Source organism: Ornithodoros turicata, chromosome 2 (assembly GCF_037126465.1).
Source record: "Ornithodoros turicata isolate Travis chromosome 2, ASM3712646v1, whole genome shotgun sequence".
Classification (NCBI taxonomy): Eukaryota; Metazoa; Arthropoda; class Arachnida; order Ixodida; family Argasidae; genus Ornithodoros; species Ornithodoros turicata.
In genome coordinates this window covers 29260310-29332398 of record NC_088202.1, presented here as the reverse complement: position 1 = coordinate 29332398, position 72089 = coordinate 29260310, and the positions used below count along the sequence as shown (strand labels likewise).

The following is a 72089-nucleotide window of genomic DNA, read 5'->3' as shown; positions in this document are numbered from 1 at the left end:
AAGGCCTTGCGAAAGTCTAAGAAAGCGGCGTCAGTCTGATGATTATTGTCCGCGTGGAGAAAGATGTCATGAACAAAACTGACTACTTGAGTTTCACATGAAAAGAGGTTTCGAAACCCGTGCTGCAAGGGATAGAAGAAGCATTTTCCTTCAAGGTACTTAACTACGTTGGAGTATGCGTTCGAGAATTTTACATACTATAGAAGTGAGTGAAATGGGGCGGTAGTTATTAACGATGTGGCAGCTGCCTGATTTGTGAATAGGGACAATCTTCGCCATCTTCCAGTCCTGCGGCAAAGCAGAATCTTGGAGTGACTGACTAAATATGCAACATAGAATCCTGCTGGAAATAGATCTCGTGTTGTATAGAACCTTTGGGTTAATAGAGTCCAGACCAGCACTTGACGACATCTTAAGTGACTCAATGATTTTACAAATGCCATGAGTGCTGATATGAATGGGGACCATAGGTGACAAGGCGATTACTGATAATGGAGTTTGGGTGTACCGTTATTGGTGTTGAAAACAGATGAAAACAAGGAAGCGAAAGCGTTGGCGCAGTCGCTGTCGGCGGGTGTCAGACTGATACGGTGGGATTTTGGTGGAGATAAGATTTTCTAAAATTGTTTTGGTTTATTCGTCAAGAGAGACGGGAGGTCGATGGTAAAGAACTTATGTTTCACTTCCTTGATCGAGCTCGTGTATTTTCACAGTGAAATTTAGCCCGTGATACGTCGTCGCCAAGACGCTTTGCCTTCCTGAATAAGCGCTTTTTCTTGGTTAGCAAGATTTTAAGACTTTTCGTGAACCAAGGATTGTGATCATAAGATTTCACTCTTATCTTTGGAACATTGTACTCGGTAAGGTAGTTTATGTTGTCACGAAAGAGGGACCAGTTATCCTCAATGGAGTTAGGCAAGGTGCCATGAAAGGAATTTTCATACAGAGCTTCAAGACCCTCGTTGATGGATTGGAAGTTAGCTCGAGCATAGTCGTATATGGTTTTATCGTTGAATTTATGAACATTTGGACTACTTGAAGAGATATCTTAGAAAATGGCCTTGTGGTCACTGAGACCATCAGTGACATGCAAAGAAGTGATGTGCTCAGAATGGGAGGTTAAAACCAAGTCAAGGGTTGACTGCGTGGCATGAGTTATTCGGGTAGGATGTGGAACGACATGCGATAGATTAAATGTAAGGCATAAATCCACAAACAGTGTCTCTTGTGAACTCCGGGAAAGATCGCCGCGGAGCAAGTCCCAATTTACTGACCGTATATGTATCAGCGTATATTGAAGGTGTATATTACTGTATATGTATCAGGGCATATTTCAAGCTTCCTGAGCGCGCACAGACGGTGATCTCAGTTGTCTAGCGACGTAACAGACGGAGAAAGACACCGGCTGTCACACACACAGACATCTCGAAGGCTATGCCCATCTTTGTTGATGCACCCACGAATCCACAGGAAGACTGCCGAAGCTCTCCCACTCGTATTAAGTACCTGTAGCTTGAACTACAAACAGTTTAGTGCACACTCCACAAAACGAGAACAGCTGATTGCTGCTTTCATGGGCGGCCATGCGAGCCGAGAAGGACAGTTCAACAGAGGAGCAATTTTAGGTAAGTTCGAACGTGGCGCCAGTCGTCGGTGCAACAATTTCCAGAGTGAACCGAGCTCGATCAGTTCAGATAACGCTTTTTTCATTTTTTTTCTTTCTAGTAATATTTATCATTCTTTTTTATTCATTTCCAATTCTAGTTCCGATTCCAGCTCAACCGCTCAGCGCGCTGACACTAGTGCAACGTAAGAGTCAATAAATCTTTCGCTTCCTCGCTTCCCTAAGGAGAAGAGTACTTGAAGTATATTCGTGTTGTGTGATTCCTTTTTTCCCTCTCTACGTTCCAGAAACATACGGTTTCTGAGCCAAGACAATATAGTTGCGAGCGCAATTGACATACAAAAGTATCCCGTACCGTGAAGACCACCACCCCAAACGTGGTTGCCACGGTTTCGGTTTTGGCCCATTTGCATGTCAAAATTCAAGGATTGGTATTTTAGTACACGTACGCGTTTCAAAATTTTTAAACGTAGATTTTAACTGGGACAGTCTCTCATATCGGTATCTGGCTTTTGTTCAAGACGTCCTTATCAGAGTTAATTAATGAATTTAATTGATTAGTCATCGTTATTAGTCATTATAGTTTCTCTTGGAAAAGATACGCGCCCGTAGAACTCAACTGTGAAAATGACGAGCTCTCGTGACTTTTTTTATAAAAGTTTGTCCCCCACCAAGCTGAAACACACACACACAAAATAAACGGGGTGCCACAAACGCATACTTCGTGGTCGTAGCCATTTTTAATGGAGATTTTTTAAAATAAAACGACTAGGACTATGTGTACATTAGTTTCGCACGTACGCGTACGCGAGTGGAGGAAAACCTTATCTGCAAGGTATTTTGGCATTCTAATTTGCATAATTCACTAAGATGTTTTTTTTTTTTGTGTGTGTGTGAAGCTGTTTTTCTTTCTTCGAGAAACAGAAAGAGCAGAATTGCTGGCAATCGGTTTAGATATGAGATGAATCCTTCATCTATATGCTTCAAATTATTATCCACAGAGGTGACATTTGTTTTTAGTGCACCGTTTCAGATTTTCCATTATCGAGATACCTCGCTCGCACTAGCTCGGAAGTCGGCAAGGGGGAGCGAGCCCTAACCTAACCTAACCTAACCTGAAGGAGAGCACTGCTGGACATGGAGTTGGAGATTGAGAAGTACGGCATTTTCAAAGAGGTCCTCGGAGGGAAAATTCGGGGGAGGGGGGGGGCAGAGCCAGCACCGTGAAAACTCGAGGAACGGTGGACTGTTCCCCCTGCCCCCACATTCCGATTTATACCGAAACTAAACAGGAGCAGCTTTCCAAGCTAGGGCTCCGGAACGAACCGAAAACAGTAAAAAACAATAAAAGAAAAAGAAAAACAAGAAAGAAAAAAGAGGAAGGAAGCACAAAAAAGATATATTCGCTTGAACCGCAACGGGTCAAACAACATTGCAAACTTGTTTTTCTTGTGCCAGTCATCCGCATTTTTAGCAGCTTTTCTGAACCGTGATGTGGATTACAGGCCCAAATAATAACAAATGAGCAAGCACGCATCCTCGCTGCTTAGTTTATGGTCACTTTACGTCGTTTGAAGTGCAAATTGTTGCGCCTACCACTTGCGCCACATTCGCGTTCAAATTGCTCCTCTGTTGAACTGTCCTTGTCGGCTCACATGGCCGCGCCCATGAAATCGGCAATCAGCTGTTCTCGTTTTCTGGAGTGTACACCAAACTGTTCACAGTTCAAGGTACAGATACTTATCCGACTGGGAAAGCCTCGGCGGTCTTCCTGTGGATTCGTGGGTGCATCAACGAAGATGGGCATAGTTTTCGGGATGGCTGTGTGTTCGACAGCTGATATCTGTGCGGTGAAACTAACTTCTATTTTTTAAAAACAACTTCAATATATTGCAGTTGTAGCGTGATAGTTTCCTTGGTTTTGTCGCATATTGCGTTCACTTCATCTGCTTTTTCTTTTCGCCAACTGGTGTAACCACCGCTTTGACTATTGCGGCCTCCCTAAGGTTTATGTGTCACTTTTGGAAACACTGATATTGTTACATGTGACACATTGTAGTGTACTGCAGCCAGCTTCACTGTTTGACTGATAATTTGCACGGTTACTTCTTTAATATTATTTGGATTACTTTCATCTGATACTGTACCATTAAATAGGATAGGAATCCATTATGGTTCAGAATTATTTTTCCTTTGCAATGTTCCCACACTGATCATGATGACAAGTTGTCTCTCATTAAATTCCTTTTGGGTTGTATTTCACACTGCTTACAGCATAATGTGAGAATGAGAAAATGTATGCTTCACATGTTCTCAGCATCCTCTACAGCAACTGCTCCTGGGCTTAAAATACAGAAACTACACACGAAAAAAAAACTGTAGAACAGACGACACATCAAAAAGGACACGACAAAATGATTGGGACTGTGTTATGCTATACTTTTTTGTGTGTGTGTGTCTCTGGTTCTGCATTTTTGTGAACATGTGCCATGTTGCCGGCACCCTTGCCCTCTTGTCACAAAAACACCCTCATACATAAAAATGCAGACGAAAAAGTAGAGAACTCCAACTTAACATAACAAGAGGGAACAAAGATGGGGACACAGGTAGCTTCTAGAGTCTCGGAACTCGTAACTAGGAACTCGTCTCTACTTTTTTGTCTAGTTATGTCGTCTCCCGGCTTTTGGAGTACTTTTGCATAAAGATGCAGGTTGTGAGAGGCACATAAACCCTGCTTGCATTGCTAACCTGTCTATCACAAGACATGTGAAACGATTGCCAAATTAAAATTCAGTAATACAAAAATGATTCTGAAATACATAATTCCAATAGAAGGGAGAGTAAACATTGGAATAACAGGTAAAGGTAAAGCACTGAAGTGTTGGCATTCTTCTGATGTGTATGATATACTGCTCTATTTAACCCATGACAAATATGTTGTCAAACATTAACTTCTTGCATTCAACGTCAATATGCTATACCTATTCCATCTAAGCGGCTCGTCTTTACACGGACACGTGGCACACCATTTTGGCACAAAGATTTGATACCTCTGCTTGTTGGATATATCAAGCAAATACTGTGCCAAAATCGTGTTACCTACATGACATACTGCTTTGCTGAGATATGTTACGGAAGAAATACTCCTGAAGCGATTAAAGGAAGTGCATACGAGTACATATCCTTTGCAAAGTTGTTCCAAAGTTCCAAGTGTTGAATTGGCAAAGCATTAGTCATCTCATAACAAAGTGATGAAAGAAACTAGTGAGAAATGCGAAGCCGCAAGCACTGTTGCATGGCCATGTTCACAATGGACAATGACGCTTTTCACTTTGCGTACCGCGGACTGACTATGCTCAATGAGTGGTTTGCAGTATCTATGATTGATGTAGGCCATGGCAACTACCGATGCACTTTGCAGAGTGTGCAATGAGGTCTTTTGTGAATGAGACAAACCTCAATATATTCCCACGTAATTTTGATCCTACAATTAATTGAGTTGAGGGTTTCAGGTATTTAAGTATGCACCTCTCTTCTGATATTTAGGGGGAATCACACATTAGTTACGCATCCTCTAAGCCTCTTAAAAAAATTGTCTTCTTGAAGTGGACACGGAAACTACCTTTCGCAGACAGTACACTGCTGGCATACAAAACCCTTGTACAAAGTGCCTTAGAAACGGTACAAATGAGATCATACTGTTCATCATAAAAACAAATGACATCATACTGTTCAACAGTGCCACCAATTTGGTACAGTTGAGCTACGCTCAAAGCTAGGGGGGACGAGTTTGCATCAAAAAGGCACGGTCTTGAGGGAATTATGGTGGTCTTTGACAGAGCACGCGACTTTCGGTCCTACTTTTCTTTCAAGAGGAGGCAGTGAACAAGTGCCCATTCGTGGAACCCAGCCCTCCCCTTCCGATTTGTTTCGGTATCAGTCTGTCTACCAATGTCATGATGACATTTATATTCTGTTGAGTTTCTTACATGCTGTCCAGGACATATATGTAGGTAGGTAGGTATGCCAAGAATTTTTTTTATTACTAACCTTTTTTTGTAGTTTGAATCCCTCGAAAAACAATTGCACAGCACCAGAACACAAAGGCTACATAATGACCCAGTTTCACCAAACTTTTCAGCATCTGAACTAAGATGAACGGTCATTAAACTATCTGCTTCACCACATCACCGATGGAAAAAAAGAACTGTCTGTTAAATGTCTGTTCGAGGATTGGCAACCCTTGATATTGATTCAGTTAACCAGAGTTGGTGAAACCGGGCCTATGGAAGTCACCGAAACATTCGTCACATCACAAACCAAAGTTTGTAAAAAGAATTGAGTGCCAGCATGAAGTTTTGGCAATTCTGGGTAGCATTTTAACTGCTGCCTATGTAGCTGCTGCATAATTACAAGTAATTCAGAAAAAGTAGTACAAAATTTGAGGGTACTCTACTCTCTCTTCCTCTGCATGGTATTGAAAACTGTGATGATTCCAAGAGCTCATCGTCTTGGCCCAGATTCTGTAGCAGATTTATCAGCCATTTGTGTTCCTATTTGTGGTACTGTGGTAAACTAGTCACTCCACCCACATACCAGCATTCCTAGGTTACACATATCATGTGGTTGATATACGAAGAGGGGAGTCAAGTCCTGTAGATCGCATAAATACAGAAACCGACACTGAAGATTTTTGTTTAAGTTTAATTTGTACAAGGTTTCGCATGGAGGTCCACGCTTCCTTAGGTCCTACCTGAGGAAGTGTCGGTTTCTGTATTTTGTCTGTATCATGTAGTTATAAGAGTGGTTTAAACCACCTCACAGAAGTTGCAGATGCTGTTCATCAACTTTATTTTGAGATGGACAGAGACTTTCATTGCCTGGGGCAGTACTCTACCCCATAGCTGCTTGTGGTGTGAGGAAGGAAATAATGTCCCATGGAGTCCAAAATTGCCAAAAGAGCTTCGAGAGCAGGCATTCGTGGGCTCTATTTAGCTATAGGCCAAGAAATTTTAGAGAGAGGGGCAGAGATATTGAGATCTCAAAATGGCAGTTTGGAAAGCTCAGTAGTGTGGGCAATGACAAAGAATATACTCTGGATCGTCTACAGCACTGCAGTGACAGCACCTGAGAGAGTCAACTTGTCTCATGTGGTAATGACACTCAGCTGTAAATGCCCCATTGAGTCACAGTGCACCACATTGGCGAGAAGTGTTTTGTGGCATCCAGAAACCAAGCTCTGGGCCAACATTGCTCAGTATAGACGGGACGAAAACGTCAGTTGTCCATTGACAGGAACACTATTTAAACAATCCATTGATATGTTGGTGAACGAGATCTGCTTTCTACATGACCAGTAACATTCCTCTGCTATCTTTCACTGTGATTTAATTAAACACATCCCTCATGTGACGGCGTTCCCGGCACAGTTATACCTTGCTAAACCACTTTTCGCGGCGCTTATCAAACATATCATTAGCGGTTCTTCGTAGGCCGAGGCCGAGGAAAGCAAGAGACGTTTCCATGATGTTTACCGTGATGTACGTGATTACCGTCGTGACAAATGGTCGACACAGCAGTTTTGCGGTACGTTTTATATGTTGCCTATCGTGGACATTTTTCGCTACCAGATTGCCTGTCCAAAACAGCTACGACTGCATCAATGTCACTTCACCAATGAATTCCTTCATAAGTTACACGCGCGTGTTAGCACACCAAGTCGTTACACGTCTGAAAAATACCTGACGAAATCGGCAGAAGAAACATATGCTTTATTAGAGCTTGCAGTGATTATCCTTTTTATGCAGCACATCCCGCAACACCATACAGCTCCGTCGTTACTCCATTTTCTCTAATAGCCTCGTCCCCAATGGTAGCCGGACGGCCGAACCAGCCCCCCACAGCTCTCGCAAAATCTGTATCAAAATGCGTGTTACTGCGCACGAAGCAATCCGTGCCTCTCTATTGGTCGGACGCCACAAGCGTGTCCGGATTGGTTGCCAGAATTTGAAAACGGCACTTCGCGCTTCCTCGCCTGCGTGCTGCGTTCTCCTGTCAGCGGTTTCATTTGAAATCTGAACGGTGGGCGCCGCGTTGGCGGTGTCTTTCGCTGGGAGGCAAGTGCGTTCGCCGATCGCCGTTTTATCCGTGTATTATGGTGCCTTTGATCGTGTTGTACTGTTTCTCGCCACAAGCATCGGTCTACGAAGAGCCAATCGGATTTCAAACTGAAGTGTTGTCGTGAATTCTGGCTCGATGAACATGTTCGAGCGCAGTCAGATCTGCATAGCGGTGACAAGAAAATACCATTCACGAAGCAGCATTTTATGTTTGACGTGTAGCAGGCAAGGACATGATGGATCAAGCGATTGTGCGCAAGTATGTGACAGTTGTTCGTTGCTGGGAATAAGCTGTGTCGATATGCGTATTTTGCAAGTTTGAACTTTGTTCCAGTGTGCTAGGAAGCGCTACGCAATGGACTCAGTACGCTCAGTGCATGTATATGTGTCAACCTGCCGATTGTGTCAGTATAAATAAATTTGTTTATTACGACACTTTTGACAGTTGTTTGGGAATCACGGAATAACTTTACGACGTGCATGAAAGCTAGTAGACTTAGAGGTGAGGGGTAGCCGGCACAGGCCAGTATGGAAAGCAGAAGTCAGCAACAGCCAGAACCGGTCGGGCTGCGAGCCGGACGGAAAGACTTCTGATTGGAGGATTGAGGAAGCAATCGCTGCACTCTCATTGGTCGTGTGCCCAGTGTTGTGTGAATTTAGCTATACTATGGGCTCTATGGGGAGTTGTGGAGAGCTGGCCGAACCTCTGAAGCGTTGTTTTCCTAGTATTCATACGCGTAGTTATTTACGCCTCTAACTTAATTAAATTAATGAATAATTGAGAGATACATGCTGAATACCACACAGAATTGCATAAAGACTCGTTATTCTGGAGTGTGACCTTCTTAAACACTGATTTTCTCACGTAAAACCATGCTTAACACTGGACTGCATAGACCCATTGTGATTTATTTTGACAGCTTGAATTTGAAAGGATTGGAATTTGAAGGGTGGATTTCTTAGCGTGGATTTCAAAAGTTTTATTATTAAGAGTGGGTAACAGGGTACACCCCTGTGAAGAGAGGGTGGGGGCAAGAAATCGATTTACCCCTTCTGCAATCAAACACCATACTGTGTCGATGTGCTATCCCAAATGGTGTGAGGTGGGAGCTCGAATTGCACAGCGTGTTGCCTATTTACAGATATAGAGGGATAGTATTTTCGCACATCAGGCTTCGAAAGTACCTTATTCCCCATACTTTGTTTTAGGGTTACTCCATGTGTGGTTGCAAACATACGCGATGTCAAACGCCCGCATGGCTATTTCAAAAAACGCGTCGAATAAGGTAGGCTGGACGTTCGAAACCGTCTGTTCATGCATTCAAAAATCCTTTGTGCGGACCAAAGAGCTTTATTTTACGTGAGGATTACACAGTTTAGTTTCACTCGATCTTTGGGGGACAGCCATCCGGTTCGTACATGATACGACAGCATTCATTCCAGTGGTAAACTAAGACGTGCAGCAGATGGAGAGCTTGAAGAATATCTATGCCCGCGATGTCTCTGTAGCCGTATCTCTTTAGGAATTCGCCGAGATAGCGTGATATCATGAATAGGTTCGCATCTTCTTTTTCTAGCTCAATTTCGTGGTATACTCGTAGGATCTCGTCCACAGCATCTTCTACCCTATCGATGGCGGTGAATCTTTTCCCGATGAAAGCTTCAGAGAGCCCCTGCGGTACTGCACCTTCCGGAATCCATCCGAAAAACGCCGTCAAAACATCGAGGACCGTTCGCCCTACTGAAAATAGTGATTTTAATTAGACGGCGAGGATAAAATCGCAATACCTTTTCTAATTCGGCTGTCGATTTCCATAGTGTGTGCCTTGAATCTCTTCAGTGTTTCTTACAAATCTGCACCATCATACGAGTCCCACGTCTCACCACAACGCACAAAAGCCAGAACTTGTTTGAGCACGCTGAAACAAGTTATGATATGGCACGCGCGTCATTTGTATAAAGGGGAGCGGGACTTGTTTGATCGCGCAGAATAATTTACGTTGTTGTAGAACATCGCCTGATGCGCTGGAAACACCATGCAGAACCCGCCTGGGAACCCAAAACTACTTCTTTTACTAATAGCCACAACTTGTTTGAGCACGCTGAAACGCACACGGTGCGTGAAACGGTTTTCTTCTTTCCATAATGCTCGGACTTGTTTGATCGCGCAGAACGTTTGCGATATGATATAAAATGGCTTTAAAATAGCGTGGCCCTCTCCACAAACTATACTCGCTTAGTCGATAAGTACGTGCTATGTAATCCTTCTCCCTATCACCTATCTATATAGCTTCTCCATCACAAAACACAGAATTCCCCCCCCCTTAAAAACAGGAAATACTTTTATTTTAGTGATGATTACATATGAGACGCGCGCACTTTCGCTGGTCACTTTTTCTTCGAGTGAGTAAAGATGATTTCGGGCGATCCATCCATGAGTCTCTTCTCCAGTTTCAGATCCGGTAACTCACGGATTTCTTGCAACCCTTAATATGTGAATCGCTTAAAACGCGTTTATCGCTTTCCATCAGGAGTTCGGCTCCCCATGTCGACCTTGCGTAAGTCCAACACGTCCAGCTTTTCGTTCTTCGGAACAATGCTCCCATCACTGGGTTTATCCAGCTTTTCGAAAACAGACGACTTCTCAGTTTCTACGCACACCGAATGAACTGAAAATGAGAACTTTCCTCATTTTCCTCGTCGTGCGCTTGACCCAGAGTCGACCGATGGATGGAACTCAAATGCGCCCTTGGATGGTGGTGCGATTTTGTTTACACAATCACGCAGGAACGGCCCGATGCGCGCGCGCGAAGGACATTAGGAACTTCTTGGAAACTGCATAAGCGAACCCTTTGTTTTTGGTGCTTGTTTCGGCAATGAGCAGGTGGTGACATGTGGTCTTAGGGATATTTTTTTCTTCGCATAGCGTGGTGTGATCACTGCTTACTTTTTGGTTTTAATACGCGCGGCCTCGGAAAACATGATTTACGAGGTGACCCAGTTTCTCGTTACATCACCTTGACGCAACATTTTTTTTCCGCTAGGGCCCGCCGCAGAGTACTCAGTTTGGCCATGACGGGTGGAAGTGCGTTTTGATATAAAACAGATGGCTCGAACACATCTTCAGGGTGACCCAATTTCTCGGACTTGCAACCTTGCGGAAACGAGCGAGCATTGATATAAAACAGATGGACCCAACCGGAGAGATATATTACGCGCCTGTGTTTCGGCTATCTAGTTTTCCGTGCGGCTGGCACGGTAAGTGGTCGACACGTGGGTGCCCGGAAGGTGCGCAACATTTTGGTGTGTCGGCGCATGTTGTGAGGTGTGCGCGGGTAGGCTGAAATCGTGTGAGCTGTCCACGCGCCCGTGTTTCCCTACCGTGCTGTAGCCCGTCGCGCGACAAGAATCTACGTACGTCATACCGGTGTGATGAGGTAAGCCAATTTTTTTTTGATGAACTTGTTCATAGTGCGTCGATACTTAACATTTTAATATTGGTGCTTCCAGTATAGAGAAGGAACGCGAAGGTGCGACTGCACAGGATGTTCGGGGAGAGAGCAATATGAAATTGTGTTTCTTCATACTCAGCTTGAGCTGAGTACGTGCGTGCATAGCACTGAGCAATTTGTTTAATAAGCATAGGAGCATCAGTCACGACATAGCATCACTGTGCTTTGTGCTCGATTTAATTAATATCTTATGTTGAAGTCTAAAACTGCAATATGCGTAAATACGGGCTGGCTAAAGTCGCATGAGCTGTCCACGCGCCGCATGTTTCAGATATTGCTGCACGGTGCTCTTGAAATTATGTGCCCGTCTGCGAAGGTGAGCGCATTTTTTCGAGATGAACTCGTTCATAGTGCGACGTTGTGCCCTGAACTTATATTTCTGAGGGTGCTTCCAGCTGCGCTCTGCGTATACGAGCTGTGTCGCGTGAGCTGGCTATGTTTGAACAGAATATTCCGAGGGGATCAATGTGCAATTGTGTTTCTTCAAACTCAGCTTGGGTCGAGTCCGCGAAGATTGAGTGCGTTTTTGTGTGATCATCCTAAATTTATATTTCTAATGGTGCTTCATGCTGTTCAGTAGTGCTCGTGCGAACGCGGAGGTGTGTCGCGTGAAATATACGCTGGCTACGTTTGCGGCGTGATGGAGATTTGTAAACCTGGAAGGTGCGCGATAGTTTGATGTGTCTATATCGGTGCATGTTGAGCCCGTGCGTCGCTATCATACGCAGATTACGCATTCGAAATTGTATTGTGTGTGTGTGTATGCATAGCTACGTGATAACGGTCTGTGCATGCCTCTCAGGTGAAAAATTGCAATATAGGCGGACATGGGCGGGCTAAAATCGCCTGAGCTCTCCACGCGTTTCAGATATGGCGTGCTGTATGGTGCTCGTGACGCGCGTTGAATCTATGTGGTGTAAAACCTGTCATATTTGTAACTGTGATACTTTTAAAGTGAACACATTTATTCTGAGGTGAACTTGCTTATAATGTGATAAACTTCGTTCATTTTGAATCTGTGTGATCACCCTGGACTTATATTTCTAATGGTACTTCTTACTGTCTAATAGTGCTCTTGCGTACTGTTTTGAAGGAACGCGTGCTAGGTGTGTCGCGTGAAATATACGCTGGATACGCTTGCACAGAATACCTCCGTGAGAGCTCTGAAACCAATCTGAAATAGTGTTTCTTGCTACTCAGCTTGGGTTGAGTCTTCTTTTTAATATTGAGTACGTGCGGAGTTTCACTGCGCAGCACCAACTACTACTAATGTGTCTACTCGATCACTTTGTTTAATAAGCGTTGAAGCGTCAGTGAGAGAAACAATCTTGAGCTTCACCATTACTATGCTTCGCCATTCTGCTTGATTTAATTAGTTTCTTGTGTTGAACGCACACCGTCTAAAAACAAAACGATCCTAAGCTTCCTTGCAGGTGCAGCTCTACAGGGTTTCTTGATGATTTGCTCAATCGACATTGAAATCGTTTTTCTCTAAAACGAGCTTCTCTGCACAGCATCATTTCTCGATCATGTTTCGTCTTCCTGCTCAGCTTTTTAGTACGAACGCGTGCGGAGCTAGTGGGTTTCACTGCTTGGCATCACGATGCTTTTTTTTTCGTTCTGCTTATTAAACATTGAAACATTTTTTGTTTTGTTTTGTTGTAGCACACAATCTGCGACAAAATCCGTTCTACAGCTTTTAAGAATGAACGCGCTTCACTCTATAGCATTATTTAGGTTCCTCCCTCTCCATTCTGCTTGATAAACACTGAACTAAATTTTGATGTTGAAGTGCAAAAGCACACTATCACAAAAACGAAAGCTTGTTCCCGGAAGTGGGCTTCCCCATGATCATGCGTACAACGTGGTTAAGCCCACTTTACTCGTGTTCTATGGAGAGATGGGTAGAGAGTGTTTTAAGATGTGTTCATCGTACCCTGAACGTTTTTTTTAATTTACCGTTAGCACTGCGAGGCAACCGTGGCTATGAGGGGCATGGATAGCATGAAGGCGGCTGACTTCAGATGGCGGCACTGAACATATTGATGTAAGCCGTTTTATTCATGTTTTGTAATGTTCAGCAGCAGATTTGGCTTCTAATGCTGGCTCTCTTGCTAGAAGTATGAACCAGTCGGATAGAAAGGAATGACCAATGCGGTTAGAGTGGACATTATCAACACTCGCGTCGCGGCTGTCCATCTTTGCAAAGAGGGCATACAACCGGCGCCATCTGTTGTATGTCTAGGGAACCTTCTTTGGCGCCGTCAGAGCATGTGAAAAAGTTTCATTGTGAGAACCAGTGAGCAGCCGCGGAGGGAGGCATGGGCCGATAGCAGTTGGAGCCCACCAGCCCTCGCTAAACCTATCTTATGGTAAAAGTTCCAATATCTCACAGTTAAACCTATTTTATCTCATGTAGAGATTAGAGGGAGTAGCAGTCGGGTCTAGCGATCAGTGGAAGTGCAGTTCTAGTCTGTTAGGGAGCTCTACACATAAGTGACCAATGAGAGGCTTGTAGTCAGATGGGCCAATGAGCACTTGCAGATAGATGAGCCAGATGGCATCTACCGAGGGAGCTGAGTGACCAACGAGCGCAAGAGATGACCGGGATCTCTCTGATGCAGCTGAACCAACCCACAGCTGGACCAGGAGGCTGTTGTACCAAATAAAGCTTGAAATCAACAATTGTCGTGTGTCTTGTCTGAAGCGGCTGCCTGGTACCAACAAATTCAGGCTAGCCAATCACTGTTCAGTAGGCTTATCGTGGACCAATCGGAGTCGGCCATCGGTAGGCTTCGGTTTGAAGGGCCAATCAGTAGGCATAGCGTGGTTTGGCTTAGAAGTCAGTAGGCTTGGAATGGACCAATCAGCATGAAGTAGGCAGACCTAGTATAAAGGTAAGTTTAGATATCTGAGATAGAGCCACAGTGGAGTTGCGGCTGCGCTAGTGAAGGCTATGTGGACCGGATTAGAAGTCTGGATTGGTAGGACCAATCAGCATGAAGTGGGCGGAAAGTTGCACGCCACGAGGTAAGTTTGGGCATATGAGTGGGCATATGAGATAGAGCCACAGTGAAGCCGCTGCCTCGGTAGTGCAGGCTATGTTCAGTAGGCCTAGAACGACGCCCAGGGCGCTGGTGAAGGCCATGTTCAGCTGGCCAATCAGTAGTGGCCAATCAGAGGGCTTAGAATGGACCAATCAGTGGAGCCGGTTAATTAGGGGCAGAGCTCAGCGATCAGCCTCTGCCAATCAGCGTGAAGTGGGTGGAGCCAAGTAATTAGCATAAAGGGGCGGAGCTATGGTGAACCAATCAGCAGGCATGGGCCAATCATCGTGAAGTGGGCGAAGCCAAGTGATTAGCATAAAGGGGTGGAGCTACAATTGACCAATCCACGATCAGTAGGCTTAGCATGCGCCAATCACCGTGAAGTGGGTGGAGCCAAGCCAACTAATTAACATAAAGGAGCAGAACTACGATTGACCAATCAATGATCAGTAGGCTTGGCGTGGACCAATCAAGGTGAAGTGGGTGGAGCTAATGGCGGCCAATCAGATGGCTTTGGATTTGGCTCCTGTCGGATTACAAGTGGATTGTGTTGGCTTAGAATTGGATTGTGTTGGCTTAGAATTGAATTTTGGCTTAGAATTGGATTAGAATACGCCATCTTGGATTAGAAAAAAGACGTCGGTATGCGTAACAGCGCCCTACTACTCTCCGGTGCCATCACCGCTCGTTCAGTTTTTTACGCGCTAATCAATGCACGTCACACGGGCCACCCGGCCCGTTGTACTAGAGGCCTCACAACCCTTCATCTTGTCAGAGGCATATGAGGGTGAAGGTTTCGTGAGGCCTTGAAGGCTTGAGGAGTTGTGACTGCCTGTGAGCCCATAACGGTGTGTTTGCCCTCGTGCGCATTTTGGCATAATTGTGATGCAAGGGTTTCGCCCATTTTAATGGGCTTTGCTGCCGCCTTTTCTGAATTTTGCAGTCGACCCTGTTACAATCCCAGCAGAAGAGCAACGCATACCTCGTCGATAATATGTGTCCCTCACCATGACTTAAGAGGTTTGTCAATGAACAACTGGACCACAAAGATTGAGCAAAGTGCATTCGCTAGTCTCACGTTTGAGCATTTCAGCAAGAACGAAGGGCAAGCCTCGCAAGGCAATTACCGCAGCATTAGTTTTGCCTCCTTCGCACACAGACAATATTATTTCCACGTATTCATTCACTTCTACCGTTGTTGCTACGCATTTTGACAGCGCTTGCGGATTAATGATGGCTGTGGGCAGAAATGAGTTGTACAAGGGTACTTTAAATTTATAAAAATGATTGACGTTTTTGCGGCGCAACAGCAACTAAGGCTATACCTTCAATTGTTCGTGCGTAAATGATCTCCAGGTACTGCAAACCGAACACCATTGTATCTCAGGAAATTATATTCAAGTATCAACGAGACCCACAAAACACGATAGAAAGCGTTAACGCTAGCAGTTTTGTGCGAGGGTTCTCTTCTAAGAACATCGCTCTGGATTCCAATTAACTGACGATTAATTGATTAACTGACCATTAACTGATTCCAATGACCATCTGCAAACGTGATGTTTTAAAACATTACTCACCCATTGCGTCAGTGGACAGAAAGTTCACGACGCCATATTATAAAAATGCGGAAGAATCGCTTCCATGCAGCAACTATGTTTCATTCACTCCTTTCCGTCGGGCCGTTCCTGCTAGTGCTCTTCGCCAGATGTGGTACGTCCTCACTGTATTCGTTCTAAACTCTCGCGAAAACTGTGACTCTATTTCCATGACTGTCGCCTATGGATGTACGTACGCTCGAATAGGTCGTATATCTATTGATCTTCTCTCGTTTTCCGTTAAGGTAATGCTCCGCGACTGAACTAGTGATATGCCGTACCGCGCAGCACGCTGCTTGCAAGCCTTTGTAAATGCGAACAGACGAAAAGAACTGTACACTCGCTTGAGACAATAAAATAGCAATTTACTTGGACGTTTCGTGCCCGATACAGGAGACATCATCAGTGCAGGAACAGAACGAGGGCAGAGAGAAAATAGCGGATTATTTAAGGAGGTCAGCATACACATCGGGGAGAGGGCCGCGATTGACTTGGCATATTCAAGCCTCGAACGTGCCATGATTCAAGGAGCTTTCATGGCACGTGCGGAGCGACCCTTCAGTGTGCAACGTCAATCGCGGCCCTCTCCTCGATGTGTATGCTGACCTCCTTAAATAATCCGCTGGTTGTTGTCTTCCACAGGGGTGGCATCTAATTTATTGCTCCGTAGACGAAAGCGTGCTGGGCGAACGCAATGCATCCTGGACAGGTCCTGGTCGTACGTCACAGCAAACGTCAAGGCACACGTGACCTTAAAGATGGCGGCGCCCGTGATCGGCGGCCAAACCGTTTGTAAACAATGCGGTTGTTGTTTCCGGACGACGTTTTGGATGTTTTTCGATCACGGTAGCTATTTTTATCCGATGATCTCGCAGTAAAACGCGCAGTTTTATGCATAAAGCCTCGTATTGTTGACAACTTCCAAAGATGCGATGACGACCGCGTGTTAAGACTTACCGAGCCGATGCGATGTACTTAAACTAAGGTGAAATGGGCTACCATGTTGCGGACCCAGCAAACCACCGACGTCCTAAGGATATCCTCGCATGATCCCGAGGTCCTGGTCCCTCATGGATGTCCTAAAAATGTATTTAAGATATCTTTAAAAATGTCAGAATTTTATCCAGTGGAATGTCCGAGCAGTATGTCACTGGGACTTCCTGACAACATCCTACCTGGATGTCAAATTTAAATTTAAATGCACGCATATTTTTGTGCTGAAACTATTGCAGGTTCATAGTACATAATACAGTTTTGAGCAGTATGTTGGAAAGGCAGGTCCATGGTGATTTTGAGCATCGAACAAAAAAGTATGAAATAATTATTGAAGCGCACATGGCAGGTAACACATCAAACAACCAAAATTTCACGAAACCTGTTCCTCATATCATTGTTCATATTACCTGTCCACGATACCAACATTGCAATGCATGGCCCAAGCTTACCTGAATTGAATGAGAGCGAATTACTTTTGGAATGTAGAAACACAAATATTTCATGCTTCACTACACGAAAGTTTCGTACTCTGACAAAGTGCACCTATATTGGTCAAGTGACCAGATGTCCCTATTTACGCGGTAACATCCCCGGCTTTTTGTCCATTGTTTCTGTGTCCGAAGTTTGCAATGATCTGCTTGTTGATCCAACAAAAATACAGGGCCTTTATTTTTATCCTTTACAGCATTTTTTAAGAGGCTATAAGAGCAGCACAGATGCCGTTTTTGCAATTGAGTTATACGGCCATGCGGACATCGTCTGGAAGAGAGTATGTCAGTACAAGATGAGTGAATACCTAAAATCCATTAATTAACTCTTTAATTAGAGAATTTTGGACAAAAGCGCGATAGCAGAATAGGAGTCAATCCTCGTTCAAAGCCATTCTATCTTCTAAAAATCCAGAAAAGAGCGCGTGCCGTGAAATATTCATCGCTGGATTTTGGTATGCAAATGAGCAAAAACGAAGAACCGCGCCTCAGAGCGCATCATCTACGCCGACGAATGCTCATCAGGGCCGGAAAGCGGTTTATCTGGCCAGCATATCGGCCAACTCCAATCATCTCCGTCGCTCCAAATCACGTGGCCCCTGACATGAAATGAGCGCTGTGCTCCCTGCGTTCCCAGTCACTGCGGTTTCGTGTTAAAATTCAGGGATGGATATTTTCACGCACGTGCGTGTTTCAGGATTTGCTAGACGCGGAATGGCTTTTAACAAGCATAGTCTCTCATTCTGCTATCGCGCTTTTGCCCAGAATCCCCTAATTAAAGAGGTAATTAATGAATTTTATGTAATTAGTCAACTTGTAGTTTTATACATTCTTCGAGAGGATGTCCGCCTGGCCCTATAATTCGATTGCAAAAATGATATCTGTGCTGCCCTCATAGCTCTTTTTTATAAAAATTCTGCAAAGCATCAAAATAAACACCCTGTATAATACTTGGGCTTGTTGGAAATGAAATCACGCTAAAACTTTGGTAATCAATCTCACGAAGCTTGTCTTCCTCCAGCTCGGGCGTCATTCCTTAGTATATGGGCTGTAGTTCCACAATCTGTGATAGCAATTAATGATGTTGAAATGCCTTGCTCAGAGTTGAGGGAAGTATTTTGACTGTGAAACTACCCGCCTGCCAATGTGCTGCAAAGATAGTGCAAGCATGAAACGGTGGGCCAGCACAAACCCCGCTTACTAAAATCATTGCCTACTACTGTATACTGCTTTGAATTCAGATAGTTCTGGTGACGCCACATATATGTGTTCGATGTTGTACATGGCGCTACAGCCCTGCCATGTCGCACAAAGACGGTGAAAACATATTGAAAGACGCACAGTAAAAATATATGAAACAACTTTAAAGATCACAATGGTGGTTACGGTGATCTCCCCCAGGTGAAAATCTGAACTGGAGTCTATGCCAAAGTGGTTTGAAGTGGAATAAACCGTCTCTGGTTCAGAGTGAAGTGCTTCCACTTGATTGCCAAGTGGTTTCCAACTGTTTGTTGGGTCGATATACCAGAAACATTCGCGCAGAGTACCGAAATCGAACTTTCCACAATTTTCACTTGAGTTTGAAACCGAAACTTTAATGGCCTCGCCGTCGACTCGAGGAGCAAGACCGAGCGCCATCTGCATCAGTACGTGTTTTGAAATGTCGTTGCGGTTGGTCGTCGGGTCGCAGTTTTCGTCTTTCAACTCTTCAAAACGGGAAAAAACGTGAATATTTAGAATCTCTGTCGTCAGGCACTACATTATGTACAACTGCTTGTGTTACAACTTCTGCACCAGCTCAATCGGAAGAAACTACAAGCGAGGCAGGACTGGAATTACGCTGGTAAGTATAGTAGTGATTCGATATTTATGTACATTTATCTCAATGTGTGGTTCTACTCCCCGTTATTACTATTGTTTAAAATATCGTAAGTGCAGGCTACCTGTTGGGTAAACTCCACGCCCTCCTGCTCAGGCTTCTCTCCCATGGGGTTACTGTTATTTATCTGAACTTCGTGTAGCCTGCTAGTGCTTGAATTGGCTTTGTTATGAAATGTCTTGTAGCTGGCAGTTTGTCATACATATGGGGGGAGACTTGCAGGATGCTTATGAATCATGCAGAACAAGGGCCAGCGACTGAAGTGAGGTATGTGGCATATGATTGTTGCAGGAAAACATTTACGTGTACTTTTGCGAAATGTTTTTCTACAGGTTTTCTCACTGAAACTGAATTCCCAGTTTACCGCTTCAATATGCACCACGTTTATGTAATTTTGTCCTCGGATGAGGCAAGAATGGATCCAGTCTCATCTGCCACGAGGTGTCCTTCCGAATCAGGTAGGAGCAGCAGCACCTCTTACTGGCTATTAGGCTGATATAAATGTTGTAACCTGTACTTTTTGCACGAAACAGGACTGCAGATTCTAAAGTAACAATGTAGTGTCGACGGCTTGGACAAGGACGGCGAGTGAAAAAGCAGGAAGTTCTTATCACTCGTCGTTTCTGTCCTGTGTTACAGCTTCGAAATGAACAGGGCTGCTGACTGTTGGTAAGACCAAATTATCACTGGTGTGAATTTCTTCTTTTCGGTGATAACAATACATTCGGGTACAGGTGTCGTAGTACAGTCGGCTTGCGCTTTTTCTATCATTGACTCCCGACATCTGGCATCATTTATGCCCGATTAACTAGCATACACAGGAGTGTTATGAGAAATGATCTGAAAGTTGCCATGTTTTACAGATGCGGAGAAAGATCACTTGCGCCACTCTCACTGCACCGCCGAATTTTGTGGCAAGTCGAGTCCTTTCTTTCCAGTTATGCGGTTGTCATAATGAACGCAATTTTGCCAGTGCTTAAGTTTTTTCAGTAAGCAAAGCCAATAGTCAGTTGTGACTTGTATAGGTGAGCATGCTGATCTGGCTAGTTCTAGCAGAGGGTATTATAGCTGTTGGCATTTCAGTATGGTGAACCCCTTGGCTCGGCCTCACATATGCAGTGCTGTTCTGTGAGGCCAAAAACGTAGCCAGTACTCAACGTGTTCTTTGTGTGGATTATGGCCGTCGCACAAGAGGAAGATTTTGAAGTAGCCCGTGTGTATGTTTCATATGAAATCAGGTTAAAACTTGGGCAGGTTGGCGTGACATACTAAAAGCGTATCTTTCCTGAGCGCTGAGGAGCGCGACGTTGCGGGCAACGAGCACGAGCTGCGCAATGACTGTGCAACGAGCTTTAAGTGTGGCCTCATCTTGCATCTGACCCAATATGCCATGAAGCGAAACAGAAAACTTCGTGGCACTATTATGTTTGAAGTGGACACTGCGATAAAAAGGCGACTACGCCACGGCAAAGAATCTGCATCAAAGGAATCAAGAACCATAGAGAAGAACCACGAACAATATGCATCTCGCCATTAAATCGAGAACCAGGGAACTGTGTGTGACAGTGCGACTAAGTTAAGTCAAGAGAGAAACATTTTTAAGTGCAATATCAAGAGGTGTCGAAGATGTGTTCCAACATCAACCAGATAAATGTGTGTGACGGTGCGACTAAGTCAAGCCAAGACTGAAACATTTTTAAGTGCAGTATCAAGCGACGCCAAATAATCTGCATCAAAAGAATCGAGAGCTGAAGATGTGTCTCAACATTAAATCAAGAGAACCAGGCAACTGTGTGTGACTAAGTCAAGTCAAAGTGAAACATTTTTAAGTACACTATCAAGAGTGAAAGTGTTTTCGTATTGCGCAGCATAAAATAAATAACTTTTGGAGTCTTGTTATGTTATGTTATGTTGCTTGCCTGTGCTGCAGATAGGCACTGATGTGCAAACAGAGTTGAGTAGAACAAACCGATGAACTGACGTACAGGCAAGCTAGTGGAAAATCTATGATAAACATGCCTGAGCAGTTGGTGAACACTGAAGACTGCACAGGACAGCTGTCTTGTATAGTCTCCAGTGTTTACCCATTGCTCAGGCTTGTTTAACATTTCAGCAAGTCTGTCCATCAGATGCCTGTATCTCTGTCATTTTATCAACATTCGGGGCACGCCATAAAAGAAAACACAGTATGGGAGAAAGATCCATTTCAGGTTCCTGAAATGTAGTTCGGAACGTTATAAGGACGTTTTGAGGAGATCCTGGGATGTGACTTTGGCACTTTACCGGTAGTCTCACAGACGTCCCAGAGATGATAAGGGATGTCCGTAGGACGTTTCTATTGTCCGGAGCTTAACGTTCTGGGGACGTCCACAGGTAATTGTTGGTTTATTGGGGAAGAAGCACCGCATAGTTTACGCTGGCAAAATACGGCCATCTCTGACGGTGTTAAGACAGTGAAAATATGTCGGTAAGCGGCAAAACGACATGTAAACAAAGTCACATGACCTCAAAATGACGTTTTCTATGACATGCGAGCACGACAAGATGGCAGTTTTGCCAAAAGCACCCGCTTGAGGGTAGTCACAACAATGGCGGGTTTGTGTCACCCCTCTGATGTCTTCCCTGATTCTGTTCGTGCACTGGTGATGTCTCCCGTATGGGGGACGTTCGTCTGAGTAAAAAGTAATTTTGCTGTATCAAGCCGGTGTACAGTTTTTCTTGTCATTACATCTCATCGCACTTGCAACATCTTCAAACCCAAACATATTTGTGTAAAAACGAACTATGTTCTCTGTGCTTTCCAACCATGCCGAATCTTCTGAAACAGGTTGAGAACCCCGAAACCGCGACCGGGATGTGAACCCGCTTTTTTGAGAGATGACCCTCTATATATCCACAGCACTCTATTCCTGTGAGGATGCTTGGCCTGACACCGAGGCTCTTAGCTGGCATGAAGACTATGGGTGGGTAGAGGAGGCTTAGCTGACCGCATGTCCGCTTACTGAGCTTTTAAGTGGATTGTAGCGTGTAGCAGCTCGCTCTGGGAAGTATCACTGGTCGATTGCCCGTAGCTTGAATGCAAGCCTGCAAATTTTTCCGCAGAAAAATCGTCATTGTTATCGAGAGAATTAATTTTCAATTATTCATAGCGCAATCTCAACACAAAAGTCTGCTGGCAACAACAGCTACTAGTTACGATGATGATGATGGTGATGATGGATAGAAGAAAAAAATGGGGAGGTGAGTCAGGACAAAATTGGACTGGCTACCCCAGTATACCTACTTAGAAAAAGAAGGAAAAAGGAAAAGGGGAATGGCGGTAAGAAGAGTTTCGTCAGTGAAAGCAAACAAAAATGCACAGTCAAGCAGAGAGTCAAACACTGTGTGAGTGACAACATAGTGTCAGGTTGTTGATCACAATCAACGCAATAGTCCCGTAGTTCTACCAGCTACGTTCTAGAGAATCCCCGCTGGTTAGTTGGTTGGTTAACTTGTTCGAGGAAATCTCGGATGGTGCCCTCGCAGACGACGTACGGCTAGTGTTTCCATCTGCTTCTGTGCTGCTTTTCGAAGCTTGAAAAATGGTCCTCGATTGCTGTACGCGGCATTTTTTGTCAAGGATGCCGCATAATAATCTCTGCAGCGCGCCTAACTGCAAGAATACCTCAATGGGCAATCCGGACATTTCGTCCTACCATCCCCAGGAAGGACGACGATGTACGGAGCGAAGGTGGCGTTGCGTGCTATCAACCACATGGGATAAAAATTCAGTGGCGATTTAGCGGTAAAGGCAAGAGAAATGCGTTACCATTAAGCGCCTTTTCCGGTCTATACTTGAATTCCGGGCATCCATTTTCGGTCTAAACCCTACTTCCGGTACTCCACTTCCGGTCCAAATCCGACTGCCGGTTGTCCACTTCCCGTCTATACTTGACTTCGGGTATCCACTTCCAGTGCAACTCGATTTCCGGATGTCCACCTCCGGTCCATACTTGACTTCCGGTTCGGCACTTTCAGTTACTCTCTATAAGTTCATTTAATTACTATTTTATTAGCCCCAATTACTTTCAATTACCCTTTAATTACTGAAGGTAACCATGACTGAAAGTAACCATAGGTTACCTGAGGCAATCTTGAATTCCACTTAGTTCTCTTTAATTACGTTCACTTGCTTTAATTACTCAAAATTTTCCTTTAATTGACGTTAATTACCTTTAATTACCTGCGGCTTACCTTCGGTAATAATAAATTTCATTTAATCTTTCTCTTAATTACATATATCTTACATTCATTACCTTGAAACTCAACTTTCTTGCTTTAATTACCTCTAATTTGCTTTAATTACTCTTACCTCTTACACTTAATTACCTTCAACCAGTTTAATTTCATATCATTTACCTCCATTTACATTTACCCTATTATATCCCCTCTACGTGTCCACTTATACCTCTGCCTCGGTTATCTTCACCACCTGATACACACAACACCATACGCACACACACATACATACATACAGCTTTTGACATTTTAATGCTTAGCATAGGGGTGCCAAAATGGAAAAAGCTGTATCTATGTGTCCGTATGTGTGTGTGTATGGTGTGCCTGTGTATGAGATGGTGAAGCCTGCATGCGTACAGCTTTATCCATTTTAATGCGTTACCGTTAGGAGTGTCAAAACGGAAAAAGCTCTGTGTGTGTGTGTGTGTACGAGATGGTGAAGCCCCACCGATGCAGAGGTATAAGTGGACAACTAAAGGGGTTATATGAGGGTAAGCGTAAATAGAGGTAAACCATATGAAATAGAAGTAGTTGAATTTAATTACGGGAAAGAGGTAAGAGTAATTGAGCTAATTAATGCAAGGAAGTTGAATTTCAAGGTAATGAGTATAAGCTTTATGTAATTAAGAGAAATATTAAATGAAACTAAAGCTTACCGAAGGTAACCGCGTGCTACCGAAGATAACTAAATGTAATTAAAGGTAATTAACATCAATTAAGGAGACTCTGAGAGTAATTAAAACAAGCAAATGTAATTAAATGAAATTAAATGGAACTCAAGAATACCTCAGCTAACCTGCAGTTATCTTCGGTAATTAAAGTGAAATTGAAAGTGATTGAGGCTAATTAAAGGGTAATTAAATTGACTTACATATAGTAATTGAAAGTGTCGAAACGGAAGTCAAGTATAGACCGGAGGTGGACAACCGGAAGTCAGGTTAGACCGGAAGTGGAGAACGGGTAGTCGAGTTGGACCGTAAGTGAATGCCCGGAAGTCAAGTATAGACCGGAAAAGGTGCTTAACGCTAACGCATTTCTCTCGCATCTACCGCAAAATCGCCACTGAATTTTTGGCACTGCTAATGCTGACGCATTAGAAATGAAAACGGTATCTCGCGTGTGTTCGATGCGCTTCACACAAGACGCGTCCATTACGACGGCATCTTCAAAGCAAGAGTGAGTGTGCCACCGACGAAGAACAAAAGAAAAAGTCGCTAAAAGCTCATGTTGTGCCGCAGGGATTTTCCCAGGACTCTAATTTTCGGGGGTGCTGGCGGAATGTATCATGTACCACCTCGTCATCGTTCAGTCGGCACTGCATATAGTAGACAGTCTGAGGACGGCGGTAGACACCCTTCTGAAGGCAGGTGGATACAAATAGTCATCCTAGCCCTCGGTGTAACGGACCTGGTATTGCAATGAAAATAGAAAAAAGCGGCAGCTGTCGGTAACCACTTAATCCAGGTGGGGATTACGACACGTGCTGTGGCTCATGCCAGCCAACGACGGTGATCTCATGATGCATACTCACACTTTCCAGAGTTTCATCAAGCATGCAGACCCTTGCCCCCACATGCAGTTCTATTTCTATAACACACCAGACATTTTTTGTTCGTCCTTTTCTCTCCCTCATTTCGTATTTTTTTTTACACATTTGCTACACATTGATTTGATTCCGCAAAGTACAGTCCCTCGTAAACGTCAATCTTTTATTAACGGGCGTGATTGCGCAGTTTGTTGTATTTTGAATATGAGGCTACTGACATATTGACACGATCACTGTGAAACTCGAAGGCTTGGATTAATATGTGAATAGGTGAAGGTGAATAGGTAATATATGAATATGTAAATAGGTGAAGAAATAAGACATATCTTCAAAACGCCAAAGAGAACGGCAACACGTGTCACGCTTACTTCTTTTTGTCGGCACATTCTGCATGACTTTTGCATCCATTTTTCAAAAGCTCTGTCTATTACAGTCTTATAGTTATCTTCGTTAGTATTCGTATTTCGATGGTGTCGCGGAATATCTAGTCCTTCGATAGACATCTTCATTAGGGCATCGACATGTGAGGGAAGCAGTCGCGACCGTTCTGAGCACAATATTATGTTCATACTTGAGAACCATCTTTCGACACCGGACGTCCCAAGTGGAAGGAGCAGTATGGCCAGACCAGCTTCCGGCAAGGCCGGAAACATTGCGCAAACAACAACAACAACTACATGAATGATTATTGGATGAGGTGATTCACCGCAACAATTGCGGTACCGTACCTACATTGCGCAAGTAGGCTTTCTTGAGTCGCAATATTCACTGGGCTAACATCTATATATTTGAAACTCACTGGCGATATCTTTCTCGTTGACTCGGAAAAGACGAGATATCTTTGGAAAGTCGGAGTCTCCTGGCCTTTCGAGGAGGATTCTTTTTAAATTCCGTGTTAGCGCCGCGAAGCAACTGTGGCTATGAGCGGCGTACAGACGTGGACAGATGGAGAGAGGACAGCAGGAAGGAGGGGGAGAAGGGGTTGATATGCCTCCAGGGCCGACTTCAGGGGGAACTGTGCCGACATTCGCCTGGAAAGCCTTCGGAAAGCCCAGGGAAAACCTCAGACAGCACAGCCGGAGTCGGGATTCGAACTCGGGTCACCTCCCAGTCTCGGCGTGGAAAGCGATCATCCTGACAACTATGCCAGGGAGCTGGTGGATTATTTTTCTGAAATTTTGCAAGCTCCTGAAAGTCATCAGACAACCTCATCTTCATGTCATCAACAGTAGATGACTTGTAACGGCTGCCGAACTTCTGTAGATGTACATCTGTGGCAGACTCGTCAATTTATACACCGTGGGCTCTTGCGTCTTCGATGGCATATTTCATCCTCAAGAAGGGAGGCTCTAGAGTAATACCTTCAAGCGAAGCTATAGCAGTGTTGATTAGTGTCATTGCTTCATTTAAGTTCCCTTTAGGAGACTGGAGAGATTTACTGAGGCGTGCAAGAGGAGCTAAATATTCTGGAAGCAACAGAAGAATTAACGCAGTTTCTTTGAACATAGAAGTAAAATGCAAGCGAGCCGGTGTATACTTGACGCAACATGTCCCTGAGGTTGGGGGAAGGACAAAAGACAAAACACAAAAACGAACAGCACAAGACAAGGTTCTTGACAAAACCTTGTCTTGTCTTGACAAAATCTTGTCTTGTGATGTTCGTGTTTGTGGTGTTGCTAACAGTTTCTTTCTTCAGCATTCAAAGAAGTATTCCCCGCATCGACATAAATTTGTTCGTGCGCGATGCATATAGATGCATAATGCTCCACGACATCACTGATACTACCTTCGTGAGAAAGCCAGCGTGTCTCGACCGACTGCACTAGTTTATGCGTCTTTCCCTCCAGGGCACATTGAGCATGCTGCAAAACCGCAAGTCTCTTGTGGCTTCCCCTGAATGTAGCATATAGCGTGTTAGGTAGACTAATGACCCTCTTAATTTCCGGTGTAGTCTTGCGGCTACGCATCAAAGCAAGCTGCAGTAAATGGCTTGTAGACAAACAGTGAACAAACACTAAATTTGGTGCATGTCCCTTGAGCCTTGCTAGCACACCACTTATGCACCCACTAAAATTCGCACCCCCTTCGAAAGAGACTGCTGCGATACTCTCTGGTTTTAAGTAAACTTTGTGAAGCTCAGCAACAAGAAGTCTTGACATCTTCGGCTTTGGTTGATGTAAGCTGAACCGCTGACGCAAACGTCTCGACTATACTCCGAACCTCCCTATGGAAGACGTCACGTGTCGAATGCACGTGGTCAGCACTTCCTTTCCATTGATGTCAGTGCATTCATCATCCATGACAGCATACGAGGTAGCAGTGCTGAATGTCTCACACAGCTGATCTTCTAGGCATCCGCCAAGGGCTTCTAGACATCTGGGATGGGCACTATTTAAGTACATTGTAATTAAAATAGTATTTAAAATATAAATACACGTATTTATGTTTTGTATTTAAATGCACACTTGAAAAACTTATTGATAATTATCTTTAAGTACAAATTTATCGGTATTTATTTTTGTAAATACTTTATAAATACTCCTAAATACGCAAGATGCTAACTGATATCTTAAAGTTTCCCCGCATTGGACCTTTCGGTAAGAAGGGCAAAACAGAGTTCGGAGAGTCGCGCAGTGGAGAGCCTGTTTTCGCAAGCCCGCTCATGCGAAAACTATTTTAGATGGCCAGTTTTTCACTTGTGTTGCGGACAACGGTCGGGACTACCCCACTACCTTCTTGTACGAACCGTCTTCGTCAAATTTAATACATCGGCACCTGTAGAGAGGTGTTCTCCTTCGCGAATCTGATTCTACGGCCGAACAGAAGATATACCTACAAGATGCAGCCTTCGAGGAACTCCTAATAGTAAAATCGCCATGGTAAATAACAAATAAATGCTATGGTTGCTTGCTTATTTCTTGTTATGACCACTATTGTTTCTGTAATTCCAGATGACATCTTCACAGTATTTATGGTAGTAGTTATTTAGTTATTATAGTAGATATTTAAGTACAGTATTTATATTTTGTATTTAGGGGGGCTATGAACTCTACCAAGCTAGCCCTCCTACTGTGTCGGCTCCAAACGACGATTTTAACTTGTTGGCTGTGACACCTTTTGTATAGATTAATCTGATAGGTCCGTATCTTCACTACATATAGCACGCTGCTAGCCAACCATCATCCCCAATGGCAACGCTCTCGCTCCTGATTTTTTTATAACGGGAGGCGGAGCCTATTTTGTACCCATTATGTACGTCATTATGGCTACAAAATAGGCTCCGCCTCCCGTTTTCAACAAATTCGGGACGACAACGTTGTCATTCGGGATGGCGGTGGTCTAGCAGCGTGCTATGCGGTGAAGGTCATTTTTAAGAGTGTAAAGCAGAACGTTATGTGTACCTCCGAGTTGACGTCTGATTGGGTGAACAAATTCTTCAAATGACGCAACAATTGATAGAGGTATCTGGACGGCGGTACGTCTACTCGCCCGTATCCGAAAAAAGTGCGTTTTTGTATTAACTTCTAAAAGCAATAAAAAACCCCAGTGCGAGGGGACAACGAAAGGGACAAAGGACGAGACAAACACATATAACTTTATTTTTGTATTAACGCTGCACATGTTACGAAGGAGAAGTATTGAACAATAAATTGTAAATAGAATTACGAAGCGTAGAAGAACAATATTACACCCATTACAGATGTAACTAACTACCTACAGATAGGAGTTCTTACCTCCTTTAAATACTCATATCGAAAAGCATTTATGCAGAGTACTTGTATACCACTTTCAACAAAGTATTTTGTATTTATATTTAAATACTCCAAAATGTATTTACGCCCATCCCTGCTAGGAACCCTGTGACACTCTTTGATGAAAGGTGTGTTGCATTCATACCTGGGTAGTAATGTCATTACTGTAATTACTGTAATGAATTACTTTTCCTGGTAATTTGTAATGTAATGCATTACTTTTTACATTATGTAATTTGTAATGTAATTTAATTACATTTGGGCAGTAATTTTAATGACATTACTCGTTACTTTTTACAAAAGAATCGAGTGTGTGTTCTGTGTTTGCACTTGGCAGAGAGTTGGGGACCGGCGAGTTAAAAAAATTCCAACGCAAACTATGAACGATGACGCACTCAATCGGCACGGGGAACGTCAGTTCCCTTCGACCAGCCAGTTGGGACACCCGCAAACAAACGTTCATCAGGTCAACCGTTTATAGCCTTGAAGAACCATTGTTTGCGAGCCCCATCCTCCAGGCAATCTTCCTGTTGTCGTGATACTTTGTGTCACCTTCGTCTCTACATTGTGGTACGATACGTCATACGTGGCACACTAGCCTGACACGTAGAAGAGACAAATAGAAGAGTACAAGCTAACTGTTGTTACATTGTCAGCACGCATTTCCCTGAATTTCGGGAAAGGCAGGTTTCGTCAACTTTAGTGTTTTCATCCCTTGTGCCTTCCACAAAACTCGGGAACATGTACGCCAGTAATGGCAAAGTAATGACGTTGTAATGCCATTTCTTTTTCGCAGTAATTGTAATGTAATTTCATTACATTTCAGTTGCAGTAATGAGTAATGTAATTTAATTAAATTCTAAGTGGAGTAATGAGTAATGTAATTTAATTACATCTTAGAAGTAATCTACCCGGTATGGTTGCATTCTTGGGACCTTTCTCAATTTGTTTAGTAAAGCCCCCTGATAGGTTAAGCATCGTCGCGGTTTCCACTAAATTGCCCCACCGCCAGTTCTCTGCTGTGTGTGGTATTTCTGACCTAAACAAATAGTAGGACAACCGCATTAGGCCTTTTATGGAGCTTACTTCCTTCGACAGTTGCTTGTTTGACTGTAGAACGAACATTTGTGGCAGTTTCACATCCTTTGGCTTCGATTACATTCTTCGAGAGATGTCCTGTGCAGTTAGCTTCTCTCATGTTTGTTTGTGCTTTCTCGCCAAGTTTTTTACATGCGGAAAGTGGAATTAAGTGTGTGCTCCGTGGACCATCTTTAGTCATCGCGAAAGATGGGCAGATATTACAGCGGTATCCGTGCTTCGTGCGTTCAATCCGCGAGAACTTGACGTACGACTATGGTCGGGCACCCGTATTTGCGTGAGAAGTGCCAGCAAAAAGGTGTACCACTTAGTGAAGGCAGTGAATTATCTCTCACGGATGAATTGCAGTCTGTGTCGGGGGTCATAACAGGCGAGCAACTCTGTGCAGCTCCTTCATCCTCGTTCGTGTCATCAGCAGCGTCACTGAACTTCTGTGAATGTAGTACCCGTGACGACAGACATTAGGATTTGATTATGTCGCAAGTGTCATCATTATGCACACCTATACATTTACAACACACCCTGCTTTCACTCGTAAGTTAGTATTCATTTCTTTGATTGTACTGCAACTATTGTTTAAGAGCGTACGGAGAAACTATTCCTTACTTAATTGTTGTGAAGAGAGGAAGTAGCAACAGAGCGACGTAAAGGTTAAGATATTTACTGACTAAGGTCTAACGAAGGAAAATCTTAGCAATGAATCCGTGTACTACGAAATATAAACGCGCGAGATCCAGAAACGGTTTACCTCTATCGTCGTCCGTAACACTAGTATTAGATGAGGCAATCAAGCATAGAAGGGCGCGTTCACAACACAAGCCTCAAACCCCAGTTACCAGCTCCCGTGGCGTAGTGGTTAAGGTGATCGCTTGTCGGCGAATGTCGGCACAGTTCCCCTTGAAGTCGGCCCAGGACGCACACTAACCCCTCTGTCCCCCACTCCTTCCTGCTGTTCTCTGTCCACGTTTGTACGCCGCTCATAGCCACAGTTGCTTCGCGGCGCTAACACGGAATAAAAAAAAACAGTTTCATACATCAATTGAATAATGGCAGTAATTCATTGATGGTGCCGCTTCTGCAGCCGCCATTATTCAATTTAATTATCGGTTATTTCTCGTTACCGAACCGCGCGAGCTGCTTATCGCTCAACGACCTTTATTTTGCGTTATTCATCTTGTGTACAACAGTTGGTGGCAGAGTTGTACGTATCGCGTTACTAGTAATTGCGTTACTAGTAATCAATTACTTTTTTCAGTAATATTTTAACGTAATCAATAAACTTTGTGAGCAAGTAATTTTCCAAATAATCCGATTACAATTTACGGTAATCAATTGTAATTGATTACTTCTTTAACCTCCTGTCAACAATGGCAACCCTTTTCAGCAAGCCAATCTGTTCTTTTGTTCCACCACCAGTTCGACTGAAGCAATGACGCAGAGGTCACTGTGACGGCCGTCTCTAGTCCACACGTGTCATACGCACGCATTATTACCACAGTAATATGATACAACCGCGATAATATGATGATATGATAATATTACAACCGCGACCTACTAGAGCAACAGTAAAATAGGTGACTGTATTGATAAACTGTGGGGGCTGAACATAACAACAGTAACAAAACCAAGCAGAAGTTTCGATGTTGTTTTAAATGTATGTTTAAATCTGTTATAAACGCGTGTATGTGTTTTATATGTTGCTTTCAAATGTATTTGTGAATTTCACTTATCATGTATGTTGGTGTCTCATATTAGAATTTGCAACAAGAGCTGCATGGTTGCATTCACTGCAGGCTTGTTGTTCCACAATTTATATATGGCCCACAATTTAAAAGTAACAGGAAATGTAACGCGTTACATTTTTAATCGGTAACGTATTACATTTTTGATGAAGTAATTTGTAACGGTAAAAAATTACTTTTCGTGCAGCAGTAACAGTAACTGTAATCAATTACTTTTTTCGAGTAACGTGTACAACTCTGGTTGGTGGCAAGCAAGTCTTGGGATCTGTTTCTTACAGCATCGTCAACAACTTTATTCTGTCGGTAGTGGGGGCACTGGTGAGGGTGAAGCAGGAGCTTTAAAGCAGGAGGTGCTTAACAAACAGATTGTGTAAGAAGGCACTCGGATTTCTTTTGTCTGTTATTATCATTTGTCAAATTATACCGGTACTTATACTGGACTATCACAACGAAAAAGCTTATTTTCTTCTGTCGTTGGTTTACCGGTTGCTTATCATTAACAACTGACACGTAATTGAATGACGGTGAAACACTTCGAGTCATCACACCGTCGAGTCATCTTTGTATTACTGACTTAGGTATTACTTGGCCGGTTCTGGAAACGGGTAATCGTGCTCGTGCCTGCTTATGACACCTATCACATCCCACAACACCGCTTGGTGACTATTACTTTGGTGGCACACACTCACGCACGCAGTAGCCCACCCATGCTTTCGTAGATCCGAAGCTAAACATGCACATGCCAATCCTGTTTATTTCTGGGATGTTACTGAACGCAGACCATAACTGTCACATAAAGTCTGCCAGTGTCCAAGTAAAAGGTTTAAGCGTATAGTGATATTAAGATGTGCGTGGTTCCACCATACATTAAGGAAGCACTTCCTCATGAACTCAACAATCGACAGTAGCGGCTATAATTCAACGAACTACTGTTCGAAGAACGAACGAGAACGAGGCAGATATGCGTTTCGAACGCAGCAAAGTTAGTGTACTTCGGTACTATCGGCTGGAGTTATCCACCAAGATGTTCGTTAACTTTGTGTAAGGCACCGTTGTAGTCTCGACACATCGAGCAACCCCTTGATGCGAAACGAAAATTTCGTTTTGAATGTCATACAACTCTGCCTTGAGTTCACGCAATATTCTACATTTCCCCTTTGTACGCAAAATATAAATACCGTCAGTGAACATTGCGCTCCACCATTACCTTCACCTTTCTTCATTAGCTTTACCTTTCTGAATACCATAGGACTTCGATCCTTATTATGAAGGGGCTCATTACTTCATTCCTCGCATCACCACCAGCAATGGGGTAGAGTATTCCCCCTGGCGATGAAATTCCCCAACCATTCATCATCTCACAATAAAGTTGTTGTTGTTGTTGTTCGCGCTCCACCAAGTTAAGTAAGAAGCGGCAAAACTGCATAGTTTCATTTTCTATTTGTGTGTGTGTGCGCGCGCGTATAATTTAGAGATTTCTCGAAAAGTAAGTGAGTGACGTCTTTGGGGTTAAAGTCTCTCTCCTAAGGCAAAAGCGTTCCGGCTTTTCACACGACGTCTGCCATCGGCTGTGATGAGTAGCGGAAGTCGATATTCGAGGATGAATTGTAGATTGCGCACTCTATGACGATTCTGCTGCACTTATGGAGAAACGATCTTTGGAGAGAATGCAGTGCGTGACACGTGGATTGCAATCGCATAAATTGGCTAAGAGCATGAAGAGGCGAGATTTAGTAAGCAGTGGCACTTCAAAGCACTCTCATAAGTGCAACAGTTCCTAAACCAGACAGGGTCTATAGACTGGTGTGTAATGGAAGAGATTCCCGGACACCTGAAATATGTGTTTTATACGACATCTTGCTATCGGTTAAGCAGGCACAAAGTCACGTCAGTTATCACCCACTTGTCAGCTATTTTAGAGCAACAGCTGTTAAGGGCTCAATCTCGTGAAGGTACCCGCATGTCGCATCGCCGAAAACCGTTCTCTCCCTCGGTGCGAGATGAAGTGAAATAATAACGCCACCGTCCTCAGCCGGGATTAAACCAGCCAAGCCAACACGCTACCGACTGAGCTAACACGGCCGACTAGGAAGAAGAAACAAGAAAAAGCAGCGTGATACAGACTGCTCATTTCTGAGGGTCACGCTGGCTGTGACGTCGTCAGCGGTAGGATAGCGGATCGTACTGTGCACTTTGGCGTCTGCCGTTCCTGTGCATTGCACGCGTAGCGCAAACAGCTAGCTACCAAACAACGCCAACTCCAAAATAGTTGGGTGCAATGTGATTAAAAGAAACTCATATGGGGTAACATTTTATGGTTTTCCGTGGAAAGCTGAGCAACAAAGTGAGGTGCAACGCGTGTCCAACTTGTTCTCTATACGTGACGTGGTTACATAATTATTTACACCATTTATCTGTGAATACTGGTTAGCCTGTGGCGGCCCGTGTGTGATGACGAAGACGTGCCTCTGCTGTGTCCTGTCCCTGAGGCCCGGCAGTTCTACCGGCACCGTCCTAGCGTGAGGCCACGACCATCTGCCCACTGGGACATTCCATCATCGCAGGTCAGGACTCATGTAGAGGAACACAAACCTCCTCTACATTTGGTGACCCAAACGATAACATCTAGTTCGGCGTAATTCAACCCAGTACCATCCCAAATTTCTGCAAGTACAACTCCGAAGCCATCTCCGAAGGTACGGTGCATCGTTCTGCCGAGGAATCGCTAGGCGACGACTTCCATCCACCGCGGCTCCGCTCGTCGCAACGCCCGGCCGCGCAGCACCATGGTTCTACCCACCATACTCATCTACCCAGCTCACGTCGCCATGGTCGCACACGTCACGTCGCCGCACGTTTCGTGATGGCACTCCTCGGGATTCCACCAGCGGCACCTTCCCGAGCATCAAGCTCCTGTACCGGTCGCGGTATGCCGCTGTCGACCGCACCACCGCATCTGCTACGCTAGCTGTCTAAGAACCCTGCCCGCCTCACCTTCCCACCAGACTTCCATAGAAGATGCTGGCAGCCCATCCAATTGCGATCAAGAGGCACGGGACCAACGTTCCAACGGGGACCCGGGCGGAGGCCACCGATTTCTACTCCCGGTCTCCCTGTGCTTCGCGATGGTCCTCCCCGGCACTGTCCTTGGCGACACTACGAGCTCACCGCTCACGAACCGGTCGCGGTTCTGTCGCCCCGTCCTGCATTACGTTCTGCCTACCTGCCTATTCTGCTCTCCGCTTCGGCCCGCCCCTGGAACCCTTCAGGCCAGCTCTTGTGCGCACCGTTCATCCCGCCACTTCTGCCCACTCAGCACAAGACGAAGACCAGCCGTCCCTGTTCCATGTGTCGCCCGTCTTCCTCCTCATGCATCGACGCGGACCGCAACCGCTAGCGGCAGTTCTACCGGCACTGTCCTAGCGTGAGGCCACGAACATCTGCCCGCTGGGACATTCCATCATTGCCGGTCAGACTCATGTAGAGGAACACCACCTCCTCTACAAGTCAACCAGGCTGTTTCATAGTTGTGGGTAACTATAAAATATTTCGTTTGTAAAGCGAAGTGTGACGACCACAGGCACACTGTCTAAGCCCTGTGCTCTTCCCCAACAAGCTCACACTGACCGCATCAGCAACAGCTTCGAGACGTGCCGGATGCACAATCTTTGCATTTTCATTATTTTCTTCCTTTTTCTTTCCCCTCAATAAAATATCAAGTCTACCTTGCGTTTGACTTGCCTTTGGTTTAGTTCTTCGCATAAGCGCATATCCCCCCACACAAACATAAAGAGAGGATGTCTCAATTGTCTGTTGTGGACGCATGATCGTGCATAACGTAAAAGATGACTTACTGTTTGACACTGATTCGCGACCTTTCAACTTCATCACCCCTCACAGAGCGAATCATGGCAACAGTATTTGTCAAAAATATATTTCTAGTCCGTTCATATCACCACATAACATCATGGCTGCAAAATAGTTCTTGTGTGTAGCCTCCAAGATTGACAAAAGATTACAAATGTAGGCAGGAACTTACTGTCAATAGCAGATATTCATTCTTCAGATGCTATTGATGAGATACATTTGAAGTATTTTTATCAACGTGACTCCACACTGGTTGACCCACTACGCTACCTTTTCTCTCGTATCTTTAGTAGACAGATATTGTTAATATTGTGTAGTAAAAGACGGGTTCTGAATAAAAAAAATAGAAGAGAAAGTCCGGTCGGCTAGCTGTACAGCGAACAGTCGGCTGCCTCCAGTTGGCAGCGGTAGGTGTTGGAATCTTCCAACAACCTTCTGAGGATACTTTCCACGTTCAGCTCCCATGTGAATGTAGATATTGCCTCGCCATCTTCTTTCCAAAATGCACCTGACAATGTTTTGAGGACGTGTGACATATTTGTCACATAAGAGTGCATTGTATACCAACTGCGCCTGCAACCGCCGAAACAGTAAGGGATGCAAAATGTAAGGCGCCATCTCCCGTAGACAGCAACGAATACGCCTGCCATGTGGGTTATGTCGTGAATAGTGAAGGAGGCTCAAGGTGTGAAGCATTAAAAAGTTACGCACTGCAGTACAACATAAATCTTTTCCCTATACGCATGCTTAACGCGGCATAATGATCATACAGTTGCTCACCCAACAACGTGACGTTCAAATATTGATAAACAATTATAGCAAATAACATCGCGTGTCTACAAACACACACGCGAAGCATATGCACCGTGCCCGTTTAACTTCCTTTGTAGTACAGCCCTATGTGCATGCTGAGTATAGTTTTTCCTTATGTAAACTAGCCATTATTCTGCTCAGTCGCAATACGATTCACGTATATGTTGAAGGCACAGCGACACTGATGAAGGCACAGTTACGGCTAGTGTACACATCGAGAGGAGGGCGCCGTCGACATACAATAGTTTCCAAACGTGTTATCCAGCAGCAATGGCAACAAGCTCAATTATTTCTCTGCGTGTTATGGCCTAAACCGGAAACATTCCCCCTTTAATGCGGCTCCGACTTGTGTGCTGCATCGCCCACTTGACATAACCAACATGGCCGTCAAAGTTCATTGTTGCAAGAGATCTGAACAATTTTGCATATCCCCTAAAGGACCGATTTAATTTGTGAGAAAATTCAAGCACCAAAGACGTATTCAACGAATTATTTTGTCAAGGATAGATTAAAACTGGCCGCAACGTCCTTTATTTTTCTTAATGGACCTCTACCCGAGAAACGTCATCATGACGTTGGTAGACAGACTGAAACCGAAACAAATCTGAACGGGAGGGCTGGGTTCCACGAATGGGCAATTGTTCGAAAATGGTTAAAAATTGGGCTGTTCGGTACAGCATACTTTAAAAGCGATAAAACCCCGTTCCCCTTGTTCCCCGGCACGGGGGTTTTATCGCTTTTAAAGTATGCTGTACCGAACAGCCCAATTTTTAACCATTTTCGAAACTTGTTCCCCGGCACGGGGGTTTTATCGCTTTTAAAGTAGGCAATTGTTCGCTGCCTCCTATTGAAAGAAAAGTAGGACCGAAGGTCGCGTCCCTTTCAGGGACCATCGCAATCCCCTCAAGACCGTGGCTTTCGGACATAACCGTGTTCGCCCCTATTTTCCAGCGTAGTTCAACCCACCCAAATTGGTGGTGCCGTCGAACATTATGACGTCATTTATTTACAAACAGGGAGAGGTCTATTGCCTCCTCCGAAATAGACCTGTGCGCCGCCGAGTTGCCGCACGCGGGGGCCGCCGCTGGCGCCAGCCCGGCGCGCCAATGCGCTTCATCTAGTCTGAGGGTTCTGCATACTAAAGTTGTCCAGTAACTTAATCCAGTTGTAGAGTTCTGTTCTTGTGGCAGCGTGTCAAACAAGCAGCCGCAGAGATGGATGGCATATCTTTTAAAAAAATACCATGCAGTTCTGCTTTTGTGGAATAGCTAACTGCACGAGTTTATGCGCTCGGTCGATCTTCGCAAATAACCAGGCGATTACTGCGTACTGCGTACATACCATGTTAGATACCGTTCGGCCACTGCAATCTATGGCCATATGGCATGCGCACGGAGTAGAAACAACATAGATGGGCATGGGTTAGTATTTGCATTCTCGCGCCGCTGACGACGCCACCGTCGCCGGTCAAACTGCCGCCGGCGCACAGATCTACTCCAAAACACCGTCTTTCGCCACCCTGTGGTGACAATGCTGCTCCTATACTCCCACTTCTGGCAGTTCGGATGCCTTTGATGTTATAAGCGCACCTATCCCAGCAAACTGTTGGTCATATTTTATTGCAATGTGTCGTTGCCAGGGGACAGCACTTGCCGTTTTAGTTTTTGTGCTCGCGGATCTCGAGACATGCCATCTCGTTTTTCTATTATCGGCTCACTTTCGTTCGTGGCCTGTCTCATTAAACGAGCCTGATCCCCTCGACTCCGAGTCTGCGTCCCTGTTTGCTTCTACCGCCTTGCGGCTCCTGCACAACAGGTTATGGGCCCAGGACACCTAGGACTGTGACTCGACGACGACTGTCACTGACCAAGCGCATCTTTGCGGAGAAGCAAGTGAGAAGTTGGGACCAGGAGAGCGGCGGAGAGACATGGCGCTCTCAGACGATAGCGCTCTCAGGATACCGAAACTGACTTCGGAAAACTATCACGCTTGGGCGATTAGAGCAAAAGCAGCGCTGGTGCAGAAGAGCTGTTGGGAGGCAGTGGACCTCACATTCCTCTTCCTCGTGGTTGAGGACAGTTACTTGGACGATATCGGGGCCTGTACCTCCGCCAAAGCCGCATGGGATATTCTGCGGGAGATCCATACGAAGTATGGTCTACTACATATCCTCCAACTTCTACGGGACTTCGTCAACGTGAGGAAGAAGCGCGAAGAACCGATGAAGGAGTATTTGAGCAGGCTAATGGGTTTGCACAGAAAACTCTCCAATGGAGGCTACGCATTTACGGACAAAGAAGTTGCCTTAGTGATGCTAATGGGTTTGCCAGAAGCTTACGAACCACTCATTCTCAAACTCGAGCAAGACGAAGCCACGCTCACAACTAAAGAGGTCAAGGCAAGGCTACTCGTCGAGGAAAAGAGAAAACAGAGGCGCGACGAAGAGCACGTTTCAGAGACGGACGAAGATGCGAAAGCTCTTGTGTCGAAAAGCAAGTTCAGACCCAGGTACAGAAAGTCTAAGTACGACTCCAAGACTGAGAGACCTTCTGAGCATACGCCCGGAGGACGCCGCGATGGGGCAAAACGTCATGTGAGATGTTTCGCGTGCGGAAGATTTGGGCATATCGCCAGGGACTGTGAAGAAGGTGACCGTGATGACCGTAGAAACCAGTCTCAAGAAAATTTCAACGCATCACGGGCGAAGAAGGCATCCCACAGGGCGCTATCCGCGAAGAAGGGAGGCATGAAGGAAAGTTATATCTGGTACTTAGACAGCGGAGCCACAGACCACATGACATCGGACAGGACGAAGCTCACAGGATTCCAGGAATACTCATCAGTAGTAGAAGCCGCCAACAAAGAGGCGATGGAAATTCTAGGCAAGGGCGAGGCGACCTTCAAGCTCCCAAAGGAATGTGGTGGAACAGTGGTCACACTGAAAGATGTGCTGTATGTACCGGATCTGGACGGTAACCTCCTATCCGTCGGACGGATGGAAGAACGTGGATATAAGGTCATATTCAATCAGGGAAGCTGTGAGGTGAGGGACCAGAACAATGAACTCATTGCATCCGCATCGCGGAAGGGAAGGTTATACAGAGTAGAGGAAGAGAGGCCTGTGCTGAAGCTAGCCAAAGCGGCGGACTACGCACTATGGCACCGTCGACTAGGACACCTTCACCAAGAAGCCGTGCAAGAACTTTGCGGAGAAGTTCTGCATAGAGACGAAATATGCTCCACGTGCGTGCAGGGAAAGCAGCGAAGAAAGAGCTTCATATCCAGTAGCGGTTCTTCGTCTCGTACTGGAGTACCTTTGGAGCTCATTCATTCGGACGTCGTGGGGAACATCACTCCAACGTCCAAAGGAGGGTCTAACTACTTCGTGACGTTTATCGACGATTTTTCGAGGTACGCAGTCGTATATCCGATGAAGAGCAAAAATGAGGTGTTGGAGAAGTTCGACGAGTACCGACGAATGGTAGAAAATCTCCACGGAACCACCATCAAAGTCCTTCGCAGTGACAACGGTGGAGAGTATACGGGGAAGCAATTCTGCCAATACCTGGTGAAACACGGCATTCGACGACAGCTCACCGTGCCTGGAACACCACAGCAGAACGGAGTGGCCGAAAGGTTTAATCAGACGATCTTGGACATGACTCGATGCCTGCTGATCGAATCAGGCCTCACCAAAACACTATGGGCGGACGCTGTTGTTACGGCAACATACCTACGCAACAAGTGTCCATCAAAGGCTGTAGGGGGTCTTGTGCCAGAAGTGTTGTGGTCGGGAAAGGAGGTCAGCATCGATCACCTGAGGGTATTCGGATGTAAGGCCTGGAGCGCACAGAGTCGGCGACAGCAGAGAGCAAAGCTGGACCCAAGGGCAATTGAGTGCATTTTCCTCGGCTACCCGGAGGGCGTCAAGGGGTACAAGATTTGGGACCGGAAACGCGACAAATTCTTTGTGAGCCGTGATGTTGTCTTCGACGAGAACTGTTTCCCGTACGGTGGTAGACCATGTGGAGAAGAATTTCCGGCACCAGACGACAATGAAGAGGCGCCCACCATGGTCGATGGCACGGAGATCCTCAGCAATCTGCATGACGAACTGCAAGAGATCCCAGAGGTGACATTTACATTTGAAGCACAAGACGAGGGGGAGACGAATGAGGCAATAATTCCCGTGCTGCAACAAGACGAGCCGTCAACCTCAGGAGTACCAGGAGTACCCGAAGAGCGAGAACAACCCAATGATCTTCAGATGCCGAGGCGCTCCGAGAGACTAGCGTCGAAGCCACGCCCAAACTATTGTTGCGTTGTAAAGCGAAGCGACTCCATCCCCGATCCAACTACCGTTGAGAAAGCACTGTCTATGCCGGATAGTTCGGAGTGGCGAACAGCAATTGAGGAAGAGCTGGACAATCTAAAACGCAATGGGACCTGGGAGGTTGTACCAAGACCAAGCGACAGACGAGTCGTAAAACGTAAATGGATATTTCGTAAGAAATATGACAAGAATGACGACTTGGAGAGGCATAAGGCGCGGACATCATGACAAAGGCTCTAACGGGCAAGAAAACTCATCATCATTGTGAACGTCTTGGCCTACATGAACTCTTGCGTGTGGGCTGAAGGTAGCGACGACTCATTGAGGGGGAGTGTTGGTCATATTTTATTGCAATGTGTCGTTGCCAGGGGACAGCACTTGCCGTTTTAGTTTTTGTGCTCGCGGATCTCGAGACATGCCATCTCGTTTTTCTATTATCGGCTCACTTTCGTTCGTGGCCTGTCTCATTAAACGAGCCTGATCCCCTCGACTCCGAGTCTGCGTCCCTGTTTGCTTCTACCGCCTTGCGGCTCCTGCACAACACAAACACATATGGTTCACAGATCATCCCGTTTTTTATCTCACGGCCTCATCGGGATGAGTTGATCGTCGTCCCCCGGATCTCCGGGAGCGAGCAATAGGAAATCGTCCCATATTATATCCCTGTGAGAGCTGCCTGCGAGAATGCAGACGCCGCGAAACCTTCGCGCCTCCAACTGCGCTTGCGCGGTACGCAACTGCTGCTGCATTTCGTAACTTTACTACGTGATCCTTAATATGATCGCTACCGAAAACGATGTAAAATTTATCATTCTTGATGTTTTCGCATAGCAACATCCAGTATTTTGTGGTTTTAATAAAGATACGCGGCTTGCGCTGCTTCTAGGCGACCAGTGGGAGCGAGGTTCAAACGTTCAAACCGATAGCAAGCTCATCCGGGTTTCAGGCTGGAGGTGTTACAATTGTGAGCGAGTTTCGGAAGTCCATCATTTGCCACTGTGCGGAGCTAAGATGGCTACTAGCGGCAAATGTTCATTTGTTTGACTGCTTGTGAGTGTAGCTGGGAGAAAAGACACCACTCTGGAACCAGACTGTACGCTGAGGTGCCAAAAAATGCGGGTGCCATCACGCACATTTGACGAAATGTCAGTGTCCCCATGTGTGAGAGCCTGTAAGCAATACGTTCCGTAAGGTACAGCGGCGAATGTAACAATGTGACGGCAACGAGGGTAGCTGGTACCCTCAGTCAGGGCATGATGATACGAGTAACAGCGGTCCAATGCTCTTGGAACATGGAGCGTTTCTATCCTGCAGTTCTCAAACAAGTGGTTCGCATGTCAGGGACATTTATCAAGACGCTCCCGGTGAAGCCACAGACGGAGAAATACATGTGTTACACCAGCGAGGTTCAGATACGGCTCATTTGAGCAACGCTTGTATATGGAACAGGCGTTACCGATCGCAAAGTGCCGATGACTAAAGTGCATGGACGCTTGTACAGGTGTTCATTCAGAGTGCAATTCTGAAGGATGCTCTCCACTGACATACATGGACTTGAGCAACGTTCAAGGTAAATTAATCTTTATTACCACAACTTGGGAAGCGTTGAGTCAGTACAGTGTTCTTTGTAGAAAATTCTGTCACGCAAACTTCTGCAGCACGACTGTTTCCCCGCACTGAGAGCCCTGGCCCTTGTATGTCAAGTGAGTCACTGTTACAGAACACGATCACTCTTTGTTGAAAATAGGAGAAATGCTGTCACGCTGTCTCTGCTGCAGCATCGAAAAGCGCAGACCAATCCAGGATGTGCCGTACGCCTCCATCTATATGTGGCAACCTTAGTCTCACCGTATGATTCATTCCACTGTTTCGTGGCGTTGCATTGAACGTGTTGTACTTTAAAGCCGGTAAAATTAAGGCATTCATCATGCAGTGAATGAAGTTGGGCATCCGGACCCTAAATTTCCCATCGGGGTACGCAGAATTATGTATTTCCAACCATACAAAACGCTTTTAAAAATGCTTTCAGCGTGGTCGGCAAACCAATCCAACCGAAATTTCAGAACTGCTGGATGACCTTGACACTCTATGCGCTTTATATCGCTTTCGACATTGTCACACAGAGTCCCATACAGTCCGCCAAGTATACAACGATGCAGTGGCAGACGAGGGAAATTGATGAGCGTCTACTTCAGCCAGTGAGGCAGTCAGCCCAGCTGTCTCAGTCCCACCAATAAGGCAACCAGACGCACAAACTTCACAGTATGGTATGCCAATAGAGATGCTCCCAAACGATATTGTGATGCGTTGATTGCTGTATGGTGAACTAACTGCAAAACAAACCGTTCCAGCTGTGCGTATCCCAAGCAGAAATCAAGATGAGCGGCCTCTCCCCCGTACTGCTGAAGTGTATATCCTGCACATGGTAGGAACAGTTTCCTGTAGGTTAGAAGTGCATTGCATATCATAATTCCGTAGTCAGCATCATAAAAAAGAAAAAAAGGGACGCGTACTCTACCAAGCTCACGATTCCCTCTGTCATTAATTTATTTCCTTTTGTTTCTCCCAGATATTCTGCGTGAGTAGCTGGTGCTCTTAACGAGTGCCTACATCTCCATTTTTCTTCTTTTTAATTTCATTCATGTTCCACATATTTCCAAAAACACTCTGTACTCGTGAAACAATCATGTGCTTTGACGTAAAAGATGTCATCTCCTGTTTAGATGCCAACATCTTGCGCACGGCAGCGGAGCAGATGCTTGGCACATCGGTCACAGATACGCAGCTTTCAACGTTTCCCTTGATTTTGTGGCATATTGCATCTTTTGTACGTTGTTTCTTCTTCTAGGTCTTAGGGTGTTAATAGGTGCTTCTCGAGGTCCGTCTCAGGAGATCTTCCCACATCGGAAGTAAATACCTCCACTTTGCTTCTTTGCTTCCAGCGAAAGCGCACAAAGCAATTTATATCACTTACGAGGGTGCTTCCATAAGTTTCCGGCCCGAGGTAGAAAATGCGCGCGAATTTGAAAATGCGATTAAGGACGCGTGGCGCCATCTGTTGGAGGGCCGGAGCACCACCCTCAACCCTCTCCATGCTTTTGTCGGTTGGAGAGCGGCATTCCAAACAGCCAGGGTGCACTCTTCAGTTAAAATGGAAAAAATCGAGTACCGTGCTGTGATAAAATTCTTGACAAAAGAGGGACTTTCGCCTAAAGAAATTAAAGTGCGACTGGACAACGTGTACAGGGAAGCCTCTCCGTCGTACACAACGGTAAACAACTGGGCTGAGCAGTTCTGACTGGGGCGAGAGTCCACTGAAAGTGATCCACGCGATGGTCGTCCAGTGGAAGTGGTGACACAACAAAATTTGTCTCTTGTCGAGGAGGAAGTGCTGAGCGACAGGCATCTAAAGGTGAAGGAAATCTCAGAAAGGCTGGGGCTTTCGAAGACAACCGTTTTTCGCATAATCGGCGAGGGCCTTCACATGAAAAAGGTCAGTGCGGGATGGGTGCCACGACTTCTCTCGTCAGTTCAAAAGCAACAGCGCGTCGTCTGTGCCAAAGAGTTTTTGGAGCTCTGTCAAGAGAACGAAGAAGGAATATTGAAGTCAATTGTCACAGGGGATGAGACTATGGTGCTCTACTATGATCCCCTTTCGAAAAAGCAGTCGATGGAATGGCGCAAACCAGGAGAAGCACCCCCAAGAAAAGCCAAGGTCACACAATCCACAAAGAAGATCATGGCAACAATATTTTGGGATTGTCCTCCTCATCGACTTCAAAGAGAGGAACACCACAGTGAATGCGACTTATTATGCTTCACTTCTGCACCGACTGCAAGACACCATCAAGGAAAAGAGGCGCGGCAGGTTGAGTCGAGGTGTCCGGTTGCTCCAGGACAATGCCCCTGTCCACACGGCTTCTGTTGCCAAGGCTGCACTGAAGGAGTGCGGTTTCGAAGAATTCCACCACTCACCCTACAGTCCAGACTTGGCACCGAGTGACTACTTCCTGTTCTCAAACTTGAACAGGGATCTCAGAGGATGGATATTTCAAAACGATAGTGAGGTGCAAGAGGCAGTTTTCCAGCATTTTGCGGACAAAACTTCAGACTATTTTTTCAAGGTTATAAGAATGTTGGTTGAAAGGTTTCAAAAGTGCATCGAAGTTAAGGGTGACTATGTCGAAAAGTGATACACTTGTTTCGTCTCTATGACTATTAAAAGTTGGTCGGGCCGGAAACTTATGGAACCACCCTCGTACTTTAGCCTTTACAGCTCAAGTGCTCAGAATGGTGCATACCATGAAGCTTATTCAGGAGTACCACACCGCGTGGCTTGACCTCATGTTGGCCAAGTTAACAACGGCACCAAGGGAAGGACTTGCAGAAAATGACATCTTCAGGAAGCCATTCTAATATCGTCAAGAGCTTCTGCGATTCGATGTCTCTCTTTACCATCACAAAGGCTATAATTGATACGTTCTGCACAATCGCACGCATACTCCACGCGCATTGTCTACATGTATTTGGGATAAGGTTGTGCGTAAAGTTCTGTTTTCTTCAGTTGTGTAGCGCATGGCTTTTCTTAATGTTGCGGGTGCACGTTCTTCTGAGATGCGGGGGCAGTGACGAAAGGGACACCATAAGACTGATCCTGTTCAACTGATGTCAGATGATGTGGCACAGAACTTAAGTTACCAGGGTCGTGAAGGGAAAAAAAAAACTTCAGCGCTCTCAATCTGGGGCAAGATTGTCATTCGTATGTGCTTTACTCTGCATACTAAAGTGCTTATAACACTCAAATCATCCATTTGCAGCCTTGAAACTGTCTTGTCATGTTCTCATGCATGCGCGAACGACTAGAATGTTGCCCGCTCGAAGGTTCATCCAGTGTATAAATTTGTGGATGGATTATTTACCTCCTGTAACCCTGTTTTCTCTCGTGGGGTTCAATATCCGCGGTGGTACGTAATACTTACATGAGTACTACAGTAATAATAAACTTGTTATTAATATTGTTGTAATAAAGTAATTGCAGGTAATAAAGTTGTTGTTCTTGAGTACTACATCCACTCTAGCACGATTTTTTTTTTTTTTTTTTTGCTAAAGATCTCTATTGAAAAGAACATTTATGCAGGCGAGTTGCAATGCGATACTTTTTCGCAGCCGAGTAGATATGCTTGCCAAAAGTGCAGAGGGGAGCTATACTGTGATATTTTCTAGAGCATAGTTTATTCAATTGAAGTACTGTACACAATATTTCCTTGTGATCTGACTTGAAACGTTGTTCCTTGAAAGTCTATTATGCGAGGGAAAAAATCGAAATCTTTTGTGATGTACAGTTTGTATCAGCTACATATGATGGAACGAGGAATGCAACAAGAAAGGGCTATAAGTGTTGTATATCAAGAACAGTTGTTGAATGTTTCGAAAAGTAGTATGCTTTGTTCACATATATCTTTTCCTTGAGACAAATTAAGTGTCAATAATTTGTACTATCTCGAATAATTTATTTTTGGGCCGAGCTGGAAGTTAATTCGAAGGTTGTAGGCTGTCTTGAGTAAACACACATTCCATGTGTTTGCTGCAATGCATGCCTTGCGTAGACGATGTTCCCAGCAAAAAGATCGCGAAATTACCCCAATACGAAATAATATCAGAAGTGACAATCTGTTTTGCGCGAGCTTTGTGCGTTTCGATAGAATAGCGTCCATGCGTATGTGAAAAAATGTCCACCTTTTCTGTGGATTTCCAGGTTGTAACGCGGTGCATTTTTCTTGAAAAAAGAAAAAAGGTGTACTTTGACTGAGAGACGGGGGTAGATGTTTCTCAACGCAGTCTAAACCTTCTGGTTGACACATCGAACCTATATCATAAGTGAAAAAGTTTGCTTTGTTATCCCTAAGTTATTTATTAGCAGCATTGAAGGAAAAAAAACGGGTAGGCAGATCATGCTGTTAACAAGGTTCAGCAGCTGCTGTTCGCGTAGAAGCTTCGCTTGTTTTAAAACCGTGGTTCATATTAGCTGGGACACCCTCTATACAAATATTCCTCAGTTTGCTGTTCAGTCCTCGCTATTACTATTTTCTCTTCCGAGAGAGGAGAGAAGTTTGTGAATGTGTTTGTGAAGCGAGGATAGGTAGAACCTTGCACCTCCACTGTGTTTCAGAGGTTTTTCCAACAGTGTGTTTAGTACTCTCGTTTGTAGTACGTGTTGTGTACAAGGCCATTTGTGCTTAGGAAATAAATATGTCTTACTGATATTCGAAAACAGTAGTTTCAGTGCTCTTCGCCATTCTGAGCCCCGGCAGTGGGCGGGTAGCGGGAGGAGGGGCTACCGCGGTCTCTCGGCTGCACGCATGCTTCACTGCAATACCTCAAAAGACGCACGCGGTATCATCCCAGCTTGATCGCTCGGGTGATCCGTGGAAGGCTTGCAGGGACGTTACTCGGGTGGCCAAGTTGTGCGTTTTTCGGAGTTTTTTCGGGGATTGGCATTCCTACAGAGAACGAACGCATCGCCCCAATGCGATCGGCGTTCATCGCAGGTATGGATTTTGGTTTGTTGGGATACGATCGACTATCCATCTCACGCATTCGTACACCACACACTGACTTCGTCACTTGGCGTCTTACCGCTGACGACAAAGCACCCCGCAGAGGGCGCAGAACGCAAGGCGCCATCTATGCGGTTGTACGGGGCCTATAACAGCAGCGGAGACAGTATTGTGTGTGTGTGTTAGGAGGAGAATAGCGGCATTGTCGGCCGTCCTAGGAAGTGTACGCCTTCAGGAGAGCGTCGAGCACTTCGCTTTGCACAAACACGCGCGGCACCCGCGTTCGCGACAGACGAGCTCATATAGAAAGCTATGAGCGTATCGTAATGAAACAAGAGAACTATGCATATGGAGGAAATACTACGGAACTACCTTAACAGCTCTATCGCTGTGGTTGATTTGATGCCACTGTGACTTACATTATATCTATCAATTTTCTTTTACGCCTTCGTTTTCAGACTTTTCCACCGCTAAGTATTAAGTTACCTTAAGATTTGCACGCTACGCATTTGTGCAGCTTTTCTTTTTCGTGAGACGACCGCAGCATGGTGGCTCCACCAAGCTGGAGCGACACGTCCACAACATTAAAAAGTGACAGCTCACCGACCGCTTGGGAATGGAAAGGAGATGGGAATGAAACAGCTACGCGTGGGTGCACAGTGAAGTAGTTGATAAACGAGTATTCAGTGAATAAATCCATTATAGAGTAGCGAACCATCCATTTTAATGCACTGCGACCACTTCATCACGCAGGCTGCAATGAAATACAGATCATCGTCGTGGGCGAGTCTTCTGAAGAACTGGACAAGGTTGGGCTAACATGCCGCACGCTACCCAGCTCGGGCTACGCATGTCGAGATGCCGTAAATAAAACTATGTTCTATCACGATCCTCACACCAAGAAATGCACACCATTCACTTTCCTTGGATGTGGTGGCAACAGCAACAAGTTCGACAGACGTCACCAATGTGAAAGGTTCTGTAGAGGTAAAATCAAAACGCACGTCATATTTTCAGTTGACTTCATGAAGTCTCGCTCATGTCTTGCTTATCCGGACACCTCGATGGCGACGTTCTGTCCAGATGTCGAATTTTCGGATAAGCAAAAGAAGTCCAGAGAACCGTTCACCTGCCGTCAAACCAAGGGAAAAGCTCTTTCTAGAGACCTAGGATCCTAGATATTCGCGGTTGTTCTACTTGCGATTCCAAAGGGTCACAGAGAGACCTGTCCTATTTCCGCAGAGTGTCGTAAATCGTAGACTTGCCGACATTAATGACAGGACCTTCCTCAGCCGAAGTCAGCAGACTGCAAACATTTTGTTTTTGAATAACTGATGCTCGCACGCCGGCTTTTTGCGCGCCGCAGATATCGAACACCTGTTTCGCCTTTCGGATGTCATTTCTGCTGTCGGTAGTCAAAAGTCTGCAGTGTCTGTCCTGAACCTAGCCAGTAACTGACCAGAGAGGAGCCAAAGGGAGAATAAAAAAAAAGAGTGCACGGAAAGCTTTCCACGGGGATGACGTCATTGACACATTTCCATATAAAGGAGTCAAAATAACATTAGTTGTAATAATGTTTTTCCTAAAACCGCACGTTCTGGTACGGATAAATAATTCAGGACAACTAAATAAATAGCTAACGGCAGCGTATCCATTTCCGGCAACGCAGATCGGGCAACGGGTTTCCGGACGGTTCGTCGTTACGGATAAATGAGAGAGTACCGCACTTCGAAAAACTTATCGCGGCTCTATTTTGCTCTATTTTAAGAAAAGCTAGAGGACACGTGTGTGTACACGTGTGTCTTTTACGTGTCCTCAAGCTCAAGTGTTTCTTGCACAATGAATCTTCAACGGCTATTCGCCAAACTCAGTTAACTCAGCTCTGTTTTTCTCGCTTCTCTTTTTCTTCTAGTAAGACCCGAAGGTCGTTGCGGAGAAGTGAAGGACGAAGGGAATTGCAGGGCATTGCTCCCAAGATTTTACTTCGACTGGGAAACATGGCAATGTCTCAGCTTTAGCTACGGAGGATGTGAAGGCAACGACAACAATTTCAAAACACGAGAAGAATGCCAGCGTATATGCAAACGTATGTGCGTTCCACCCACATCAAATGTGGAACTCTTTTTGGGAGGAAGCCTACTGGGGCCCACACAATACATTCTTAAACCAGCAGTATAGCCGCGGGAACATAGGGTCTTTTCACATGGCGTCAAACGAACCCGTTTGGCGACCATGGTGGTGGTCACTTTTTCGGTGCAACTGCCGAGCATTGAACGAAGCCTTGGATGGTGTTTCGGAATCCGGTTGCGTCCATACCCTTGTTTTATCCCTAAGACACTTCGATCGTCATTGTCGATCTCGCATTTTCTTTTATGAAAACTATGGTTGTCGCATTTAAAAATAGCGCAGTTTGTTATCTTTGAGTGCCGCTACCACGAAAAGTGACCATCTGTGGAGTAGCATACGAGCATGCCACTCCACTGCCACGTCACATTGTGACGTAGGTGAAAACTCCCTATACAACATTCACTAGTTGGTTGTAGCTCCGAGATGATGCTGAAGGCTGGGACTGGGAGTCGGTGGGTGATATAAGCGAAAGGAGAATAAGAAGTAATAAGTATAACCCGAAGAAAAGGCATTTCATCGCCTGAAACACGCAAATTTATGAGAAACGTTAGAAAGAATTTGGGAGGAAAATCCAATAATTAACACAATACGAGCCATGTATGAAAACACCGGGGGTAGGCTACTAGTCAATGGGAAACATATGGACAATTCGGCAAGAGCCTTCAGCTCAAAAGAGGAGTAAGGTAACGTTGCCCTCTTTCTTCCCTGCTGTATGTGTTAGCCTTTGATAGGTTATTACGGGACCTCAACCAATGTGAGGAAGTGAAAGGGGTTGGATTACGTGGGGGTGTACAAAGCAAAATCATAGTCGCTTACGCAGATGATCTCACTATGGTTGTTCAAGACGAACGGGAATTTCAGAAAGCTCTGGAAGTAATGGAAGGATATCGGACAATGAGTGGGGCGAAATAAATAGAGAAAAATCAAAATTGTTATATTTAGGTAGCGAGAAACCGAGCAAAAAAATCCGGGTCTGACTGGTCTGGAAGATACGAGAATTCTCGGCGTCAGGTTTAGTGAGGACGGGGTGTCAGACACCAATTAGATGCGGTTAGGAAAATTAAAGGAAGAGTATATTGCACTGACAGCACGAGCGCAGATTGTCAAAACAATTATGATACCGAAATGGGTATACCCTTTTTTCTCTCGCTTACCTTTCTCCTGAAATGTGCCCGGGGAATTGCGAAAATTTCCTCTCAGATTATTTATGATGGGTAAACGCAATGTCTAGCGCAAGAGAAAATGAAGCCGCCTATTGAAATTGGGAGACTATAGATTTCTATCTTTTTTTTTATGTCTGTGTTAGCGTCGCGAAGCAACTGCTGCTATGAGCGGCGTACAGATTGAGAGAAGACAGCAGGAAGTAGTGGAGGACAGGGGGTTAGTATGTGTCCTGGGCCGACTTCAGGCGGAACTGTGCCGACATTCATTTGGAAAACGCAGGGAAAACCTCGGACAGCACAGCCGGTGACAGGATTCGAACCCATGTCACCTCCCAGTCTCGGCGTGGAAAGCAATCATCCTAACCACTATGCCACGGGAGCTAGCAGATTTCTGATCTGAAACAATTGTTACATGAATGTGCTTTACACGGAATATGTAGGATGTTGGATGGAAAGGACATTGGGCAGCAGGTAGCACGATTTTGACTGGGAATAAACATAATACATTTTGGCCAACAAGGGATACATCACAGGTGTCCAATGTCAGAGAGGCAACAAGCCACTTATGAAGCAGGGAACAACTTTATTAGGAGATGATGGATGTGGAGTTTCATCGCCAGGGGCGATACTGTACCCCATTGCTGATATGAAGCAGGGAAGCACACATTGCTGCAGTTGAAAAGGCTAGACAAGAGCAAAGACTACAGCCGAAGTTCAGTCGCAGAATTATACACAGGTCTGAGGAGGAAAGAAATAGAAAAATATCCATCGAAGATAACAGCGGAAAGTTGCAAAAGAATACATAGTTTCTGGTTAGAAGGCAAAAGAAAATAATTCGCGTGGAAAATGATGGCCTCTGATGATCGCCTCTGATGGCCACTAACTACTTTTACAGTAGTTTAACTATAACTACTAACTACTTCGCGATGGAGTAGTTTAACTAGTAGTTCAACTACTTTTCAGGGGAGGTAGTTAGAACTTGTTTAACTACTGCTATTAATTTTAACTACATCTATAACTACTTAACGCTGTTCATCAACACCAATCACATTCTATAGTGTTCTTGGAGACCTAATAATGAATCACAAGGAGTGATAAAAGTGAAGATTTAGTACTCATGCACTGCAAATTTGCTCTGCACCTCCGTTCTCATCAAACAAGTACCTCAAGGTAAAAGTCGGAAGCACAATCGTGCCGTAAAGCTTGCGGCTAAATCGGAAGTAGTTGACGCCTGCAGTAACCTAACTACTGCAGTTAACTACCTGAAATACTAGTTTAACTAGTGGTTGCCACTACATTTCTGCAAGTACTTGATAAGTACTTTTTAACTACAATAAGGTAGTGTAACTAGTAGTTTAACTAGATGTAGTTAACTACTGGCCATCACTGGTACCGGCATACCTGAATGAATGAATTGAAACTTTATTTTACAATGTAGCAAGTACAATGTGGGAGGCCCAGTGCAAGAAACTGCAAGAAGCAGCTTGTGGTCCTGTGCTAAGAAATTTTTTGGGTTAAGTAGTATTAAGCCCGAATCCCATAACAAGCGACACGCGGCAGATACACGCGAGAAGCAACAAAATCGACGTCACTGCCGCCACACGAGCGTCAAAAAAGCTTTGTCGCGGCTCAATATTTCTGCATCTACTCCCAGTAGATATTTGTAGCATGTCGCTGTGTTCGTTGCCTGTTGTTTGACAAAACCAGCTAGATTTGGCGGCGTGAAACAAGAACTGAACGCGTGGGCAAGGGAGAGGGTGGAGAGGGCAACCAACAAAACTAGCAGACGAAGAAGTGGGCGGGGCGTTGGGTACTTCAACTATGGCGGGCTAGACCCGCCATACTTCAACCGCCCGCCATACTACAACCGCAGCGCCACTGCGTTACGGCGAATATTACATAGCAACTTCATTACAATTTCTCCTCGTTTTGACGAATGAAATACTATTTTTGGTATATTTATGGCAATTTACAACTTAGCTCGAATAAAATAAGCATTGCTTCTTCAAAAACATCATTTCTCGGTGACGAAATGTCGCTGCTCAAATGGACCAGGAAGTCGCGCCATGACCAGACGCGACAGCGACAAATTCTGCAGCGCGTCGCGTGTCGCTTGTTATGGGGTCCGCGCTTTACGTTTGAAGAAGCAGTGGGAAGAAGCGAGTGGGAATACATATTTGGACAGTATTCACATTAATCAAAAGACAACACATGTTTTACATGTTAGTAGCAATTGAAATCACATATTGAGTTTGAGTGAACAGGTGCAGGGTGGTGCATGGTGGTGACTGCTGGGGTAAAGAGCGAATGAGAAATATAATCAGCTACTACGTACGAACTTGGCTTGGGAGGGAGCGGCTAAGGTTAGGTGCAAAAAAAAATCCCAATCCCAGAATAGTGGCGATACGTTTCGAATACATCCGAAACCCCAGAACAGTAGTTGTAATCCTTCCACCATTGTTTCTATGTGTTTTCCGGTGAATTTTCCAGGCGAATGTCCTCCCCGTGAATTCGGCGCAGGAGCCATACTATAACCCCCTGCCTCCCATTACCGGCTTTCCTCTCTCCATCCTACCACTTCTCTACGCCGCTTATAATAACCACAGTTCATTCACACTGCTCATACGGTCTATGAGGAGTTCTGGGCTCGACCACGTCGCGTGGAGCCAGTGTTACGTTCCTGGCTGTACGCACACATCCCGCGCTACCAAAAGAGGCATTCCGACATATCTGCTACTTGCGGACTCCATCCCGCATCGCAGGTTGCCAAATGGCGCTCCTTGATTGAACTTGTCCGTGTGACATTTTCGCCGATTTCCAAGGAGGGAGCACTGCTCGGACTTCTCATTAACTGTGGCAGTGTCTGCCCTAGATCTTAACTTTCGGCCGTCATCATTCCTTCATCTGTTATCGCATTATCTCGTCTCATCATGGCTACAGTCATGACGCAGTCCACATTCGTGAGGCTAACAAAGGCAAGCCGGTTTTCGTCAATACCATCACCACCACCCTGCAGTGCATTACGTCAAATTGTGCAGAAGCTGCTTCACAAATTCGTACCGGATTTTCAGCGTCATTGTCGGTGATAAACGAAGAGTAAAGCGACGTTATAGTTTCGGAATCGTCCGGGACGGATAGAACAGTTTCTTCCTTCGTGAACTTGACATTCAAGCACACTACACATATTATCTAGTTGAGAACAAGGGTGGGACATCGAAATGATGACCGAGTAAGTGTAATAAGGAACAAACGTACTGCTCCTGCGCTAATCTTCCTTGAAGTGCGCAATCCTGTTCACGAACGTGTCAAATGTCAGCGTGCTAACTCGCGAACGCACACTTCATGCGCACGTAAGGATCGCAGCCTGATTATGATTGGACGCGATGAGGACCGTGTGTCAGTTCTACTAAGTTCAGTGCCAGTTCTATAAACGCGTGTCCTTTAGCCATCCCGACCGAAAAATCCATCAAGGCTCCATCAGAAATTCTAATGGTCCGTTAGCATATTTTAATGGACCATCAAAACAGCTTATCGGCAGATTAGTAACCCCTAGTGGTCCAATAGGACTGTTAGTGGACCGGCAAATGCTGTCCCAGAGCCCATCAGGTGGGCCGAATGGCCCCACAAAAAGGCCTGATGGTACCACAGGGGCCCTGACGGCCCAACTAAGGGTCTCTAACTACCCATTAGGTGAAATTAGTGGTCCCACAGGAAAACTTAATGGTACGTCAACGATGTTTTACGGTTGAATAGGTGGTGCCTCATTGTAGATCAGAGGCCCCTAACGGGACATCGGAGATATGGAAGAGCATATAATCGCCAAAACTCTCCATGCAGGACGCCGTAGAGGACAGAACTGCAACAGCTAAGACAGAACCTGCGTCCTGTCCTGTCCTAGTCTTGTCCTTCAGTGGTCCCTTGTGCAGAAAGTTCAATCTGTTATAAAAAATGAGCAACGCTGTAGCCGACGTTCTTCCAGTATATGGTAGCTCGCATTGTCCTGACAGGCCGATAGACCTCCGACCGTCAGGCTACTAATTTCTTATGCCGTCTTACTCATTACGACTCGGAATATTCTAGTATTTTTTTCAAGATGCAGTCGTTCGTGATATGTGATCCCCCTAAAACTTCCCTAAAACTGATCAGCTCTCAGAGATTCAAGCTGCGAACGCCCCAGCGTGTAAAGACAATTAAGCATCGCACGACGCTCGCAGCCTATAAAAGGCATTAAAGGCGATAAAAAAACCGCACCGGGAAACAAACAAAAAGACGACACAACACACAGCCACACTGACGAACAAGATTTTTATTGACAGACCTGCTTAAATAACCTGAGCCAGCAACGCCCTTTTCTGCAAGGTTACCCTTTTACACCCTCAAGCCGGCCTAGTACCTTCATCTTTTCGAAAGCACAATACTTATCAAGGGTCTCTCCTGTGAGGAACTCCTAAGTCCTGTACTTTCGAAAAGATAAAGGCACTACGCAGTCTTGAGGGTGTAAAAGGGTAACATTGCAGAGAGAGTGGTCATGCCGGCAACAGCATGAACGGTGTTGCTTATCGTCATCTGTTGTTCCTAACACAGGTTTTCCTGTTGATATCTTCAACATCTGACGGTTATCATGCTCCGATTGACTTCAGAAGGCTTCGGATCGATTATCTGCATCCCACGTGTGCTGCTCATCAACACTTCACTACGTCTGATTGGACATCTACTGCAGCGACCTCTACGTTGCCGCAGGGCTTAAAAGACCATCCCCACCTCTGCATCTTCAGTGGTCATGCCGGCAACAGCATGAACGGTGTTGCTTATCCTCATATGTTGTTCCTAACACAGGTTTTCCTGTTGGTATCTTCAACATCTGACGGTTATCATGCTCCGATTGACTTGGGAAAGCTTCGGAACGATTATCTGCATCCCAAGTGTGCTGCGCATCAACACTTCACTACGTCTGATTGGACATCTACTGCAGCGACCTCTACGTTGCCGCAGGGCTTAAAAGCCCATCCCCGCCTCTGCATCTTTAGTGGTCATGCCGGCAACAGCATGAACGGTGTTGCTTATCGCCATCTGTTGTTCCTAACACAGGTTAGTTACTATAGCACACATGATAGATATGGGTTCAAATCCAATGACGTATGTTTGCTCTTGCTCAAATGGCCACGAAATGCTTGTCCCTTACTTTTCTTATGTTCTGCTGAAAAAGTGTTGGGTGATTTTGTTGACATCTTTCTCACCTCACTCTTACAACTTGCTGGTGACGTTGAGAACAACCCTGGTCCTTCTACGGATAATAACGCTGCTGTACTTGAACTTCTATTAGAACTCAAAGCTGGGCAGGGTGCTATATTGGCTGACCTGAATACACTTAGGGAGAAGCAGCTAAACACGGAAAAAGCTATATTGGACTTGTCGAATAAAGTTGAGAATGTTGAGGAGAAAAATAAAGAACTTAGTGATACCCGTACAGAGGTTGGAAACCTTGTAGACATGTCAGGATCTCTCCACCTAGATATTGTTTCTTTGCAAAAGAATTTTGTTGATATGGAGAATCAATCCAGGCGATCTAATTTGGTTGTGTACGGGTATATCCGATGTCGCGTCAGAGGCATGGTCTCAGTCTAATATTATCGACTTTTTTTTTACACATTTAGAATCTCGTGTCCATCCTTCTGATATAGAAAGAGCCCACCGAGTAGGTAGACTCCAGAATGGTAAAAATAGGCCTATTACTGTACGCTTTTTGAGGTTTAAACAGAAGGAACAGCTTCTTCGGAAAGGAAGTAAGCTGAACGGCACTCCATTCACTATGAGTGAGGATTTTTCATCCCACACACGATTGCTCAGAAAAAAACTTAACCCGGGAAATACTGCAGCTGAGTCGTAAGGTTAGAAGACATAGAAAGAAACCCTGCAGTAATAGAAAAGACCTGTGCATAGCATTGAAAGAAAAGATAACCTCTGCCAGATCGATGTTACTACTCTACATAATTTCCTCCAGTCATCACCACAAAAGTTCTGGCGGCACATATCTACTTCGTTAACTTCACCAGACAAAGAGTCCCCGTTGATGGATGGCGAAGATGTTGCTGATAAATTTTGTAACTTCTTCGAATCTGCGTTCTCGACTGATAACGGTATCATTCCAAATGAGTGCTTCGCTTCAAGTGTGCCCCCTATGCCTGACATTGACATCTCATTTCCCGGTATTACATCATCCCTTCTTAAACTAGATTCCAAAAAGACCCATGGTATTCCTAATATTTTTCTCCGAAATTATGCGGAATGGGTAGCGGAGTACATGGCGACTATATTTCATAGATCGTATCGCAGCGGTGAGGTACCGTCAGATTGGAGAATAGCTAGCACAATATCTCTGACGAGTTATTGTTGTAAAATATTTGAACGTATTCTTACTACGAGTATGGTTGCCTTTCTTAATGAATACAGTCTGATACACTGCAGTCAGTACGGTTTCCGAAGAGGTTACTCGACCACTACACAGTTAATAGAGGTCGTTCATGATCTTTCCGAGGGTCTTAATAATAAAGCTCAAACTGACATTATATTTTTGGACCTATCCAAAGCTTTCGATAGGGTTTCTCACACTAAATTGTTGCACAAAATTAATCAGTATTTGAAAAATCAGAAGGTCGGCAAATGGTTAGAGGGCTATCTTCGAGACCGTTCTCAATTCGTTACCTATAATAATAGAAACTCTACACTTCATCCATGACTTCTGGTGTTCCCCAGGGGTCAGTGTTGGGGCCCCTCTCTTTATTATGTTCATGAACGATCTCCCAACACATACTACCTCTAAAATTAAAATGTATGCAGATGACTGCCTTCTTTATAGGCAGATCACCACTGTTGATGACCAGTGGGAGTTACAGAGGGACATCGACAGAGTGTCGGAATGGTGTCATAAGTGGCAGATGACGCTAAACTACGAAAAGACGCTGTACATGACAGTGACCCTGAAGAAAAATTGCCTTTTGTTTCCCTATACGTTAGCCGGTGAGCCAATTAAACTTTCTTTCTTTTCTTTTTGTTTCTCTTTCCTTTTCCTTTGTTTTTTGTTTTCTTTCCCTTTCCTTTCTTTCTGTTGCTTTTTGTTTTTCTTTCCTTCCTCTGTTTCGATTCCCCTTTCCCCCTTTTTCTTTTTCCTTCCTTTTCTCTTTTGATTCCCCTTTCTGTTTTTTCTTTCTCCCTCCTTTTATTTTTCGTTTTCCCCTTCCCCTTTCCCCTTCCCCTTTCTTTCCTTTTTTTGCGGAATAGCAAGCCGGCTCTTTGCCTGGCTAACCTTTCCTTTCTTTTTTTCTTAATAAACATATTCCCCCCCAATTAAACTTACAACTAAACACAAATATTTGGGCTTAACCATCAATAATAAACTTTTGTCGACACCCACATCACAGACGTTTGCTCCAAAGCGTATGGTCGGCTTTTTTCCCTGCATCATGCCCTAAGATTAGCTACACCTTCCACTAAATTAGTAGCATATGCCACTTGTATTCGCCCCTTAATTGAATACGCCTCTACAGTCCTGTTTCCACAAGCTAAGACGATGGTGTCACAGCTTGAAATGGTTCAGAGAAAATCACTGCGCTTCGTATACAGTAAATATAACCCTTTAGACTCTCCTTCTGTGCTGCTGGCATGGGCAGGCCTTCCTACATTAAAAACACGAGTAAGGATACAACAATTGAAAACCTTTTGGCAGATTCTGACAGGAATTTTTAAAATTCCATATGATGAATACTTTACATTCATCCAGAGAGGTGCCACCAGAACTACCCATAATCGTTACATTAAGCCCCCGTATAGTAGGGTTGAAGCCTTCAAAAATTACTTCTTCCCTGTTGTAATTAAGGACTGGAATGCACTGCCTAGCGTTCTTGTTAACTCCAACTCTCTTGCCTCATTTATTCGTGGAATTGATGATTACTTTCAAAAAATGTAAACACACTGTTTTCTATTCTTGATGGTGTTTCGGTACCTTTCTGGTATCAAAGTGTCGTTTTGCTGTTGATGCCTACTCCTGTTTAATGCGTGTTCAGTTGTTCGTTGAATTATTGTTTAATTATCATTTAAGTCTTGTTAATTTTGTTCTAATTCCGAAACGCCGAAACGGCATTTTTACTTTTGCTGTACAATATGCTCATGACCTGCACATTTTTTTTCACACTCCTGCAAATCACATCTTGGTGATGTCAGCAGTATCCCTTAAATAAATAAATAAATAAAGAGGGCGTTGCTGGCTCAGGTAATTTAAGAGGAAGGTCTGTCAATAAAAATCTTGTTCCTCAGTCTGTGCTGTTTGTTGTAATGTCCTTTTGTTTCTTTCCCGGCACGGGGTTTTTGTCGCTTTTAAAGTATGAAAAACCGAACAGCCCAATTTTAACAATTTTCTATAAAAGGCCACGTGCCATGTGCGAGTACCATAAGCATCCAAAAAACGACTGGGAGCTTCATAGGTGGACGTCGCTTTCCGTATACCCGCCGGATGCCGCGTGTCCGCAGTTTCAAAAATTGTCCTAGTTTTGACGGAATTCTCTGATGGAATGGAGTGTTGTGAGAGAGAAAAAAAAACGCACGATTCCACTGCAGAATAATCGATTCTGGATGGATCTACAGAATGTCTAAACCAAAATGAGTAAGAAATACAGACGTTGTCGTGGTCTTGAGTTAATACTCCAAGCCATTCCTCACTTCAATGTTGTGTGTTATTAAATAAAATAAATTTAGACACTTCACCCCTTCTGTTTAAGAGCGGCAGCAAACAGGGCTATCGGATTCGCCAAATCACGGAAGACAAGCTATAAGTATAGTATATGCACTGTCTGCATCCACTTTAATGCCAATGCATCAAAGGGAATGGACACTGCCATCCTAAGTGAGGTTTTGGTCCTTCAGTTCTGGAGAGCTTTTATTTTATTTTTTACGTTTTGTGTCCACTTCTTGAAATGTTGCACGCATTGTATATTTTGAAAAGTCTTGGAAACAAGGGAAAGAATTGAAGCAAGAGAAATTAAATTCTGTCATGACAGGGGTTGGAAAAAAGACAAAGAAACAAATTTTATTTTGTACTTTTGTAGCCTTCCCATCAGGCCATTAGACCCTTAGGTCCAATCAAACTGCTAAACCGTTAGTCCTATTAGACGTGTCCGAAATTACGATACGCCTATTGGCCTAATGGTTCCATTAGGATTGGCTTTGATGGATTTTTCGATCGGGATGTGTTGCGCAAGCTGACTCATATTCTTCTTATCTTTCTCCTTCTAGATTGAGATCATCGAAAGCTGGCTGCGGGATTCTGGCCCCGACTCGCTTCTTTGCAGTTATTCTCCCATTTATTTCAAATAAAGTATACAGCTATATGAAAGCATCGTCAAGATCTTTTTCTTTAAATCTGATCTACATACTGCTGGCATAGATTGATATGCAGACACGTGCGTCGTAAACGCCGATATCAATAAACTGAAAATCAGGTGGGTCAAAGTTGCCATCTTGCCATGTATTTCATCCTATTCATCGCGTAAAACACTGTGGGCTGCCATTAGAGAGTCGAACCCGCGTCAACTCCCAGTCTCTGTGTGGAAAGCGGCAACCCTAACCACTATGCCACGGGAGCTGGTATCCTCAGAGCAGGTACTTTCAACCGTATTGACAAGTTTCTAAGTTCATTCATGTCCACATGGCTGCAGGTTTTACCTGTGATTCTCATCTACTAAAGAGATGAACTTTTGTACAATGTGTACAATCCCTACAATCCCTATTCTCGGGGTTTTATCTTATGCAACAACATAACGTGACCGCCTGAGAGAGTCATGACTTATCTGTAAGGTCACTAATGAAAAAGTCGCATGCCCCTTTGAAGTGAGATTCTTCATGGTAGCGTTCATACAGGGTGGTCCACCAACCCTGATAGAAATTCATAGTAAAAAACCGTAGGCCCTGGAGAGACATGCGGTGAAGGGATTTTTGTTTTGCCAGTAACTTTTGTCACATATTTGTAATATTTTTATTTCATTTCAATTGATGGAAAGTGAATTTCTTGAATTGAACTCCGAAATTTCCTAAGGCAATCTAACGTATTCTTTGCGGAAATGGGTTCCCCGTCGTCATTTTACTCAGTATAGCGCATAACCCCACTCGTAATGCAATGGCAATTGCCGAAATAAATTCGCCGAAAATCGTGGCAATGAAAGCCCTTGGCACCGCCTCTTTTTTGACGGCTCTAAGTTTGAGCGCAAAGCTGCGTAGAAAGGAGGTTACATTGACACGCCACACGAGGGGGAAAGGGTTACAAACCCAACCCACAGAAGAGTTCCGCTGCCAGGTATCAGCTTTGCCCACATCAATTTCAGGGTCGCGCTCTTTTTCCTTTGTTCATGTTTTGCTCAGTGTGTTTGTTTGCTTTCGGGTGCGTACGCTGCTGTTTTCACTATGACCGCTGATAGCGGTCTCGTAGTTTTTCTGCACCACCTTATTGTCATGAACCTGTGTATGTGAGAGAGAGAGAGAGTTGTATGCGTAAACGCCTGTCAGCTCTCTTCTTTGTTCAATTCGTTTGTTTCAACATGCTACAGATTTCTTCACATTCAACACACTTCCTGTGTACTTTGATTAGGTTATCATTAGCGTAAAAGCGTTCGAAGCGTTCGCCATCTGCTGCAATGCACAAGTGGGCTCTACGAATTGTATCTTCCACGGCCCTTTTTATTTCGGATCTGGAAAGCGACGAGCAGAAAGCAGTGATTTTCCCCTGCTGGCCAGCCGGCGATCGTGGTTCGCTTTTGTATACTTCGTCTTTGATGCGACCCCAGAGGTAAAAGTCCATCGGCGTTAAGTCAGGAGTCCTGGCGGGCCATGACACTGGACCAAATCGGCCGGCCCACTTCTCCCGGAACATGTGACTGAGCAGCTGTGCTGCACGCCGCGCGCTGTGAGGTGGAGCCCCATCGTGCTGAAACTACACGCGGGTCTGTTCAGCAAGAGGCAGGTCATCAATAAAGCTGAACACGGCATCTAAAATTTCGCTACAGTAGCGGTTGGCATTTAGGGGTCCCGTGAAAAAGATTGGCCCAATAATGGCTCCGTTATAAATCCCGGCCCATACATCCAATCCCCACTCGTACTCATGCTTGCATTCCCGTAGCCAGTGTGGGTTTGTTTGGCTCCAATAATGCGCGTTGTGTCGATTCACTTGAGCGCTATGGCAGAAGTGGGCCTCATCAGCCCAAATGACCCTGTTCACAAAGTTTCTGCTTTCCTGGGTCCGACATCGGATCCAGTTACAGAAATCCAGCCGTTTCTGGTTGTCGCCCGGCTGGAAATGTTGATGAAGGCTCACGTGGTACGGGTGGAGTTTGTGCTTGTGTAGTATCCTCAGCACACTTGACTTTGATGTCTGTACTCACTTTGCCAGGGTGCGCAGACTTTACGTGGAGATCATCTCCTACTTCTTTCAGGGCCTGGTCTGTTTGTGTCGACTCACTGGCAGAGATTGGGTGTGACCGGCTCTGGGTACCGGAATGGAAACTTCCTGTTGTGGACAATCTCACAAATGTACGCCTTATGGTACAAGAGTTCACCACCCTAGTTCCTGGAAGCATTTCACTGTATTTGAGGACTGCTCTGCCATAGTCAATACCTGCAGCCCCCAGAGCAATGATCATCCTTGTTTTTTTCTTGGTTGGAATACACGGTGCTTGCCATCGCTGCCGTTTACTTGTTCACTGCATTCACTGAGACCCGAGTACAAAACGGTCCAAAAATGTATTTCTTTCCCTACCTGTCAACACGTCGGGTGACCTCATTTTTGATAAGATAGCTCTGATTCCCGCACTCACCGCGGGTGTTTGTTCCGTGGGTAAGGCTTGTAACCCTTTCCCCCCTCGTGTGGCGTGTCAGTGTAACCTCCTTTCTTCGCAGCTTTGCGCTCAAACTTAGAGCCGTCAAAAAAGAGGCGGAGCCAAGGGCTGATCTCCCCGAATTTTCGACGAATTTATTTTGGCAATTGCCATTGCATTACGAGTGGGATTATGTGCTATATTGAGAAAAATGTCCACGGGGAACCCATTTCCGCAAAGAAAACGTCAGGTTGCCTTGGAAAATTTCGGAGTTCAATTCAATAAATTAACTTTCCGTCAAAAAAATAAAATAAAAATATTACCACTATGTGGCAAAAGTTATTGGCAGAAAAAAATTCCTTGACCGCATGTCTCTCCGGGGCCAACGTCTTTTACTATGAATTTCTATCATGGATGGTGGACCACCCTGTATATGGAGGAATGAATCCTAAGAACGGAACATGGCGATCCTAGAAGATCTTCGAATTTCCATTGGCCCTTCGCGCAGAGTGATGTCATCTGCCGCACACCTTCTCCAAGCAAGGGGATACAGTGGCTTCCCCTTCATCCGTGAGGCTCTTCACGAATGGACTCATGAACTCATCCGTGAGGTTCCTCACGAAAGGCCTCACGGCCGCATCCGTGAGTAACCGCAAGGGGGACAGGTGCATGGCTTTATTCAGGAGGAACAAAGCATCATTATTCAGTTACCTGCCTGGCTCTCGGATGAGACGGACATGTCTCACTGAACTCATCGTATTTAGCCATTGATGGAGTTACGTGTTAGGATATTTTGTTACTTCCTGTATTCGTAAATCTCATTTAGTAAGACTTTGGGATTGAAATGCTTAATTACCTGATTGAAAATTTTTCTGATGGACCACCAGAAAATTTGATGGACCATCGAAATATTCTGATGACATCTAATGAACCATCAAATCCACCTTGATGCTTCCTTGTGGACCACTAAACCACCCTTGGTAGCGCCTGAGAGACCAGCAGACTGTCCCTGTTGCTGCCTAATGCATTGGCAGACTCTCGTTGCTGGTACATAATGGACCGCCAAATTTCCATTTGTGATGTCTGGTGGACAACTAGATTGCATCTGATGGTGCTGGTGAGCTCCTTCTGCCACTTTGCGCCACAGCATTGCACGTTCATCCGCGTGTTAAGGACTAAGTAGTTCCCAGGATTTTTAAATGTTACATGTTTACATGTTAAAAGCTCAGAATACACCTCCGTGATGACTAAAATAGGTGCACTCTGTAACTCATTCGTCCTCAACCAACACACGCATTTTATCTGTGAACATATTTGATTCTGCCGTACCCTTGTACCATTACGCTATTTCCTCTTTCACGACAGCGTTTGCCTGTTGGCGACACATGTGGTTGTAAGTTGTCATTGTGGCTGAGACGTTGCGGATGGAATATATGAAACTCGGTGTGCAAAGGTATTGATACTTTGGGGAAGGTTCTTCGGACTGAACGTATTTGGCAGAAAAGCAATCCACACGGATGCCAGAGATGTTTCTGAATACGGTAAGGCTTAACACGACCGCTTCGCAGTCACCTTGTTCCTGATTGAATTGTGTATTATTTTTAGTCTGCATTCCATCTTGACTGATGTAATGAGAAGTGTAACAAGTAGGGTCGACCAATTATTCCATTCGAAGCACAGGTGAGGTCATGTTATTGTGTCTGCAATGAGTCGTTGACGACATGCGTCTATCTCTCTCGCAGTCTGCGCCGTGGAGATTGACCGTTGATCTGTCATGCATTAGGGAACAGTATTACGTAGCTCTCTCTTGACACCTGGACTTTCATTCCTCTGTCATTAAAACTATGTCCTTTCCACATGTGACTGAATCTGTATTGTCTTGCTTTGGAGATACACAACTGTTTGGCTACCTCAAGCCTGGTGGACCATCAACTATCAGGCCTGATGGATGAGCCATCAACCATCAGAATTGATGGGCATCAAATCTGGTGGGTTTCTGACCCTGATGGCTTGATGGACCATCAACCTAATGGTCCATCAGGCCATCAGAGTCAAAAAACCTACCAGATTTGATGGTCCATCAGAAAAATTTTCAATAGGGTTCCTACAATCACCTTTCATGTGTGGTGCTTTTCTGCAATAGTTTTTCTGTTTCCTATGCAATCATTATAGTAGAATAAAGGAAATAATCTTGGGATAGTGATTCAATAAATAACAGGTCCCCTGTCTACAGCGTACGCGTCCTTGAACCATGCAGCCTGGGTGATGATGCCGCGGCTCTATTGTTTCAGATGGACCTTGTCCAGGGCAGTTGGGTTGGGCATTAGTGGAAAAAAACAGTGTAGCCCAGAGACAATAGGATGACGTCACGACCAATGAGCAAGGCCTGCAGAGGGCGCAAGGATTCACTTCTCTCTTGGACACTGGTGGATGTGAACTCATTAATTCTGTTCCTAGCAATTGTGTTCACCGTTAGTAGAAAAGCGTAGCTTCGGTGGGATTCAGTTTGCCTCTGACGGGGTACGATGTGTGGTTCGTCACTGGTGAATGTTGTGCGATGATTCAGGTGGATTTTGTGTCGAGTTGATATACAATGAGGGAATGCAGTGTACATGAAAAATCCGATGATGGTGAGTGTCTTTTTCACTCTGTTCAAGTGTTTCTTTGTGTTTGCTTTCTTCTGTTGCCCACCAGTCGTGCGATTTTTCCTAGTGTAACAGCGCTCGTTGACCAATGTCCTGACATGCCCCGACCTGCATGCTTTCTTTTGCTGACGCATCTAGCTTTGTATTTTTTTTCTGTTTTGGACGAGAAAGATTCATGTTGATCATTCTTGTCTTGACGAAGACGCTAGTGCTGCCGCACCCTTAATTTGAAAGGAAATAGTGCTAGAACAATTCCTAATAATTTTGTGATTAAATTAGTTCAGAAAGTAACTGCAAGAGGTACAGATGAATGGCTTTATAGAGGAGAAAAATGGATTATGATTCAGTTCTGCGCCTGGCTGTCGGATGGAATGGACGCATTGTTCTGCGCTCCTCGTGACTGCCGTTGTAGTGGACAGTGGGCTGATTTGTTGTGTAACTCATTCTTTTGCATGGGATAATTTTTTTCCCTGCTTTGTTTGTGATTAGCAGTGTCGTGCCTGTGCATGTCGAGCGCTGGTTGCTGTTATACCTGTAAGGGCATCCCCGCCATTTTCTTCCAGAAAAGCTGCCTTGGGAACAAGAGTAGCGCTGGCGTAATTTTGTCATGAAATTAGTTGAGAAAGTAACTGCTAGGTGGGTGCAGATGCGTGTCTTCATAGAGGAGAAAAAAGCATTACGAGTCAGTTCAGTGCCTGGCTGTCAGATGGAGCAGTCGCATCGTTCTGCGCTCCCTGTGACTGCTGTTCTGGTGGGCTGTTTTGCTTCTGTGCCTGATTCTTTTTGTTGTTAGCTATTGATGGTTGGCATACTTACTTGTGCTTTCACAGCAGTTTGCATTCCTCTGTATTATGAGTGTTTTTCTTCTTGCATGTCCAGAGCTGTCCTAACCTGCCCAGATATGCCATGATCACGTCACAGCTGACGTCACAGGATGTCCAGAACTGGTGGTCACAAGAAGGACGGCGGCGCCATCTGGTGGTCAGCGGCCGTTCCGGACCACTCTCTTCAAGATGGCGTCATTTATCTTGAACTAGACTCCTTCTCTCCACTCTATTTTTCATTTTTATGGACACTGGTCGCCCACAACACACAGGGTGGTCTGGACACGAGTTAGATGCTCCCCAATTAGTGTGATGAGTCACTGAATCAAGTTGATTACTGTGGGGGTCCTAATTAGCTCTAATTGCTAATTAAACGTGTCCAGAGACCGTGTAGTGCTATGGGCAGCTAGTGTTCATCCCTTACTACTCATATCCAGGTTCCGAATCTTCCAGCGCATCATCCCGATCAGTTTTTTTCTAACCGGACAAGTAATAAGGATTTTAGAAGATTTAGTAAAGTTTTGATTATATGTGGTGGAATTGTGAATGCGCAGAGAAGCATATTAGCAGGCCGTTTGGAGAGTTAAAGTATGAGGAGCTTGAGCCACAAGTGTACTTCACCTGTGAACTGAACACGCATGTGGCTATGATGCCCGTTTGGTGTGTAGGATGTGTTTGTTGAGAAATAAAACATGTTGTCACACCATTTTATTATACTGTATAAAATTCATAGATTCTGCATTTGTCACATTTTGAATACCCTTGGCTATATACAGGCAGGACAGAACCACTTGCCACGTGGCGTTCTGGTAAGTTTCACACGCTTGAAGTGAGACCCCACTTTTGGGCAACTGTTTCCCTCTCACGCAATCATTCTGCCTCCCTCCTTATGCCGACATAAGCAAAAGGTCTCAAATCTGCATCCTTTCTCTGATCAAGACTACAGGTAAGTAGCTCTTGGAAGAGCCGTGACTCCAGGGGCGCGTTGCTGGCGAAGTCATCACAACGCCACATCGTAGCGCCACTCGCCGTCGCCACCGCCACGTTCCTCGCGCGGGGTAATGCGTATGATGGCCAGCAACAGGTGTCAAACGCAATATCACCAACTTCCTCCTCTTCTCATTCATTCACGGCGACAGTCTCGACACCGGACGCTCGCAGACACGAGAAATTTCCGGGCGTAACTGTCCAACGCTGCATCATTTGTAAAGATATCGCCCGAAAATCACCCAAAAGATAACACACTGATAAAAGAAAGAGCATACAGTCACTTTATAATATAAACATAAACGATCCATACAAAGCGGCGGCGGCGGCATTGTCGTCTGCTACATAAGTTTAGCAGACGATGAAGTGCTGGAAAGTGCAGAGACGACTCTAGCTTTTGAATCAAGTAAGCTAAACAGTTAAAACATTACACTTTAGAGTGCTTCAAACTGATATAACCCTTAAACGCCTTCCTCGTGCTTTCATTTACAGCATGTCGGTGTCAGAGGCCCAAAAATTGCTTTTGTTGTCGCTAATGGAGGAGTCCCCAGAACTTTGTAACAACCGGTCATTTATGCATGGCGAAACGAAACAACATCGACGGGCGAAGTGGGACACAATCGCCGCGTCCCTTAACTCTCTTGGGGGAATTAAAAAAGACGGCGCTGGATGGCAACTCCTTTGGAGAAATTGGCGATACCGCGTACGTAAAAACGTGCGCGGTAACATAAACACAATTTGCAGCACCGGCGGAGGGGGCGGCATTGTCCAAAATGAACTAGTAGAGCCTGGAGAACCGCCACGATTTCAAGTAGCCGACGTCGCGGCAAACCTCCACGGCTTCGACGCTCGCGTCATGGCTCTTGTCGGGTGGGATAGCGTCGGAGGGACCCAGGGCTCCTTCGACGTACTCCCTCAAGGGGTAGTGGTTGTGCCACAAGTTCTTTGTGAAGTAAGTATTTTTTATATTTTTTTTTATTTTTTGGTTATGTGAACTAATGAACATGAAAACGTATGTTGCTTTCAGGACGTGCTGGCATCTTCACAGTTGGATCGTGCTGCCGGATCTGTGCAGGTGGTGTGCACATTAACACAGTTTTAAGATAGTGACACTCATGCCATTTACCACATGTCATTTACTTACCACATCACAGCATCTCAGGACTCAGTACCTGGCACCAGTGGCACAGCTCGTGATGTCGGCAACACTTCGAGTGCCAGTGCCGTAGAAATGGTAGCTTTTATTTATGTTACTGCAGTTGAATAAAACTTAAATTTCTTTGTACAGGTTCCAATGCCTGAAGCTACAAATGCAGCCGCAGAAGGATAAAGCAGCCAAACTGGCGAGGATGTTCACAGGAATGAACGTCGAGCTCCTGTGCGTCGAAGGCGAAGACGTGTGCCGGCTCCTGTGGCGCAGCAAATTATTAACATGCAGAAGGAAATTGTCAACGAAATAGCATTGCTGCGAGAGGTAATACGCTCAAGCAGGAAAAGGTAGAAACACTGGGTCTTTTGGGCAAGAGTATCGAGAAGTGAAACTTTTCACTGCTGTTCTGGGTGAAAAAAATTAAAAAAAATAATGAAAGAGTAGGGAAAAGGTAGACAAAATATCTAAGCTTTCTACTACTGTAGTATGACACACAACTAACTGCATAAGTAACAGCATTATATCACATTTTGTGTGTTCATATACATGTAATTTGCATCCATGGTATCACAAGTGATTTATTTCCACACACAGGCTATCACTCCGATCACACAGGCTATCACTCCGATCAGCGACTATTTCAGATGGAAGCTGGAAAGACAGCGAGTACTGAACATGCAATAGTATGATCTTTGTTTCTATGAATAGCAACATTCATCCAAGTGCAAGTAAGTGTTGATGCACAACAGAACAAATTTACATATTCTGAAAAGCAGCTAAAGGACAGCCTAGAATTTGCAAATGTATACTGCTGAATAGTGGCATCTCTTTTTATGAAGCGTGTTTCAAAATATCCTGATCAAGACACAGGCAGTGGTCATTGCATGGTGAATATAGGCTCCTTGATGACCGCATATTATGTTCTTACGCTCTATGAAAACCATAGCCATATGTGATTCCGCTTTTGTATATACATTAAACAACACTTAGTTTACAGACACGAACACAATGTTAGTTTGGCCTCGAAAGCACATATAACAAGTTGAAATATAGACTCTCATTCATTCATCAAGACTAACGGTCTTTGTTGCACTTATCACTACTTTAAATTGTCAGATATTCTTCAAAACATATGCTACAAGAGAAAATTGTCATTAAGGCACATTGTCTGTGAGCAGGGTGTCTACCAACCTGCAAAACAAGCAATTGTCAGGAGATTTTGATGCAACTGGAAAAGTCAGTGAAGATGCGAAAAAGTTGTTGAAGGCAGGGACAAGCAGATAGGACAGCCCCCATAACAAGTACACAGGAGTAACATACAATACACTGTACGAGGACTACCTACTGCAGAAAAAATCAGTTCTCGTAAACAATAACGAGTAACATATTTTTGACGTGTTTCAGTGATCAGTGTGAAAACCTAGGAGTTATTTTGTTTTGGTCAAGGAACTTGTTTAAAATATTCTGTGAAAACCTGAAAAGTCAGGGAATTAAAAGACTAGAGTTTTGTAGACACCCGAGTGAGCTACCGACAGTACACTGTCAACACAGAAGGATTGAGCTATCATCACTTTCATCGTTAATTTCTTATGCACTTGAGGCTTTGTATGAATTTGTCCTTTCTATGTGTTCCAGCCTCAGAACATCAGTTCTCTCATATTCAACAGAAGGCTTGACAACCATTTCAATTTTTTTTTAACTCATCGGAAATATGATACACTCAAATCTGAATTAACGAGGCAAGAGGCAGGATGACACATATTAAGTTAACGAGGTGAAAAATACTGCCTAATAATTTCATTCCTCTTGTACAGTCCCCTTGATAACAACGATCCCTCTTCAGACACGTCAGGAATGTCTATGTCAGAGCTGTCTGTCTGCACTGCTGCCTTCATGACCCTCCTCCTCCTCACGTAAAGGTTCAGGCACGTTTACTTAATGCACATGTTGTGCAGGATGGCGCATGCAGTTACAATGTTCGATGCTCGGTCAGGTGAGAAGTGGAGGGTCCTGTAGCGCTGAAGACATCTAAATCTCATCTTGAGCACACCAAAGCACTGTTCAACGCGCACCCTTGTCTTGCGATGGGCTTCATTGTATGCCTCTTCTCCACCTGTTGTAGGGTTCCGGACGGGAGTCAGGAGCCATTGCTCAAGTGGATATCCCAGGTCACCTGCATCAAAAAGAAATGAGTAATTTTTGTTGCCACTGTGTACATGTTGTACTTGCAATCTACAGTATTTCGTTTAAAGCAATAGTTCCTTAAAAAATGGAAACTACACTTCCTTATTTCTACTATAACCCTGAGTCAAGATGAATTTTGTACTTGCCTAAAAGCCATTCACCGTCGCTAAATAACTCTGGTGCTTGACGGCGCAGTTCACACATGCTCCATATAGAAGAGTCGTGGCAACTACCTGGGTACCGTGCATTCACGTACAGATTACGACGTGTTGAATCTGAAACCTATAAAACTTTTTTTTAGTCATTTACATGCATATAATCCACAACATACTGCTTATGAGTCTTCAGTTGTTTATGTTGTGTCTTTATGTATTTGACCATTAAGGCACAATGGTGAGCAGCATAACAATATTACATTTGTGCCACCACTTACATATTACAAGCCCTTCTGAGTTTTTCTCAGTTTCTGTGTCTGTCTCAGTTATTGATGTGAAGAATAGGCACCGTGCAGAAGGAACAGAAATATGTACAAACAGTATATTGATGCACAAGATTTTCTATCTTTATGGAGGAGAACATCACTATGGAGGAGGACAGGTTAATATATTTTCACATGTCATTAAACAACTCCACTGCCTGAGGAGCGACATGTACAAAAAATAATTAATTATGATTCAGTGAGTTAAAGAATTGTTTTTTGATACGTAGTGTGACGTAGATATACTATTTCACCATATATGATTTGCATACCCCAAGCACATTGAGTGCGTGATATCCTTTGTGGCAATAATAGTTGCCGTCCACAAAGCGTTTGTCCTGTGTGCTCGGTGCAATGATAGCAATCATTGTTCCATCGATTGCACCTGAAAAGTACAAAGTACAAGTGCACTGCTTCAGCGTATTCTTTCGGCATAGGAAGTACATGTACAAGCTGGTATAATGTACTGAGACCACCAGCAGATGTATCTTGGAACTAAGGTGTAATGGGATTACAAAGGTCAAAATGTGAGGAAACTCTAGAAAGGTGGTAAGCTGCAAACACATTCTGAACAGCAATTAATGATTCTTGTAGTGCTGCTTATGGACTTCCTTTTTCCTGTATGACAGTTTCCTCTGTGCTGAGTACGGTAGACAATAGGAGAAGAAACATAGTAAAAGTAACCAATACTTTGAGAGAAACCACCACTGGAACTATTTTACTTTAAATAGAAATTGCTTCGAAATTTATAAGTGAGCTGCCCATTGTGGTGCAGATTGTTGGGTAGCCAATAAAATGTGGAGCATGCAAAAAGCTATAAAAACATGTTTTTATATTTGTACAGACAGTGTTGAAAGTACATACCAAGGCAGCCAGGTATGCCTGCAATTTCGTAAAACTGCCGCTTCAGAATCAACTTTTCCTCAGGGGTCGCTGGGAATTTCAGGTACCGTGGTGCCAAGTTCTGGATGATGGCCGAGCTCACGACATGAATTGACTCCGACACTGGTCGCTTGCTTGTCAGGAAATCCTCCTCCTCTGCGATATTTCCCAGAAACGCACCCGTAGCAAAGAACCATAGTGCCATAAGCACCCTTTGTTCCACGGGAAGCGTGGTGCTACGCCACTGTTGCGCTGCACATTGAAATATCAAGCAAATTATCATAAATGCACATACTCGTTATTTTATTCGATAAACGAGCACAATATATGTACACTACGCAGTGTAACGCCAAATTCCCCTCGTCTTTTCCCTCGGTGTGAATGATCGTCCGACGAGTACACGAAAAACACACGGAGAACACGACACAGAAGAGCTGCTATGCCGTCCTGTGTATGTGTTTTTGCCTCGCTCATGTTTGCAGTTGTGGAGTTCATCCACCAACTCGCCTGTGCCTACGCAGTTTTATCTGTCATATCAACATGACGTT

The 72089-nt window shown here is 44.7% G+C and overlaps 1 protein-coding gene across 1 annotated transcript; it reads left to right on the top strand.

The window, feature by feature from the left end:
* The first annotated feature begins 15912 nt into the window (after window positions 1-15912).
* LOC135383281 (carboxypeptidase inhibitor SmCI-like) lies at window positions 15913-59915 on the top strand. Its single transcript, XM_064612803.1, has 4 exons — window positions 15913-16012; window positions 48000-48233; window positions 49159-49332; window positions 59822-59915. Exons 1-4 carry the CDS (start codon window positions 15925-15927, stop codon window positions 59824-59826), a joined length of 501 nt encoding a protein of 166 aa, XP_064468873.1. The 5' UTR covers window positions 15913-15924; the 3' UTR covers window positions 59827-59915.
* The last annotated feature ends 12174 nt before the right edge of the window (window positions 59916-72089 follow it).

Coding starts and splice junctions, on each gene's coding strand:
- LOC135383281 (XM_064612803.1), top strand. CDS start 15,925: ATGCGGAAGAATCGCTTCCATGCAGCAACTATGTTTCATTCACTCCTT. Junction 16,013..47,999: donor AGTGCTCTTCGCCAGATGTG/GTACGTCCTCAC, acceptor TTCATCACGCAG/GCTGCAATGAAATACAGATC. Junction 48,234..49,158: donor ATGTGAAAGGTTCTGTAGAG/GTAAAATCAAAA, acceptor TTTTTCTTCTAG/TAAGACCCGAAGGTCGTTGC.